Here is a 72,089-nt window from a genome sequence, read left to right on the forward strand (position 1 = left end):
ATCAAGAAATTGTCTTTTTGGATGTAATAGTCTCTCGACAGGCTGACCATATGCTGGCAACTCGTGTACATAGGAAATTTCCACAATATAACACACTTTTACATGCATCCAGTTATCAACCCCGCCACATCATTAACAACATCCCTAAATCTCAATTCTTACGTATGAAACAGATTTGTTCATCTCAAGAATCCCATTTAGAATGTGAACAAGACCTGTCATAAGTAGAGGGTATCAGAAACATCGTATTACCCAAACTATTAATCAGGTCAAAGATGTGCCCTGATCTACACTATTACTATATAAACATTCACATGATGGACCTAAAGCAATAACATCTCAACCTATCAGGTTTGTCACCACATATGGTAGCAATACACCCTTGTTTAGGGACATTATTAATAATCATTGGGATATCTTGCGGGCTCATGAACATTTGAATGAGATATTACCTGACAGATGTGCTTTTTCATACCGTAGGGGTAGAACCATTCATTCTCACTTTACACATTACAAAAGGTACAAGCCACCCATACCCATTCAGACAACTCTATTTGGTGATCCCTTGATAGGACGTTTTCCTTGTGGCCATTGCAGTGCATGCAGACATATTTTCAAGACCAAAGACTTTACTAGTGGTAATACCTCTAGGGTATACCAGATAAGAATTTTTGGTAACTGCAGCACAGATTAGGTGATCTATCTGGCCACTTGTACATGTTCCTCTTTTTATGTAGGCCAAACTTCAAGACCACTGAGACACAGGATAAGTGAACATCTCAGCGCCATCAGAAATCATAAAGTTTCTAATGCTTTATATAAACACACCACGACTCATATCAAACTGCACAATTTAAATTCACTATTATTGACAAAATTGATATGCATAGAAATCTTAAAGCAGGCTGGCATGACAGATTAAATAATATGGAATCCTCATGGATCGCCAGGTTAGGAGCTTTATTCAAACCTGATTTAAATGAAATAGAATATTTTTTGTCAGCCTATGATTTCATGTATTTGGATATTTGTCTAAACTGACTGTATTCTTTTTTCAGATATAGACAATTTTATAGTCTATATTTTTTTGACTTTTAAATAGGTATATACATGGTTTTGGGTATATACACCTTTAAATGACTTGGATATAAAAGCAATTACCAGGATGTGCTGTTAATACTATTTTTTCTTTTGCAATGAAGAAGGCTAGAAATATAGCCGAAACCGGTTTGCAACATGTAGATTGACTTTTGCAACATGTAGATTGACTTTGCCACAATAAAGAAATTTAGGCACTTTTCTCCTTTGTGCTGGTTCATTTTTGGGATATTGGTGACTTTTGGTTTGAACCATGCACTAGTTCCACCTTGCATGTATTTTGGTTTGGTCTTGTTATACTGTATGGGATACTTGTATTTATATGGGGGTTTCACATATTTTCTGGACTTACACCTCAATTTTGGACCTGCTACACTACCCTGATTGATAAATATTATTTATTACCTCATTTAATAAAACATCAGACTTTTAATATTGCTTTTACATGTAAAAGTGAACAGACTTCATTGGGGCTCAAAGTATAAATGGCTGCATGCAAAGCAGAAGCTGTAACCACTATGCTATTTTGGCTTGATAGTTTTACCTGTATATTTCTGTTTAGCTCCTTCAGATATTTAAGCTATGCTACACTACACTTAAACTTTGCTTGGGATGATAATTAAAAAAAAAAAAAAAAAAAAAAAAAAGATAAAATGGATTTTAAATGTTGCTCACTTTAGGGATGTGCACATACCTCCAACCTCTTTCAGCAAGACATCTGGCCAAAGACATAAGTAATGGGGAGACTAAAAGGCACAAACATAGGAACAATTTTAAAATTTTCTATTACAAACCTTACATGTTGATAGAATAACTGGTTTTGCATTGCATGAGTTTTCTCACATGTATGATGTCTGGCACTCAAATGTCTGTAATTATATACTTTTACTTTGTCTTTAATGGCCAGATAAGTGGGCAAAATTCTGGACATTCTGCGAATATCTCAAAAGCTGTGAGGTATGTCCGCAAACAATTGTTGTTTACATTTAACAGTGCCATAACTACACTTTCTGAGTGCAGGGGTTATGTTACATGTGTGGGCACTGTTGTAACATGCCCCCTACACTCGTTCATGGATTGTGTCCGTATAAGTGTTACAGCAGCACACCTTCATGAATATGCAAGACACGCTGCTGTGCTGCACGGACACGATCCATTCCATGCAAGAATAGCCTTATTCTTGCACGGAGCTTTATTGAATCCCAAGGAGAAGCTATTGTTATTTTGTAAGCTCTTAAGTGGATTATTAGCATTGCAAATTTAATTCTGTGTTGTAGTAACTTCTTAAACTTAAAACAAAATTTATCTTTGGCCAGTTGCTTAAGTGGTAATAAGATCTTGTGGAAAAGTAACCTTACCCCCCCCCCCCAACCCTTGGTATTTTGCATTATACAGTCAGTCAGTCATCTTAGCCTTAGGACTGCTGGAATCTTGAAAACAAAGCCTATGGACAACATTTTGAATTCAGGGAAGTATGTTTAAACTGCATTTAAAATACTGCACTATTCTTCAGTTTAGTGTGTTTCCTGGTGTATTTATTCTGTATCTGAAGTTAAGATATTAATTGAAAGCATTTTTATAGTTGCAGTGCTTTTTGGTATAGTATTTTAAAGTGGTTTCTGTGCTATGCCTAGGTGTTTCAATCATTTTGAGTGGGCTCTCATTTTATTTCATTTTTTACTCTCTCTTCAGTATTTTTGACTCCTACCTGCTCCATTCTTGTTGTGCTTTTAAATTTTGATGCTTTGCAGAGGCCCATCCCTATAGTATATCTGGCTTTGTAAGCTCCTCCCAGTCTCATTTTCTGTATACCTGGCTCTAGAAGCTCCTCCCAATCTTATATTTTCTATTCATCTTACTGGGTACTGACAGATGAAACTGGGAAAGCCCTCCCCTTAGACTTTTACTGTACTTTGAAAGTACCTTAAAGTAAGTGTGTGCATGTGTGCGCATGTGCGTGTGTGTGTGCATGTGTGCGTGTATGCGTGTACGTGTGTGTGTGTATATGTGTGTGTGTGTGTGTGTGTGTGTGTGTGTGTGTGTGTGTGTGTGTGTGTGTGTGTGTGTGTGTGTGTGTGGGTGTGTGTGTCTTCCTCATTGCTAGCTTGTCTGACTTTGAATTGCCTTGAAATTATCTGTACCTAGTTGTTAAATTTGTTTCTGAAGCCTATTCACTTTTGGCTAACTAAATTGCATTTTTACATTATGAAAACTTGGACTGTAATTCTAGCAGAAGTAGAAACACACAGGTAGGCTAATGTGAGAATTATTTGTATAATTAGTTGTTTGATTTGTTTCTGATACATTTTCAGTTTTGGATAACTGAAGTTTGTTTTTACATTAAAGACCCTGTGCCTGAATATCAGAGCATAGGCAAAGAGAAGGATTTAAGGGGCTCCTGAATGAAAGACCAGCACTGGTAGAGTTTTTACTAGAATCTAGAACAGAAGCTGCCATTAAAAAAGGAATAATTAGTCAACCATATAAAATACTGCATGATAGTTATAAGAATCAATCAGAGGAGCTTAGAAAGGATTGGAAAGAGAGACTGTATAAGCAATTCACAAAGAGACAACGGGAGGATATATGCATATCTCCCAAATATACAATTGAGTCTAGAAAGTTTAGGATCTTTGCCTGGAAGTGTTTACTTAGGCATTTTTATATCCCAAGTAGACTCCAAAGAATTTTTACTCAGGTGGATAGCAAGTGTTGCATGTGTGATGGGCAAGAAAGAGGTGTCTGGAAACATATTTTTGGGAGTGAAATGAGCTGGCAGACTTTATGGATTCCCTGCAAACTGCTCTGTCAGAGATGCTGGGTGAGCAGATTGGATTGATTAGGGCCATGACTTTTTTTGAGTTATGATACAGAATCGGAATTGCCTAGACATAGTAAAGCCTTGCTGAGTCTAATTATAGTGGCTTCCAAAAAAGCAATTATTAGAAAATGGAACTCAAAGTCTAGACCAACTTTACTAGAAGTAGTGAATATAGTAACAGAGATAAAACAACTGGAATTTGGATCTTTAGAAAAGGGAGGGAGCAAACTACATAGGAAAAATTGGGAATTGTGGAAACAATATATGCAGAGCAGGAACAAGGTTTAAGAGGAAGGATTTGAATGAGCCATATAATACTTAACTGACAATGACTGGATAGATTATAAGTGATGTATAATGTTTGCAACTACAGTTGTTTCAATGGTGTCTATGATGTATACTGTTTGCAACTTAATCGGTCTAATGTCGTTTTTCATTTGTATAAATGTAAGATCGCCTATGTCATGTGTAAAAAAATAATAAAGATGTTTGTTAGGAAAAAAGACACTGTGCCTGAAATTCTAGTGGAAGTAGAAAGTTAGCCTGGTCTGTCTGAGTTTGTAAACACACAAGCGAACGTGAAGTGACAATTACTTATTATAGCTAGTTTGTACCTTTTAACTTTTGGATAAGCAAAACTGAGATTACAATTCCAGTTGCAGTAAAAAGGTAGCCTGGTTTGTTTGAGTTGAAAAACACAAAGGGAGCTTAAAGTGAGATTGTTTAATTAGCCAAAGGGTCTTTTAGTGATCTAGTTGCTTGTTGTTAACCTATTCTTTTAAAAAAAAAACAGCTTTATTGAGAAAATTAATATAATGAACAGATATTTTGAAACAAAATTGAATAAGTTGAATTTTTAAAGTACAATATTTAAAAAAGAAAATATTACTACAATAACTAAAATAGCACAAAAAACTATATACAATGATGTTCACTATATATCAAGCAACAAGATCAATTAAGTTAATTTTGGCAGAAAAAATAGAAATAAAGAATAAAAGATAAAAAAAGAAAGGTCACTGCATTAATCATTTATCCAGTTCTTTAAGTAATAATTCATGTATATTTTAACATTTGTAATATAATGTTCTATTACTTGTAGATTTAGATTTGATAGTTAACATTTCTAACTTAGATATTTCCAAGAGAAGACCTTTAAACTCTTTAAATGAGGGAATTGATGAAGAATTTCAGTTCCTTGTAATTGTTTTCCTGGCAATGGACAGTATAGACCAGAGCAAAGAATATTTGTTTTTTATTTATACAGTCTGGAACAGGTGTATTGAATAATACAAGTGATTTTGAATGCATAAAGTTATCTGTAAAAATTGCCTATAAAAAGTGTGAACTTCTTCCCAAAATTTCTTTAATAGTACACAGTCATAAAATATATGGTTCCCATCAACATTTGTTACTGAGTTACATCTCCAGCAGACAATATATTGTTTAGTTATCTTACTCATTTGCTGAGGTGTGATGAAAGATTTATGTAGAAATCTCCATGTGAAGATTCTCCATTTAATGGAGGAAGTGGTTTTGCTGGCTGACTGAAGGAAATTAAATATAGACAATGAATTCCAATGGTTATCTGAATATACATCCAGGTCTTGTTTAATTGCTCTATAGATATATGATATACTATTTTTGACTAGTAATGTATTATAAGTATATAAAATCAAGTATTGAATAAGGTTGGGTATTTAATTCTTAACATTTGAGGGGATTAAAATTAGCTTATCTAGAATATATTTTCTAAACTCTTGCAAATCTGACCAAAGTAAAGTGTTACAGTTATATTTATCAATAAGAGCATTAATAGATTTTGTCTCATTTTTATTTAGCATTTGATGTCAAAATATTAATTGTTTTTGTTTAAATAGCAACATTTTAGAATGATCTGCTGAGAGAATTATCCCTTGTGTATTGGCAATAGGCATGATGAGGAACAACCAATTCTCAAAGATTCTAAACCTGAATATATAATTTTTAAAGGCCTTTAGAATTAAAGTTACATAAGTAGATTTAAACATTTGAGTGGAATAATTGGAAAAGTATTCTCTCAAATTCAATATAAATGAATTATTTATTAACTGTGATAGATGATTATTATCTTTATTGTTGGTATTATGGGATACATTTAACATAATTGCTTTCCATTTTGCAAAATACTTTCCATCTATAGGATAAACAATTGTTTTAATAACTGATGAAACTGAATAAAGTTCTAGATTTGGTAAAGCTATACCTCCATTTCCCAGCTATACATATGATAGGACAAAGCAATTATAGGCTTTATTGGATGCCACAAAAAGTTTTTAATTAGTGTGTTAATTGTTTTAATATAAAAACCTGTAGGGGAAATAGAAATAGCTTGTATTATGTATAAGATCTTTGGAAGCAAGATCATCTTATTAATGAAAAGTTTTTCATCCATTGTAAATAGAATCTTGTTCCACTTACTCATTAGAGTCTCAATGGTTGTTAAACTTTTACTATAATTTAGGTGTAACATGTCTTTAATATTAGTTGCTATAATTATACCTAAGAATGTTATTTGTTGAGATTGAGGTATATAATTTTTATATTCCTCTTGTATATTATAACCTTTGGAACGAATTAGGAGAATTTGTGTTTTAGCGTTATTAAAGTTAAGACCAGAACTTTTTTGAAAAATAACCATATTTTTAAACAATTCTTGTAAGGTGGGGTTAGTACCACCAAGTGTGATTAACACATCATCAGCAAACATTTGGATTTTTGATGTTTCATTAAGATTTAATCTATAACCTTGTATATTATTGTTATCCCTTATTAAGTTAGCCCAAGGTTCCATAATTAATGTGAATAATAGTAGAAATAAAGGGCAACCTTGTCTGTTTCCTTTTACAATGGCTATGCTTTGAGATATAGTTGTACCTATTTTTTATGTAGGCTTGACTTTCATTATATAGTTTAGTTATAATATTAATAAAACTATTAGAAAAGTTTAAGTCTTTCAGTAAAATAAAAAGATAGTCTCAATTAACTGAGTTGAAGGCACAGTTAATATCTAAACTAACAAGTGTCAAATTGTTCTTTAAGGATTTTACTGATTCAATTAAAGTTATTGTTCTTTTGATATTATAAGAAATTCTATTAATTATAAAGCCTGTTTGATCCATGCCTACCAAAGATGGTAAAACAATTTTGAGTCTATCAGCATAAATAGACATGGACATTTTATAATCTGTGTTTAATAATGAAATGGGGCTATATGAAGCACATCTTACAGGGTTTTTATCAGACTTTAGTATGGGAGAAATAAATGTGTACTTCCGAGAGGGAGGTATAATGTTATTATTTTTGGGCTATATTGAATACAGTAGGTAGCAGAGTTAATGCTTTGGCAGGCAAAACCTTGTAAATTTCAGAAATTATTCCATCATTACTGGGAACTTTATTTTGCTTAAGTTAGTGATTTGTTCTTTTACTTCTTTAAAAGATATTTGTTTACCTATTAATTTTATTTGTGTTTCTGATAGTTTGTTCTTTGCATTATTATTTATAAAAGATTGAATATCTTTTGTACTATTAATCATATCATTCGGTTGGCTTATTTTTTTTAAAAATTCCCTAATTCACTTAATATATTTAGTAGATCAGATACCATTTTCTTTTTGTTGTAGAATAGATTTCTTTAATATGGTTAAGTTTATGTAATCTTTTAGTCTTGTTAGCTAGTATATTCATAGATCTAGGATTTATAGAAAAAGCTAGAAGTTTTTATTTTTCAAGATTTACCATGACTTTATGGTTTAAAATTTCCATATACGTATTGTTTAAAGTATTTGTTTCATTCATTCTTTCTTTTTTATCTGGGTTTTTTGAAGCACCAAGTCTTAAAGCATCTAATTTTGTTTGTATATCTTGGAGATCTTTATCCCACATTTTTTTTTTCTTTTTATACCAATCAATAATTTTAATATATAGGTAAGCTTTTAGAGTTTCCCAAATGTATATTTCAGAAGTTCCCTGTGTACTATTAAGTTCAATAAAATTTTGTACTTCTGTAGTAAAGAAATCAATGAAATCTTTCATTTTAATTATGTAGGCTGGTATCCTTTTAATTTGAACATTAAGTGTGGAGTTTGGTATAAAATCAAATGTTATGGAATTATGGTCCGAAAGGGGACATTAAATCACTTTTGAGTTTAATAAGAAATCAGTTAAGTTATAAGAAATGAATACCCTATCTATTCTTAAATATGCATCATGCCTATGTGAGTAAAATGTATAGAACAGTGACTTAGCATCTGTAAAGTTATTAATATATTTCATCATGTATGAATCTGAAAATGTATTCAATAATTTAGCTATAGCTGGAATTTTCCTTTTACTATTGGTACTAGAGTCTTTTATGTCAGAAATACAATTAAAATCCCTAGCAAGAATAATACTGCCCTTAGAAAACTGAACTATATGTTCTATATGTTGTTTCACTGTTGTAGGTCGAATGCCAGGAATCCAATACATATTTATTAAAGTCAAAATTGTCTTATTAAATTCTATTACAACTGAAGATAACAACCCTTTGTTATCTTTGAAGTGTCAATTATTTTAGGCATAGGTGTTTACATTATTTCTTCTTGATCTATTCTCTAGATCATTAATATTTTTCCATAGTATGGCCACTCCTCTTTTTTTGTGTATGTTCTGAACTAATCAAAAGTTTGAAAGATTTGGATTCCAATTTTGTGACATCCTCAGTTAGTAAATTAGCTTCTTGGAGAAATATTAATTGAGAATTATGTAATTTAAGATATTTATTCTAAGATCTTCTCTTACCAGGATTATTTAATCCATTGATGTTTAATGATATTCACTTTAATGATGTCATAAGACATTAATGTTCTGGAATATCTGTTGCTGAATAACTCCTTTTTTCCATATTTTATAAGTCAATAAAAATAGGCTATTAGAAATACAATTATAATTTACACATGAAGCATATACAATTTTATCCAATTAAATATGTTTTTATCAAATTCAACTGTATAAGGCTTGGTGAACGTCATAACTATTAACAGAAACTTATAACATTTACTTATAACATAGACTCTTTCAAAAAAAAAAAAACCCTGGAGTTAAAATCTCCTAATTTGAGTGACATCTGTCACCCAAATTGACCATCAAGCTAGTGACAACACTCATCTCTTCTCCTTCTAAATATATATGTTGTTGCATAATTTAACAATATAAGGTAGTATATGTGATTAAAAAAAGAACAGTTATGAATTAAAATGCATCCATTACTATTGTATGTACTTATTCAAGAAGCAAATTAAGATTTGTCAAATATAACTGTTTCCTTTCAACTTTTTTTCAGGTTGAATTCAAAATATCATAAAGACCAATCATATATAATACAAATAATACAAATGTCATAACTAATTCGTATGTAATGAGTTGTTATAATTTCAATAAGTAGACTAATCCCCTGTCTCTTTATTTATTGTGCCAATAGCTAACGACACTATTTCCCCATTTCCTTGTATCTAAAAACTTGAGCACAAAAATATTGAATTATACTTTCCCACTGTGATATGAGATTCCAATAATATCCTCAGTATTTTCTAGGAAAAAAATGTATTCCCTTTCTTTCCTTCAAGATCTTTACTAATCTGAAACAGTGTCTATGTTTGTCAGCATATATCAATACATTAGTTAATATGGCAAAAATCTGCATCTGAGATTCTACTGTATGTAGTAAGCTAGACTCGTACAGAATATATTATGTTTCAATCATTATTCGTTTATCTTTTATCTGTACTACAGTTATTATGCCTTGTAAAAGATTATTAAATTCTGTTTAGGTCTCATGTAAGGATTTATATATTTCTAAAATATTTTAATGATGTTATATGTGCTATTGTTTGTTATACCAATTAAAAGAAGCTTAACTTAAATATAAAAAGACTATAAATACAAGTGTAAAAATATAATGGTGTAAATGTATCAAAAGTGCTCTATTTATAAACATTCACAAATGGTTTAAAAATAGCAGTTATATTATATAGTTTACTTAGCTACAGTTTTTGCATTTGTCCTGTAGATGGCAATAGAGACCGTCTATTCAAGCTATTATCCAACTCTGCGAAGCTTTTCAGCACAGAGCTCAGTCTGTAAACTTCTCATTGGAAACAACAGTTTTTTCTTGCTTTCAGTTGAGGCAGCCACAGTATGATCAGATGCCAGAGATGTTCAGCAATTCAGATGCATGAGATTAAGGAGGGAAAACATTTGCAGCTTTTCTCTTAGAAAGCTGTTAATTACCTTGTGACAGGACAAAAAAAAAAAAAAAAAAAAAAAACATAAAACCGGACAGAATAAAAAGGCAATGGGAGGGAGAAAGCTACTATAAAATACTGCAAAACCAACAAACTCTATCAAACCCAGCAAACCATTAGGCTACCATGAACATATCAAATGACACTAAACCTTCCATTTTAATGATGTTGTTATATATGTTATATGCTTGTTATACCAATTAAAAGAAGCGTTATTAAAATATAAAATATGAAAACAATTGTATGGAATGTAAGGGTTTAAATGTGTCAAAAGTGTTTTTTTTTTGTTTTTAGGTTACTTAGCTGCAGTTTTTCATTTGACCAGTAGATGGCAGTAGATACCATCTATTCTATTTTGCAGTTTTGGGAAGCTTCTCAGCGCAGGATTTAGTCTGTAAACATCTCCATGAAACAAGACTTCTTTCCTGCTTTTAATAGTACCAGCCGCAGTGCGAGCACATACCAGGGCTATTCAGCAATTCAGATGCACGAGATTGAGGAGGGAAAACATTTATTGATTTTCTCTAAATAAGCTGTTTTTTACCTCATGGTAAGACTGGGATACATAAAAACAAACAGTAAAAAAGGCAAAAGGGAGGGAGAGAAGCATTATAAAACATCAAAGAACCAGCAAACTCCATCTCCCAAACCCAGCAAACCACTAGACCACCACGAGTATATCAATTCACACAACATCCTCCCCTCCTCTACAATCAACAGCAAAAAGGGGAAAAAAGAAAGGAAAATAAATAAAAGCCTCTCCACAACACTACAACCAGGGAAAACCACCACAACTATTCAATAGAAGCCGCTCGCTTATCAATACACCCATATATTGGCATTTCTAAATATAAATATCTAATGAATTAATGAAAACATATCAGGACACAGAAAGAGACAAAAAACAAAAAACTTTTCATATGTCTATTACCACAAATAGCACCACATTCCAGCAGTATAGCAAAAGATGGGAAACATAATCATTAATGCAACATTATGGCAAAAATATAAATGAAGAGTCTCTCTTCACAGAGAGACAGGAAAATAAAACAGCAAACAATTAAAAGCAAAGAAAATAGTTTATATAATATTAAAAGATAATAAATAAATCAATACATAATTAGTTTTTACTTGCTATAATATTTGAGGTATTTAAATAAAATAAACGAGACTTAATAATAACAAGCTATAAAATACCAATAAAACAACTATGCACTATAAAAAGAAATTTAAACAACAAAGACTCACATGTTGAACCATTTCCAGTTCCCCAACTACTGGGTTAGTTGTAAAACTTGGGTAAAAGAGAGCTATTGTAAAATAGCTTAATTAATCACTTATTTTTGAGCTTCTTTTTAAGTTCAGAAATCTTCCAGGAACTATTATCAGCATTTCTTTTAAGGCTGGCATTTGCCCACTCTATATCCTCTATTTTGTCAAGCAGTTTTCTTGTTTTGACAAAGGAAATGGCAGAATCTATGTCATCAAATATTTTTTGACCATCTTGCAGAAATATTTTTAATCTGGCAGGAAACAATAGATGTGTCTTTATTTGGGCTTTTTAAAACTCTTTTAGCATTGGCAAAAAAAGCTTTATTTTGGCAATTACAGAAGATGAGTAATCATTATCAAAGTGTATTACATTTTCTTTATATTTAATAGGAGATTTAACCCATGCAGTCTTTAACTCTATCTACTTGTCATGGGATGACAAAAACTTCACTGTAACAGATTAGTAGAATTGGATTTACCTTTTCTTGCAGTTGCCAAGGACCTGTGTGCTCTTTCTATCCCATATGAAAGAGCTTCAGGAAGCATTAGTATATCAGGGAGCCAAGAAGTTAAGAATGTTTCCATATTACCTTCTTCAACATTATCAGGCAAACCAAAAAGTCTAATATTATTTCTTCTTGATCTATTCTCTAGATCATCAATTTTTGTTTGTAAAAGAGTATTTTGTTTTAAGAGAAAGTCTATATTATGCTCAACTTCTTGATTTCTAGTGTCCATATCATTTAGTGAAGTCTCTATACCAGTAATCTGCCTCTTTTGCTGCTTAAGGTCTTCATGTAACATTTCCATTTGTTGGGAGCATTTTTCTTTGAAGTTATCCAGTTTTACATCCATTCTATCAATTTTAGCCGTCAGTTCTTGTATATTAGATAATAGTGACTGAAGTTCCTTCTTAATAGTTGTTTCTTGAAGTGTAGATTTGGAGTAGCTCATTCTGTAGTCTAAAGTCCAAAACTTTTCTTTAGTACTTTTTGAAAGGAAAAAATAAAAAAAGTTGCCAACATTTTTATATACTGTCCTAAAGGATGATTAGTAAAATCCAAATACATAAAAAAAAAAAAAAATTAGCATAGACAAATTCAAAAATCCAGTCATAAATGTTCTGAAAAGACAGAGCAGAGGGAAAGTGCTGTTATTCAGTGCTTATCTTGGCCATGCCCCTTCTTGTTAATCTATTCTTGATAACTACTTTTGCTATGCTTCTACATTAAGAAATTCCAAGGTCATTCATTTTGTGGTCTGGTCACTGTGATTTGGGAAGCACTGCGGGGAGCTCAAAGTGTGGTTGTTTATTGGCCAGAGGGCAGAGGAGTTATTATACAGCTTTTTTCTGTTTGCTATAAATTAAGAGCTTTTGTACGGTGCTGCTCACTGTGTAGCATCAGTTGACAGTGCACCGTATAGTAGTAGTAAAGGCTTAGTTTGTAAAATGTACCTATAAAGCTAGTGTTTAGGACTTTACCCTGTAACACAGTAAGGCTTTTCAGGAATACAAGCTTAGGGCATCTAGTTAGTACTTAGAGCTACTTTATTACCAGATCATAGCACTATCTAACATCAAGCCTTAACCCTAGACACCACTCAACTGACTGTGTTAAAACCATATGGGCCAGATTCAGGAAGGCTTACACGGAGTTCAAGAGTAGTGTAAGCCTCCGTGTAAGCCTCCTGATTCAGGAACAGCCCAAATCTCCATGTAAGAGACAGCTAACACGTCTCTTACACGGACTGGGCGTGGAAATGCTCAATACCTCATTTGCAGCTCCAAGATATGCAAATGAGGTATTTGAGCGATCCACAAAGCCAAAACCAGTCCGTGTAACGGACGTGTTAGCTGCAGAAATGTACTCAGCTGACAACTGAGTACATTTCTGCAAAATTAAAAACGGAGCTATGTCAGCTCCAAATAAAGGGTGCATATGTTTCATTAAGCATGCCAATGGCCAAATATGTGGCCATTGGCATGAAAAAGTGTTGCAAAAATAAGTTATATAACTTTTTTTTCACGGGATTTCTGGGTTTAACTGCAGCGCACCGCACAAAAGGTGCGCTACCTAAAACTAAAACCGAAGCTTATAAGCCCACAATTGTGGGATTTATGTAGTACATTGAATGTCAATGGAGGGACTTGCAGACCAAAAACAATATGGCCTCCGTGTAGTGGTTGTCAAGGGGGGGAAGCTCCGTGTAAGACATGTAACTAGTCATTACTAGGCAATCCTATGTAAATGAGGGTTACAATACTGAATCACACTGCCACATAGGTAATGAGCACTTTCTGAGTAGTGTAAGACTTAGAGAAGGGGGAGGAACAGAGTAAGAGGTAGGTGACATCACGGGGGGGAAGGATAGAAAGAAATGTACCAGATTGGAGGGCAATGTAAGGTAACAGATGACAGACAGACATCAGGGAGGGAGGTGTGTCTCAACAGAACACTAGGAAAGTCAAGAAATTGAGGGTATACGCTATCCCTACACTCAAACTTTCTTGATATACGTGCATGCGCGCGCGCGTGTAAGGCAGGTTTAACATGTGGGAGCGTGTTGCAAACTGTTTACAACGGTTTGCGCGGGCGTGCACGTGTTGAAGGCAGTGTGCGCATGTTTTAACATAAATCACACCGTGTAAGGATGTGTGCGGGCGTGTAACACCGTGTAGGGATGTGTGCGCGCGTTTAAGTAACTGTGAGCGTGTTTAAGCTGGTGTGCACATTGCTCCCCCTCAGGAAACAGAGAGGAAACAGGAAACAACTAAAATACATGGAAACTGACAGAAGCTACTACTAGAGTTAATTGGTGGAAACAATTAGAAGCAGGCAATTACACAGGCAGACTAGAAGCCCAACCCAGCACTTAAAACACAACAAAGAGCAGTGCAGGCTGTTTCTCACAAGAGATACTGCCAGAAACTAAGCTATCAGAATTGAAAACTGAAAAAAGCTGAACTCAGAGCAGAAATGCTAGGGGCTGCCATGGCTATTATAATCAGGCATAGGCGAATTGCTGAGGGTGGTGACAATGCAGACGCTGACAGACAACCCAGAGTGAGGAGAAGGAGAAGAGTATACAGGCCCAGGGTCACCTACCATGGGTTACATGAGCTGGAGATAGTAGAGCGCTACAGAGTGGACAGAGACCTTCTGCAGCAGATTGTTGAGCTGTGCAGGCCACATCTCACACACAGAACCAACAGAGGGAACCCATCCCAGTAGAAACCAAGGTATGTGTTGGCCTAAGAATACTAGCAACAGGTACCTTCCAGAGACCAACTGGTGATATGATGGGGATATCACAGGCATCAGCCTCCAGAGTACTGCACCAGTTCCTGGATGCCATGTCACCACATGTCAGTGATCATATATATGTCCCTAATGACCGTGAGGTTGTGGCCAGCAATATGCGTCTCTTCCAGCAAATAGCGGGATACCCTGAGGTGCTGGGTGCAATAGACTGCACGCACATATGCATCAAAGCACCAGCCGGTGAGCGAGGTAGAGCCTACATTAACCGCAAGGGATACCCCTCCATCAACTGCCAGGTCGTGTGTGATGCCCAGGGCATAATAATGAATGTGTGTGCTGGCTGCCCTGGGAGCTACCACGATTCCCACATCTGGCATCTGACGCAGCTGTACCAATCATTTGCCAATGGGGACTTCCCACACGGACACCTAGTGGGGATGCAGGTTATGCACTTGAGCCGTGGCTGATGACACCCATCAGAAATGCACACACACCTGAACAGGAACGCCATAATGAGGCACACGCACAAACACGTAATATCATAGAGCGTGTGTTTGGGCTGCTCAAGTCATGGTTCCGGTGTCTGGACACGTCTGGTGGAGCTTTGCAGTACACACCAACTACATGTACCCAAATGATCATGATATGTGCTATGCTACATAATATGATCCTGCGGAAACAGCTGCAGCAGGACCAGCACAGGGCTGGGCCAAACATCCCCACCATTGCCAAGGCCACCACAGGCAGGGGTGACTCGGAGGAGGAACAACCTGACCTAGTCCCAGTAGGCAGAAGGAGGCGTGCCCAGTATGCCCTGGCCTTGGCAAAGAGGCAACGATAGCACATACGCTTGGTCAGTAGGAACACTGGGACTGATACCGCTCTGACTCACTCATACAGTAACAGGGATGCCTAACATGACACAACCTGCTTCCAAATGTACAGGGAGTGTAGTATGTGTATCCGACAGAGGTGGCCCTGCAGCACCACCTGAGGCATGAATGCCATGTGTTAAGTAATGTAATATCATGTACAATATGCACACCTGAGGACCCCAACTAACATCCATATCCACGCATATGACCCTGCGGAAACAGCTGCACGTCATACAGTGATGTACATGTGCAAAAACATGGAACAAGATACAAAATGAGGGTGACTAGCAATAAATAGCATGGATAACCACACACCCATGTTTGTACCACAACAAGAAGCAACATGGAATAGCCATGGTCAAAACCAATGGCTAAAACCGACTACTACTATATAGCTTGCTGCAGACCACTGTCCTAATAGCAGGAACTGCCCCAGGCCTATGTCCATAGGTTCATAGGTTCATACTAGGCTATCTGCCCTAGGGCATTAATAAGCCTAGCCCAGAGTTTTGTGGCTTCTGCCACCCCTGCAAGTTGATGGATAATATGCCCATTATTTTGCTGTGCCTCTGTCAAGCAGTGATACTGAGGTTATCCCTGGGGTATACCTGCAATCTCCCATCCATTGGTCAAGATCTCACTTGAACAAAGCCAGTGAGGTGCTCAGCCTCACATGTACCAGGATGTTGTTCCACAGCATATGGACTCTCTGGGTGATGAATCTGTCCCTCCAGCACATCCTATTAATATCTGTGTTGAGGTTTAGGTCTCCTGCCCTTGTAGTTCTGATGGATGTAGAGGTCTTGAGGTGAAGCATGTTCATTAATTCTGGGTTGGACATAGCCTTGTATGTCAGGCACAGGTCACCTCTGAGCAGACGGTAAGCGACTGAATACAGCTGGAATTCCTTCAGTCGGGCAGCATAAGAAATATGTTTGAGACCCTTTCACCTCCTGTCGAGGAATTTGTGGGCCCATCCAATCTGAATGGGGCATTGTATGCAATCATTGGTCTGATGAGTGATGAGTACAGGGGAACAATGACCTCCCTTGATCTAGATGTGAATCACTGCATGATGAGGTGGCCAATGTAGAAGGCCTTCCAAACTACCCTGGCAATGTGAGTGTCAAACAAAGGTCACTGTCAACCTGGGTGCCCAGGTCCCTGATAACCTCCGTTGTGCTTAGAGGATTGCCACCTAGATGGGAAGTAGTGGTAACCTTGTTCTTCCTGAAGGGTATGGCTATGCATTGTTTAGTGTTTAATGTAAGGCCATGGCTGTGGCACCAGTTATCCGTGTCTATGAGACCCTTCTGAAGGATGTCTGTGTCAGATGGGTTTCCAACTATGCTTCCCAGTTTGCAGTCATCTTCAAACTTTGTCAGCCATAATCCTCCTGTGTTTGCTTGTACTTCTGAAAAGTAGATACTGAACAAATGTGGGCCCAGGACTGAGCCCTGTGGGACACCACTTGTGACAGCTCTGGAGTGTGAACTGGCACCAGCAACTTTGACCCTGTGTGTTCCGTCACTTAGCCAGTTTGCAACCCATGCTGTGATGTATGGGTTCACAATTAAGCTGGTGATGTTTTCAATGATACCTGAGTGGGGTATTGTGTCGAAAGCCTTTGCCAGGTCAAGGTAGGCTGTGTGGACTGCCTTGCCCACGTCAATGGCCTGGGTGACTGTTTTGAAAAAGTCAACCAAGTTTAAAAGGCATGATCTGCCCTTGACAAAGCCAAACTGGATTGGATCCAATGTCTGCAAGTCCCCTATGTCTTCATTTAGAATTCCCATTATGATCCTCTCCATAGCTTAGCAGAACAGGCTTGTCAAGCTGATGGGATGGTAGTCTCGGGCGTTGGTGGAGGCACCTCCTTTGTGAAGTGGGTCCACCATTGCTGTATGCCACTCCTTGGGAACATATCCTGAGATGAGGCTAAGATTAAACAGCTGCCCTAACTGCGGGTGTAATTACTCATTGAGTTCATGGAGCACACAACTGGGGACACCATCTGGTCCCATGGATAAAGTGTTTTCTGCCTTGGATTGAGCAGTTCCCACCCCAGCAGTGGAGATGTTTGGGGGGCTACAATCCTCTGGTGTACATACCCCTCCAGTTGGGGGGGGAGAAATCTGCACTGAACCTGTCAGCCAGTATGTTGCCAATGTCTGTAGGTGCAGTGATATCAACATCATTCCGAACTAAGTCTGAGCATATCTGGGAGTTCCCTCCCAGGTTTCAAACATAGGTAAAAAAGGCCTCATGATTGTCCCTGGAGTCCTGAGTGGGTTTACTCTCAAAACATGCCTCGGATGATTGTATGGGGGAACCCAGTGTTTTACTCACAATGAGCAGGGGTGTCTTCCCTCCTACGGATTACGGTCTATCTCGTAGTAGCTCCTTCCTTGTGTTGTACAGCTTGTTTATGGCTAGGGTCCACCAGACTGGATGCTTGCCTGTGGTACAAAGAGTCTTTTTTTTTGGGATTGCCTGATCCATGCAGTCCTGGAGGTGCTGGTAGAAGGCATTTCTAAGTGATACAGTGGCTTGGGTAATGGTGTCCGCTGGCCTGGGGGCCTTGAAAGAGACCACACCAGTCCTCAGAAATGTGAAGTCGGCATTTGAGAAGGTCTTCACTGTTTCTTTTCCCATCTGGGGTGTGGGTGGGATGTGGACTCCCACTGAGAGTAGTCCATGATCTGATCTCACCAATGATGGGTATACGTCTGGTGTTGAACAGTGTGACCCCATGTTCGTGATGATGTGTTCTAGTATGTTGCCTCCACTTGAGGGGATTGGGACCAGTTGTTCCATGGCATTTCAGTGTATGAACTCTTGGAACCTTTGTGTTAGAGTGTTGTGGCATGATTAGTGATCCCAGTCTATATGTGGATAGTTGGAATCACCCAGTAGGATGGTGTTTGGAGATACATTTATCCCCTTCAGTGTTTGCAGGATAGCTGTGTGAGGTACCTGAGTTTGAGCGGGTGGCATGTAACATGCTACAAACTGCAGAGCAGTCTTGCCTACGGTCACTGGCACCTGGATGGTCTCCGATGCATCATGTGTTGCCACCAACCATGAGGTGAGGGTGTCCTTGATGAATATGGACACCCACCATCCTTCTTGGTGTTGTCGGGATGCTGGTGCGGAATGCATGATATGAGGTAACACCCGATAGTGCCGGGTGCTGTCAGAAGCTGTGAACCAGGTTTCAGGCACAGCACAGACATCAATGTGCTACATACTGAGAAGGGCATAGAGTGTGTGCAGCTTGAGGTTGAGACCTTGGGCATTGAGCAGCATTACCCTTAGTGTCTTTCCTTTACTGTGTTCTAGGGTGGTAGGTGTAGAATCTGAATCTTGCATAAAAAGGCACAATGGGGTGGCAAGAGCATCATCTGAAATCCGGAAGCCCAAGGGTGACAGGTGCAAGCCGTCCCTTGCAAATCACCGTGGCCTGTCCAGCATGTCATCCCAGGCAGACAGACATTGGACCCCCTTAGAATGACACCATAGTCTAAGCAAAATATTACAGCTGATCATCTTGTCTCTGTTTATGTGGCATCATACTTGGTGAAGGTAGGATACTGCCGAAGGTCAGGGTCATACCTGCCTGGCCTACATAATCAGAGGGATCCTCTATGTCTCTTTCCATGTAGTCCAGGGAGGTACATCTCAGGTCGTTCACACCAGCATGGATTATGACTGGGTCAGACCTGTACTTGCAGTTTAGTGACCTGAGTGCTTGCATTATGTGGTGGATTCCAGTGCCCGATAGGCAGCTTACTGTGACCTCCTCTGTACCTGATCTGGTGAGTGGGACATCAGTGTGTCTGACTATGGAGTCACCTATGACAAGTGTGTCTGGCATTGTGTTTGGCCTTAAGGGCTGTGACTGTTTGGCACACCGACTCTGTGGTCAATGTGTTGCATGTGCTGTGCCCTGTGGAGGCAGTTGTGTGAGTGTCTGCTGTGGTGGCCACTGCCATTCTGGTAGACTTCTGATCAGAGCCTCCGAGAGTGTCTCTGTGTGTCTATGTGTATGATCTTAAGTTGTGACAGTGCCATGTGAGACTGGATTTGTGATGTGTGTGTGGTTAGCTTCACCTTCTCTCTGGTCTTGCTAGTCCTATGTTGAGAGAGCTCAGCCTCCACTTTGGCTATATAGTTGCATCTCTCACATGTATGTGTGTTTTATGGCAGAAGGAGAGGGTTGTCAGTGTACATGAGGCAAGTGTAACAGTGCCTCAATATTCCCAGGTTCACCAGCTGAGCAGGAGAGGACACTAGCAACTGATCCCTAGACATGCTAGAAGGAATAGACAAAACAATGTTGGAATACAGGGAGATATCAAGCCCCCAAGCCACATCATACTGTTTGATTGACAATAGCTACACATACACCGGTGTTTCATAGTGTCATAGTCTACTACTAGGCTATCTGCCCTAGTGCATGTATAAGCCTAGCCATAGTGATGTGGCTATTGCCACCCCTTATAGTGGTAATAAGTGTACAGAATAGATTCTGAATATTGTGCCTCTGACTTAGTAGTGACACATTATGACCCCTTACGTAATTGAATAACATGACTGTGTCTCTGTCTAGTCTGTGCCTCCGTCTCATATGCAGTTGTCCAGATGTCTCCTGAAGAGAGTCAGTGAGGGACTCTGTCAAACATGAACTGGGATACTCTGCTAGAGTGTGAGATGCCTCTGAGTTATGACTCTGTCCCTCCAGCATGTCCTATACATGTATGTGCTGAGGTTCAAATACTCAGCTCTCATGGCTCTGGTGGATTTGGATTGCTTGCAGTGGAGCATGTCCACCAAATCCTGATTGGACATGGTCTTGTATGTCAGGCATAGGTCACCTGTAAGTATGCGGTATGACACTGAACAAAGCTGGACTTCCTCTATTCTGGAAGCATATGACATGTGTTGAAGAACCCTGATCTTCATGGTAGGTACTTTTCGGGTGCAAAGGTGCAAAAGGCAGGATCTGCCCTGTACAAAGCTGAACTAGGTGGGAACAAGGGTCCGTAGGTCAGTAATGTGTCTGTGTAAGAGCTCCATGACTCCTCCCATATCTTTGCAGACAAGGCTGGTTAAGCTTGTGTGGTGGTAGTTGCCATGGTCTGTGGAGGCATCTCCTTTGTGGAGTGGGACCACTGTTGCCGTATGCCAGTGTTCAGGTACATATCCTGTAGCAAGACTAAGGTTAAATAGCAGTTGTATATATGGGTCCAGCCCTTCTGGAGTTCACATAGCATGCAACTGGAGATACCAGCAGGTCCCATGGATGCTGTGTACTTGTCTTTGCTGAGTGTGGCTCTCACATGGACATCCAAGATGACAGTGAGATTACATACAGCAGTGATAACTATCTTGTTTTGGGGGTGAGGGAGGGGGTAAATCGCACTGAAGCTGTCCGCCGGAATGTTGCCAATATCTGTCAGGTCACTGGAATATATGTTGTTGTGTACCAACTCTGAGCATATCCGAGGGTTCACAACCAGGTGTCTGACATAACTGAAGAAAGCAGTGTGGTTACCTTCATTGTCTTTGGTGATTTATGTCCCCAAGTTGACCTTGCATGTCTTTATGAGATAATGTAGCTTTCTACTAGTGCTGATCACAGCTGTCTTCCCTTTTGGAGATGTAGCTCTGTCTTGCATTAGTAACCCTCATCTGTCATACAGTTTGTTTATGGCTGGGGTCCACCAGACAGGACACTTTCCCTTTGTGGAGAGGGTCCTGTTTTCAGTTGTGATTGTATGGTCCATGCTGTCTGACATCTAGCTAAGGGGAGGTCATTCTGGTTCTGCAGTTATCTTTCATCAGCATTAGAAATGACCACAACAGCCCCTGTGGGGTGTACCTCATGCACACACATCCAGCACCTGTAAAGTCCACAACAGTACCTCACCAGGAGTATGACAGAGCTGGAACACATGTAATGTGTAGTCTGATTAAACAGAGTGCAGCTCCACACACTGCCATGCTGTCCACCCAGATGCAAGCTGTGCCTGATGTAGAAAGCCATGTCCAAGCTGGAATCAATGCACATGCTGCACCTTGTACAATCTGAATGGCAGGGAGCTATGCACATGAGGGACCTGAACCCCAGCACTGACATATATAGGACAGGCTGTACTGCATTATCCAAAACACAGAAGCCACCCCACACATGAGTAAACTACCAGTACAGGTTGTCCATAGAGACACTGGTTGAGTCCCCTCAACAGGAATCCTAATGAGTGGATGGGAGATGGGAGGTTTACCCTGGGTATCAATGTTATGTCACAGGTAGACAGAGGCACAGTATACTAAACAAGACATATGACATGGCAAACTACGCTTACAATGTGTTGATGGACAAACACACTCTCCGACTAGCATTAGGTCAAGATACCTCTTGAACACAGCCAGCAAGGTGCTCTGCCTCAAATGGACCAGGATTGTATTCCACAGCATAGGAGTCTCCGGTGATAACTCCATCCCTCCAACATGTCCAACATACATCCCTGCTAAGGTGTAAGTCACCTGCACTAGTGGTTCAGGTGGATCTTCTGAGTCTGAGGTGGAGCATGTCCATTAATCTCTGTTTGGACATGGCCTCGCATGTCAGGCACATGTCACCTCTAAGCAGACGGTATGTGAGTGAATAGAGTGTGAGTGTCTTCAATCTGGCAGCATATGACAGCTGTTGGGGTTCCTTGATCCTTTAGGTGGGGGACAGTCAGGGTGTCTCCAATTGCTGCAGATGTTGGGTGAGATACAGCCAGAATAGGGCATTCGACTCGATCACCGGTCTGATAAGTGAAGAGTACAGGGGAACAATGACCCACTAGATCTGGATGTGAATCCCATCCTGATCAGGTGGGCAATGTAGAAGGTCTTCCTAGCCACTTTAGCAATGTGAGTCTCAGAAGAACGGCGACTGTCAACCTGGGTCCCCAGGTCCATGATAACCTCCTCTGTGCTTAGAGGATTGCCACCTATATGGTAGCTTGGGGTCACCTTGCTTTTCCTGAAGGGTATGTCTACACATGTTGTGCACTTTGACTTCAGGCCATGGCCCTGGCACCAGCTATCAGTTACTGTGAGTCCCTTCTGAAGGATATCTGTGTGTGATGCACTGTCCACTATGGTGCCCAGTGTGCAGTCATCTGCTAACATTGTCATCCAAAGTCCTCCCATGTTGGCCTGTACTTCTGGGAAGTACATGACAAACAATGGGGGGCAAGGACTGAGCCCTGTGTGACACCACCTGTGACCAGCCTGGAGTCTAACATAGTGCCAGCAACTCTAACCCTGTGGGTCCCGTCCTTAAGCCAGTTTGCAACCCATCTTGTGACATATGGGTTTACATTTCAGTTGTTAGGGTTTTCCACAATACCTGAGTGGGGTATTGTGTTGAAAGTGTTTGCAAGGCCAAGGTAGGCTGTATGGACTGCCTTTCCCCAACAATGGCCTAAGTGACCAATTTGAAGATGTCAACCCAGTACAAAAGGCATGATCTGCCCCTGACCAAGCCAAAATGGGATGGGTACAATGTCTGCATGTCCCCTATATCTTTGTTTATGAGCTCAATTATGATCCTCTCCATAGATTTGCAGACTACACTTGTTAAGCTTATGGGGCAGCAATTACCAGGGTCTGTAGAGGCACTGCCTTTGTGCAGATGTGCACAACTGGACCCTAACCAGGCTGTTGTGCACACTATGGAAATGTAAAGCAGTGATAGGACTAAAGCCCAGGATACTGACCACCACAGTGAAAGTACTGAAACACTACACTAGACAGTGCTACAGTGTTAGGTCAGTATGAACGGATGTTGACAATTGTGTGCAAAGTATCCCATGCAAAACCTGCAGGCACAGTATACTCCCTGTTTTGTTCACACAAAAGCATTTGGACAGTAACTACACAACATGGCACAGAACACACAACCATAAACTGGAGGTATTTGTTGAAGGTCACACTCATCCACAAATGTGATGGGCTGCAGAGTTCAACATATGTAAAGCCCACACTGGGCATGCTCACACACTTAGATAAATGAGACATCTTTCACACAACATGCCATGGGAAGGCTGAACTGGGCATGCTCACACACTTGGTCCAAATTTTACTCCTAGCAAATGTGAAAACACACCAGAGGATGCTCATCCCCCTTTCTAGACACTGATCATGTAAGCACCCTATAAGTTTATTGGAGAAAAGGATTCTCTTAGTAATCCGAATAGCGTGCCGTGCTAATGCGTCCGTCTGTAGTGTCATAACATAGTTAGGTAGGGGTTTGAATCCAGCAGGTGGCAAGTGTGTGTGAAGGGGTGTAAGTGTGTATGAAAGAAACATCCCTTTTGGCAACTGGGAAAACACACCACAGGATGATCATTCCACTTTCTAAACTCTGATGATGTCAGCACCCTATAAGTATATCAGGGGAAAGGAAATCCCCCAGTAATGCGAATAGCACGCTGTGCTAATGTGTCCGTCTCTAGTGTCATAACATAGTTAGGTAGGGGTTTGAATCCAGCAGGTGGCAAGTGTGTGTGAAGTGTATGAAAGAAACATCCCTTTTGGCAACTGGGAAAACACACCACAGGATGATCATTCCACTTTCTAAACTCTGATGATGTCAGCACCCTATAAGTATATCAGGGGAAAGGAAATCCCCCAGTAATGCGAATAGCGCGCTGCACTAATGCGTCCGTCTCTAGTGTCATAACATAGTTAGGTAGGGGTTTGAATCCAGCAGGTGGCAAGTGTGTGTGAAGGGGGTAAGTGTGTGTGTATGAAAGAAACATCCCTTTTGGCAACTGGGAAAACACACCACAGGATGATCATTCCACTTTCTAAACTCTGATGATGTCAGCACCCTATAAGTATATCAGGGAAAGGAAATCCCCAGTAATGCGAATAGCGCTGTGCTAATGCGTCCGTCTCTAGTGTCATAACATAGTTAGGTAGGGGTTTGAATCCAGCAGGTGGCAAGTGTGTGTGAAGGGGGGTAAGTGTGTATGATTGATATATCCCTTTTGGCAACTGGGAAAACACACTACAGGATGCACATACCCCTTTCTAAATGATATCACAATTATGTATGGCTTTTGATTACAGACATGCCACGTGTGTTGTGCACACACAGAATGCCCATGTGTGTGGGTTGTCCCTCACAATAATGCATGACATTGATTACACCGGTTATGGCAATGCACACATGATGTATGTGTGTGCCAAATACACATATGTACCTGTGACTTTCAATAGTTACCATGTGTGATGCCTGCCACATGTGAATACATGGTATTTGCACAGGGTAACATTATGACCGTGGTCTTCTGTGCAGGTGCTGCATGTGGGATGTGTATATACAGTGTGAGATGTAGATGCTATCAGCCTAGTAGTGAGGGATGCACACCTGGTCTGGGGCATAAAGTCTACATGTTGTTGATGTACAGGAGCTGCATGTTTTCACCTGTTGTGGGAGTGGTAAGACAGTATTCCATAGCAATGCAGTGACTGCATGCTAAGAACCATTCAGCTAGGGTGTTGTAGCTACACTTATTCATTAGCATTCAGTAATTTGTCGGAATCCCTGGTGAGGGTCTGATGCCAACCAAGGTCAGGGGTCTACCAGCCTGTGTCACTTGCTCAGTGATCCCTTCCATGTTCCCTATCATGTATCCCAGTGAGCGACATCCCACATCAGCTGTGGTGGCATGGACAATGACTGAGTCATATGTGTCCATGCATCTGACTGACTTGTATGTTGTTGTTACAGTTTGGCCATGTGTTTCCATCTCATACATGTGATGTACATCAATGGGTAGGGGATAGGGTTGACTGTGTACATGTGGCAGCTGTGACATTACTACATGACACACATATTCCACAACTGTACCATAGAGGTGACTGACAACTGACCTTTGCACATGCTAGAGTATTGAGATTACATTGGTGATTGACAGCACATAGGGCCAATGGTGAAAAAGAGACATAGGTCCATAGGTTCATACAGGGATATCTGCCCAGGGCATGTATCCACCTAGCCAGAATGTGTGTGCCTTTCAACATGCATTGTGAATCTGTCTTGCTATGCCCTTTTCCAAGGTTAGTATACTGTGCCTCTTTCTCACAGTGACACATAAGTGATACCCAGGGTAACCCTACAATGTCACATCCAGTCATTAATATCACTCTTGAAGATAGTCACTGAGTCAGTCTGCCTAACCTCTATTGGGATAATAATCAGGAATGAAGGGAGCCTGTGAGTTGTGAATGTGCCCCTCCAGCATGTCCTATGTATATCACTCCTGAGGTTCAAGTATTTCCAGCGTGTATCCTGGTGGGATCTGGATATTCTGAGATGCAGCATGGCCATTAAGTGAGGGTATGACCTGGCCTTCTATGTCAGGCACAGATTGCCTATGAAGAGGCAGTATGTCACTGAGTAGAGCTGCTGCTACTTTAACCAGTCAGTATGTGGCATCTGTTTGAGCACTTTGATCCCCTTGTCGAGGTACATATGTGGTAGCTCCAGTTGCTGCAGGTGTCTGGTAAGGTGCATGCCGACAGGTTCATCATAGTCAATTATGGGCATGATGAGGGATGAGTAAAGGGGCACAATGTCCTCCCCTGGCCTACATGTGGATCCCATGATGATGTGGCCCATATAACATGCTTACCTAACCACTTTGTCCATGTTGTTGTCAAATGGTAGAATGCTATCAACCTCGTACCCCAAGGTCCATAATTCCTTGGTCTGCACTTACTGGATTAACACATATGTGGTACGTTGTGGTCACTTAGTGTTTGACAAAGGGGATGACTATACTCTTTCTGTCATTCACGTTGAGGCCATGGCTGTGGCACAAGTCGTGTGTTTGCAAGAGTCCCTTTTGGAGGATGCGTGTGTTAGCTGGTGAGTTGATTATGGTGTTCGGTCTGCAGTCACCTGCGACTTGCTGAGCCACAGTACTTCCATGTTGGCCTGTACCTATGACAAATATATAATGAACATGACAGCTCCTAGGGCTGTGCCTTGTGGGACACCACTTGTACCAGGTTGGAGGCTGACATGGCTCCAGCAATTCTACCATGTGTGTTCTGCCCTTGAGCCACTGTGCAATACCCATAGTGACATAGGGGTTAATATGTACACTGGTGAGCTTCCTAGAATGCACAAGTGGGGTATTGTATCCAAGGCTTATGCAAGGTCCAGGTAGGCTGTGTGGACCTCCTACCCCTTGACAGTGGCCTTGGTGACTGTTTCAAAGAAATCAAACAGGTTTGATAGGCAGGATTTGCCATTGACAAAGCCAAACTGTGTATGGTGACATGTCTGTAGGTCCACAATATCTAGATATGTGAGGTTCATGATGATCCTTGCCATAGCTTTGCAGACAAAGCTAGTCAGACATATGGGGTGAGTAGTGTCCAGGATCCGTGACGGCACCACCTGAATGTTGAGGGACCACTGTTGCTGTATGCCACTCTCTGGCCACATATCGTGTATTAAGGCTGGGATTGAACAGTGGTGTTATGTCTGGGTGTAGCTCTTCTTGTGGTTCATGTAGGACACAGCCTGGGACACTGTCTGGTCCCATTGATGCAGTGTTTATTGCTTTGGGAAGGGCATCTCTTACCTGAGCATCTGTGATGTCAGGGGGGGAAGCACTGTGCTGCGAGACATATTTGCCCTTTTGGTGTGGTGGGGAGAGAAGGCAGCATTGAACCTGTCCACTAGGATGATGGCAATGTCTGTGTGTTTTATATTTTGTGTGACATATTGGATTACCTCTGAGCATATCTGGGTAGTACCACCCAGGTTACTAACATAACTACAGGCAGCCTTGTGATTATCCTCAGTGGCTTGTGGAATCCTCTCTCAAAGATGGCCTTAGACAATCATATGGGTGCCTGTAGTTGTCTTCCAATACTCATCAGTGGTGCCTTCACATTTTGGGAGGTTGTTGTATCATGTAGTGGCGTCATCCTTCTATTGTATAGTGTGTTTATGGCTGGTGTCCGCCCAGGACATCTGCCTTTGGAGAATTGGGTCATGCTTTCATATGTGGCTTCATGATCCATGCATTCCTGAATGTGTCCACAGAATGCCTCTATACAGGTATCTGCAGTCTGGTCCATATTTTCAACAGGCCTTGGGCCTTTGAAGGTTTCCACATCATTTATGAGGGGTGTGCACTTGCTTGACATGAGCTGTTGACAGACGTGACGCCCTCCAGACAGAGCAAGGTGAGGGTCACAGTCAGCTACCTGTTGGGTGATAGAATGTGCCACATAACACAGGCACACAGGTCACTCCACAGCAAGTACAGCTATGAGGCAGACATTGTCCATGCTGGTGCAAACAACCTGAGACGTACCTCCCTGGACCACATGGAAAGAGACACAGAGGAGCTCTTACAGCACCCTCTCAAACTCAGGACTCCCACACAGCCTTCATGCTGACACAGGAGAGTTTAGATTACTCTGCAAACACCATCATACTGGGTGATGCCAGCTACCCAAACATAGACTGTGAACATTACACAAGCCACAATACCCAAGCTCTAAGGTTCCCATTGATCAGACATTCTTTGGCTATGGAACAGGTAACCAACCTTCCCACAAGAGGGGCAGATATACTAGAGCTGATCTTTACAAACATGAGTACAAACTGCTCACCACTGGGAGTATATCCCTCATTGTTGCAATCAAACCATATACTAATCACACTGAAGTTCTGGATCCCCCACATATGCAAACCTCCAACACATTGATGTGTGTGTGTGGGAAATGTCCCTATTAGCAACTGTGACAGTATCGTACAGGATGCAGATCCCCCTTTTGAAACACTGATGATGTCAGGACTGTATAACTATATCACCTGTAGTAAAGTTCTCCACTAATTTGCATAGCACGCTCTGCTAATGTGTCTTTCTTCAGTGTCATAACGTAGTTAGGTAGGGGTTTGAATCCTGCAAAGGGAATGTATGAGTGTGGTTTATGTGTGTGCACTATGCTGGGAGGGTTAACTGCCTTTTGCCAACTGGGAGAACACACTACAGGGTGCACATCCCTCCTCCTACACACAGATGATGTCAGCACCCTCTAAGTACAGCATTATTAAAGATTTCTCCAACTACTGCAAATAGCACACTCTGCTAATGTGTCTGTTTCTACTGTCATTGCACAGTTAGGTATGGGTTTGAATCTTGCAAATGGAAAGTATGTGTTTTACTGTTGGTGGGGTTAGTGTGTGTGCACAATGATGGGGTGGGATGTGGCTTTTGCCACATGGGGCTATGCACTGCAGGGTGGTCATTACCCTTAACAAGCAGTGATGTTGATAGCACCCTATACAAACAAAACTACAAAACAGAAGGTGGTGGTACTGATAACACATGTAAGGTAACACTTCTTCAAGTAATGTCCACAAAACGGAGTAGGATAATCAAACAATTCTTTTATTCTATACAGACAACATGACAACAGACAACTAACTGCCAGTACTCAGTATAGTGTTACATGCTACTGTAACACGCACATGTACCCGAATATACCTAGATAGTGTTCTGAAGCCTGAATGTGGCAAGTGTGTGGATGTGGGATGTGTCTGTGTGTGCATTTCTGTATGGGAAACATGTTTGATGTGGCAATCAGGGTACTACAGTACCTGATGCACATTACATCTTTCAACTGATGAGGTTGCCTGCACCCTGTGAGTACAGGTAGAGAAGGGGATGCCAGTAGTAAACAACATAGTGCACTTCTGAAATGTGTACCTGTCATGTATCAACAGCTACTCATGTAGGGTGATAAATAATGGGAATGGCAGGTGAGCGTGTGCATGTGTGTGGGTAGCAGGGTGTGTATAAATGCATGTGTGACAGAACAGATACATGTAGCTGAATCTACATAACAGCACAAGATGCGCATTGCCACAGTCAATGTTAGCATGTGATGGTGTGCAGCTGGTACACTTTGTTAAGTAGTATGGGTGCAGATAACAATTGAGGACATTCATACAGTTACTGCAGCAGGACTGCTGGGATATACACACAATTATACTGCAACAGTCAACAGTTACCAACATGTTACTACTTATACACATCTATGTAGTCACCCTGTGCATCAGCAATGTGTTTACCTTTACCTGCACCGATGTTGTAGTATGCAGGAGGTGGCACAGTGTCATCATATGCACAGGATGTGGGTTAGGTATGCCCAAGCCGGCCACTGGTAACACCAATTGACATGTGTGTGTATGTGTGTTTGTGAGGGGCAGCAGTACAGGGTGGACCGTTGTTTGTGCAGTGTGTGTGTGTATGTGTTTGCCCTAGGTGTTAGGTTTCTGCATGTGTGTAAGCACGCACACAGTCCCACATAATGGCTGCCATGTACAGGGTTTTGTGGACAGCCACAGACTGCACCTGTCAGGTCATCCAGATCAGTGTCTGTGGGCACGGACACGGTACCTGTGCCTGGCAGGGGTGCTACGGGCCATATCCGGTACTAACCCAGACTGGGTACTGTCATCGGAAGCAGGGGTGTGTTGACTGGACACAGTTCCCTGTTGGGACTGTCCAGAGCCACGTGCACGTGGTCTCCTGGGGCGTCTGGATGACAGCACAGACCCAGCATTGCTGGGGCTGGTGCTGGCACTTGAGGCGCGCGAATGGGCCTGTTGTCGTCCGCGGCCACTGCCAGCTGGTGCTCTTGCTGGCATACGGCCACGTCGATGTCGCAAACGCACACCATCACCCTGGCCCATGGACATCTGGTTGTGGAGCAGCTGTTCTATGCCCCCACAACGTCTGTCAACGACATCTGTGAAGTTACGGATAGCATTCGCAACATCACGCATGCCGTCTGTCATGGCTGTGCGACATGCTCTCAGCTCCCTCAGACCCTGTCTGGTGTACCTTTCCATTCGTGCCTGTGCCTGCATGACAGTTCTAAACATAGTGGAGGTTGACATACCTCCTTGGGCACGTCGGCCAGAGGCAGTACGGCCACGGATGCCCCACGAGAACCCATGGGCGACTGTCTGCGTGGTACCATTGGAGGCCCCTGCTCATGGCTGCCTTGTGGGGATGCATGTACCACAGGTACCACATTACCCTGATCTATGCCCACTGCTGACTGTCCATCACCTAGGGACAATGGTGACAAAGGATGTAACGGCAGGATGACTGTGCGCATTGACGGGGTTGAAAGCTGTGTACTGTCAATTGGCTGAGCAATGGCGGACCCAGACACACCTTCCTGCACCATTACAGACATTTCATCATCATCAGTACCTGGGGCACAAGATTCAGGTTCCCTGCTGCAGGTCACCAGAGCAGCACCAGAACCTACGGGAGGAAAACATGGAACACAGATTACAGTCTCAATACATATTTGACAGAGATGCACTTCAATACTAATGCACACATTCAGAAATGGACACATGCACTCATGGACACTAACACACATGCACACTTGGGCACAGGCACACTTGCACACATGCACACCCCACAGTAAACACACACATCAGTACCGTGTTACACTACTCAATTTACTACCTGTCAATTACAGTTATTGTGAACACAGTCACCAGCATGTCTACTACAGAGTTACACTACTCTTCCTAGTTTTATAAATTGTTTTACAGATAATGTTAAAAAGACTCACCAGCATGTATGGCCTGCCTCATTGCTAGATGGGAGGGACCTGGAAGTGTGAAGAGAGTAATGTCAGTGGGCACGTGTGCCATTCGTTTTGCACATGATCCAGTACAGTAGTGCACTAGTTCCCTTATACACATCAGCTGCACATCATGTCTGTATATATATCATGATGACAGATACATACCACATGCACACCTTATGCGTGCATGAAGTAACAGCGTACAGAACAGTCATATATACATACCAGGAGTTAACTCTAATCTCACCCTTACCTCTCTTCAAACGTCAACTCAAACTGTACTTCCAAAACTACTGGCTTTGTTCTTCTTGGAGTCCAGGCTAACGTCCCTCTCCCTACCCTCTCTTCACCTTTAACCCCTCATTGTGCATAGAAACTAGCTTCTACCCTGTTTCTTTCACCTTGATGTCCTTCTATGCTCTGACCTACTTCTCCCATCCCTCCCACCTCCTCTTGACTGTCTTCCTTCTTTTCCTCACTTCCCTTCTTGACTCCTGCCTCTTCCATATCATTGTATCTGTCATACTCCTTCTACTTCTCTACCCTTCTGAGCCCTAACTATTATGTATATGGCTTTTGCCTTATTGCATAACCATTATGCTTTAGGTAGGATTGCTTTGAAACCAACGGTACATTGTGTATGACTCTAAACTGTTTGACTTCCTTACATGTATGTTGATTTAATTAACAGGCTGGTGTACAATTCTATTATGTTGGCTGTCTGTATTAACAACTTGTCTGTCTGCCTTTATTACGTTATGTGTGGAGCTTTTCTCCACAGGCCTCTACTGAAAATGGACTTATATCCAGCTAGACTATCTGGGTCAACAAATGTAAAAGTAATAACAATAAATGAATATGGCATCTTACCTGCACGCCGTTGTCTTGCTGCTGTGTGGATCCAACCTCCATCAGGATGCATGATTGTTGCTGTTGTTCTGGGGCTGGATCCACAACACTTAGCAGTAGCCCCTCCTGTCTGGTGAGGCGGGGATGTGTGGCCACCCCCCCCACCTGTGGCAACCTGTTGCCTGCGGATATCTGCAGCACGCTGGCGGACATTTCTTATCAAATCACTGCAGTGATGTCTCACCTGCTCATATGTCCTATCATGCATGCCAACATCATTTATCCTGCTAACGAGGTTTTGCCACAGTGCAGACCTCTCCTGCTGATTCTGGGTGGTGCGTGAGAACAGGATGGCATAGTCATGCACCAGGCTCTGGTGAATCACGTCATCCTCTGCAGCAGAGTAGGCAGGGTTCCTTTTTGGTGCCATGTCTATCTGGAAAGGTACACAAACGGGTTATCAGCATAGTATCTCAACAATACATGGTACACATTCTATACAGGGAGTGTTAACTTCTACTTATTACTGCTTGGTTAAAACTTGATTACAGTGTAGCTATCATTCTATGTCATTTGTACTAAGTACTTGGCCTTCAGACCGGTTGTTTTACATTAGGGAGGTTGGTGGCAAGCACTGTGGTGGCAGAACACATATCTTTCATCCATTGAAGTTGGGAACTGCTGATTGTGGGCCCAGTGTACAAGTGTATTACTTCTGGTATGGGCAGTTGGCCTTCAGGCCAGTTATTTAACATTAACGAGGTTTGTGGTCTGCACTCGTGTGTGACAATAGGCTGTACTCTGCCATTCATAGCTGGGGACATTTGGTTTCAGGTTTATAGTGCCTGCATATCTGAGCTGTATCTTACTGACATTGCTACACCTTGTTTGTTGTAGCAAACACTACATCCAGGCCTCCTGGATCTACCTTTGTTTATATGCTTGTTATCTGTTAGCTTGTTATTTCACTGGTATGCTACTTCCACATAGTACACATCTTCTCAACACATCTGTGACTCACTACTGATATCTGCATTGCTTACTGTACGTACTTCCATGTTACACATGACAGCAAGTGACTGCTTGTCATTGTTGCATTTACTTAATTGTGACACATTGCACTTAGGTTACCTGGCACTTGCTCACTGACACTTTTATATCAGTCAGCAGTTGTAGGTAATGTCAGTACACCCTCACTCCCCACTGGACCTTGTTTTCAATCATTAATGATTACAGAATTCACAATAGTATTGTAGCATGTCCAGAGGTCAGTTGTCAGTTCCCTCCCCAGTCCAGCTGGTGAGTGTGGTACTCCAGAGACAATGTTAGAACAGATGCATGTACACAGACAACCCCCTCCTGCTAACAACAAATTCAAACTCATGTGAGTGATGCAACCATATACCAGACTGGAGGCTAGGCTCTGTCTACTCAATACCGCCATAACCAGTCAGGTGGCAAAGGGGATCACTCACTACACTTCCAGTCTCACGTAGACCTACCACAACAGCGGACCTAACACATGATCACACATGATCATACTTGTAGGCTCAGACCACAGCTCTGCCTATGCAGCAGAGACCTCCTAAGCAGACATCCAGGCAACCACTACCACATAAACGAACATGTGCAACACATATCACACAAAGCCAATGTGCTGAACACTCACAGACATTAACAGTTAACAACACACCTCATACACCTGTACTAGGTGCCTCTATCATCAGGCACACTCACATCACGTTCACCAGGCTTAACGAGGTGAGGGTCACAGTGTGCAGCCTGTCAGGCACTATGAACTGCCACATAACACAAACAGTCAGGTAACCCCAAGGCAGGTACAGGTATGACTCAGTCAATGTCCATGCTGCTGTGAATGGCCTGACACATTCCTCCCTGGACTACATGACATGAGACATTACAGAGCTCTCTGAGCACGTAGCCCGAGACAGTTTGACCCTGACCTTGAGTAGCATCCTACCCTCACCTAGAACAATGCCACAATATCAAGGCACGATGATCCCTTCCAACAATTGACTGACATACTGGTGTCATTCACAGGTGTGCCAATGCCTGCCATCTTGGGGTGGTATGCTTTGCTAGGGACAGCTTGCACCTGTCACCACAGTCCTATTGACATTTGGCGGAGCCTCCTGCTACACCCATAGTGCCTGTATTAGGCAAGGCTCATAAGGCAAACCCACATCCATTTGTATCACAAAGGATGAGGAAGTAAGAGTGATGCTACTCAACACTGGACGTCTAGACCCAAGGATGCATGCAGTCAAAACCCTACCTAGCATTCTGGACATTGATATCTGTGCAGTAACATGAACCTGTTTCAGGTTTCACAGGAGCACACCAGTACTACCACGTTATAGCTGTTACCATTCTTGTCGGCCCCAACACTTGAACAAGGGAGGGGGAGTATCAGTATTCAATGCAGATCCCCACGCCTCCACATTGGTGGCACAGTACAACATAGGTGTTAGGCCATTGAGTACAGAAGACGTAGTTGGGGACCTGGCGAAGAAACATGGTAGCGGTCTGTCATTTGTCTACCACATGGCCAATGTGGATTGACAGACATGTTATATAGCCCAGCTAATCATGAGGGATTCACATGTATGGCAGGGGAGGTCATTGTGCCTCTTTACTCATCCATCATCAGGCCTATAATTGCGTACAATGCACCTTTTGGGATGTACCTAACCAGACACCTACAGCAACTGGTACAGGACAACAGTACATCATCAAGGGGATGCAATGGCTCACACAGATGTCATATGCTGCCCAGGTAAAGTGAATCCAGCTGGACTCAGTGGCATACTGCCTGTTCAGAGGAAATCTGTGCATGCCATATACAGCCATGTCCTACCTAGCAGTAATGAACATGCTGCACCTCAGACAATCAGAGTCCCATACAGCCACATGCTCAGGAGAGCTGGACCTCAGCACTGACATACATGGACATGCTGGAGGGGCAGATTCCTAACCGAGAGGCTCCCTTCACTCTGTAATGAGCTCACACTACTGGTTAGGCAGAGTCCCTCATTGACTCTCTTCCATAGGAATCTGGATGAGTGGAAGGAGATCATAGTTGTACCCCAGGTATCACTTCTATGTCACTGTTAGACAGAGGCACAGTATACTAACGTCGGACAAGGGCATAGCAGCATAACTTGTAATTGGGTGGCAAAAGACAAACACATTCTACTAGGCTTACCAATGCCCTAGGGCAAATAGCCTAGTATGAACCTATGAACTGTTCATTCTCAACTGTTCGAGCTCATTACAGAGTGAAGGGAGCCTCTCGGTTAGGAATATGCCCCTCCAGCATGTCCATGTATGTTCTATTCAGTTGCTTACCGCTTGCTCAGAGGTGACCTTTGCCTAACATACAAGGCCATGTCAAACCCAGATTTGATGAATATGCTTCACCTCAAACAATCTAGATCCATCAGAGCCACAAGGGCGGGAGACTTAAACCTCGACACGGCTATTAATAGGACGTGCTGGAGGGATAGATTCATCACCCAAAGACTCCCTATGCTGTGGAACAAAATCCCGGTATATGTGAGGCAGAGCACCTCGCTGGCCTTGTTCAAGAGAAATCTTGACCAATGGATGGGAGATCGCAGATATACCCCAGGGATTACCTCAGTGTCACTGCTCGACAGAGGCACAGCAAAATAATGGGTATAGTTCACCATACTAAAGGGGTGGCGTAAGCCACAAAACGATGGGCTAAGCTTGAAAATGCCCTCGGGCAGATAGCCTAGTATGAACCTATGAACCTATGAACCTATGAACATGTGTGTACTGCTATAGTACTTCTGCCATATGTTGCATGTGTGTGTGTTGTGGGGGATGCACAGGTAATGGCCAGATACTTCTGCACAGGTGACACGTCTGACACATTCTGGGTGTTCATCCATACATACTGGATGTGTGCTGCCATCCAACCCTGTGATGTGGACACACATTACTCAGCCTGGATATACATATCCGAACAACACCACAAGCACAGTACACTACTTTGCTATGTATGCATGTAATTACACAGTTATTCAGTAGTTATGACAGTGATGCTATCCATGCAGCCCACTGGGCCAGTGGAAGCCACAACACACACCGACAGCACCTTTGCATATGCTTACCACAGACATCCCACATACTGCATGTACTGTGCACACAGATATCTAACCCAGAACAACTGCACACCACTTATTAATCCTGTCCAGTGGACTACAGATACAGGCATATTGTATAACAATAGTAGGAGGCTACTGCAGCACAGGGCAGATTCACATGACGGGAAGGCATCTGTTGTCTGCAGTGTTAAGATGCTTCACATTCACCAAATGCACAGATATTGGCAACATTGTTGCAGACAGTTTAGGTGCAGGTACCCCCCCCCCCCATTGTCCTACACATGTGTTATTAGTTATCCCAGATGACTGTAACCACCCTATCCTCTCACATGTCCAGGTGAGAGCCACCCTCATCATTGCAGAACACATATCATCACTGTTACGAAATGGTATCCCTGGATGTGTGCTACATTCACCCCTGGAGGACATAGCACCACATGACAGACTGATATTAATCCCTGGCCATACTACAGGATATGTACCTGAACAGTGCCATACATACACAGTGGTCCCACACCAATGAGGAGGAACCTCAACTGACCCTGGGAACTACTGCATCATATGCACAACTGGCCTTGTGTTCTAAGCTATGGAAGTGTTAGTTATGGCCCACATGTACAACAATATTACATATGTTTATATTTCATGACTATGTACACACAACCTATCTCATGGACATACCTATAGATAGTGAACTATGATACATTTGGAGGTGTCACAGTATACACAGGATTAACCTGCTACCTTGCATTACCTGTGTTTGTGGCAGCTGTTGCTGTGCCAGTGGTGCTTCTTGCTGCTTGCTCCTTGCTGCTTGCTGCTTGCTGCTTTTGCTGCTGGCAGTCCTAATATTTGTTTGGTTGTTTTCTGTCTCTCTCTCTCTCTCTTTCTCCGTAGTGTTTGTGCAATGAATGTATTGCGTGAGTGTAGTGTGGGTACTCAATGCTTTTGTAGGTATCTGCATAGGTCCATGTGATGGCCTCTGCACCAATTGTAAGGCAGCATTTGCTAATTGCATGCAGCTGGGTGTGTACTGATTGCATGTCTCACTGTGATTTCAGGACACTGCTATAAAAGGGTATGTGAGATAGGCGTTGCCCTTTCAGATTGTAGGGCGTGGACCATGCTGGTATGCTGTTGACAGTGTTTTGTGAGTGTGATGGTTAGTACATCTCCCATGCTTCATGCTGTGTTGTAGATTCAGGTTGCTGCATTTATCTTGCCTGTTCCCTGTAGTGAGTGTGTATGCATACTGACACCTACAACTATATGTCATATGTATTGCTATATAAATATATATATATATCTGTGTACATATACATACTTTCATATATGTACATTAGCTGACATTATTGGGTACAAGCTAACAATTAGCAGGGCTGTTTCTGTTAACACTACACTAGCATGGAAATCCAGTAATTGGGACTATAAAAGTCTGCATGACATGCTTTGGGTAGTAGACATACTATATTGCCTTTATCTTCAGTCCTACTATTACATGTTCCACTTATTTAGCACTATATTCCTGTATGAGAGTCATGGCTTAGTGGTAGGTCATACAGACTAGTGTTACAATGGTCTTGTGGTAGGGCCTACTAGTATGCTCATATTCTGCTTTTGAGTTGAGTATAGGGCCTATCAATCAAAGTGCTGGAGGCACCTTTAAGCAGTTAAAGGGGTTAGTAGGTCTCACAGGAGCCAGGCTGTGTTGCAGATTCTGGTTGCTGCATATATCTTCACTGTTTCCTGTAGTGAGTGCGTATGGCTACTGAGACCTACAACTATATTTCATATGTATTAATATATATTTATATATATATGTATGTGTAGATATACATACCTTCACATATGTACATTACCTTACGTTACTATGTACAAGCTAACAGGTAGCAGGGCTGTTTCTGTTAACACTGAACTAGTATGGGAATCCAGTAATTTGGCCATTAAAACTCTACCTGACATGCTTTGGATAGTACATCTACTATATTGCCTTTATACTGATTCCTACTATTACATGATATATTTATTTTAGCACTGTGTTCTTGTAAAGCAGGCATGGCTTAGTGGTAGGTCATACAGTCTAATGTTACCAAGGTCCTGGGTTCGAGACTGACAGTGGGAATTTATTTTTCTTTGCAAACTTTCAAACTGAGTACAGGACCTATCAATCAAAGTGCCATAAAGGCACTTTTAAGCACTTTAAACCAGGTCTGCTCGTTTGCTGAGCTCACGCATGCACTGGCGGTGAGCTCCGCTAACACAAGACACCCGCTAATTTCTTTGAAAGAAAAGAAAGGGTGACAGGAAAGTGGTGAAAAGGGGTCACAAAGAGGGTAAGACAGTAGGGAAACAAGCGTGGGATTTGCAGGAGGGATGTAGGTAAGGCCCATAGATGCCCATGTCTTTGGCAGCAACAGCTGTGCATTTCCATGTATTTTGGTGAGACATTGGAAACCTTTCACCCCTGAGAGAGGTGTCAGGACAACATTAATATTTGTTGTAGAGCCAATTGTAATTAACTGTTTCAATGTCAAGCAGACATGTGTGCGACATGGACAGCTATGTATGGGGCGTAATTTTTTTGTGGGTACAGAAGTGCCCTTTTTTTTTTTTTTTCAGGTGAGAGTGGTATGTCAGGTGAAGGAAGTCGGTATAGCTGGGGAGGTAGGTTGGGTAGGTTAACAGACAAGACAGACAAGACGCATACAGGGGCGGTGTATGACACACGTGGGGGGGGTTACACAATTGACAGGGACGGAGGTTGGGATTTCCAAGATGCATGAGCCCACAGATGGCAACAGTGGAACTGATATCCCCACCCATAGGTAGTTGCCACTGTTCCTTCACAGCCCAGGACGGGGCTGTGCTGGGGGCTGTGTAGGCGGGGCAACGGCCGGGGCCGTTAGCTGTGACACACGAGCCTCAAGCTGGCATAGGGGCCCAAGAACAGTGTCTTGGATCTCCCTTCGCACCACAGACCGGACACCGCGAAGGGTGAGTGGACGAACCCCTCCGGCCACACTTGCAGAGGGGGGACGGGCCCCATCCCCTGCAGCGCTTCCACCCGAAGGTGGCACAGGGCCACTGGAGGGGGGGTCCGGCCTGGGCACTAGTGCCAGGTGCAGTCACCAGCTGAGGTGGGAGAGGTGGGTCCGCTGGGACCTGCCTTCCCAAGCATTCTAGGTTTGTGAGTAGTTATGTTAGTTTGGGTTAGTGGCATTGTATTCCATTCAGATTAGTTGTAACAGCATGCATTGGTATTCCCATCAAACAAACACCCAGATATTAACACCATTGAACAAGGGGCATATCAATATCACATGCATTATTTGAACAGAAATACACAGTCAAACAACATGCAGGGTTGATTAATGGCAACAGGCCATCAGATTTGCAGGTATGAACAGGGCACATGCACGAACAGACATGCATATATTTTGAAACGGACAAATGTCCATGATTAATGAAATGTTCACATACCATTATTTAGTGGGTGTTGTTATATGGAATTATAGGGTTGGGCGGAGATAGAAAGTGATGACACATTCATATGTTACACATTGATTTACATTTGTAATAGGTACACAATTAAGTTGAGGCTGATGTTTCAAAATAAATTTTATTTGACTGTCAAGCTACACCTGTTACAAATACAACACTATCCTACTTATTTTGAATTTGATCAGATACATCATCCTGCTACACTTTGATGACAGGACAGGGGACAACTATGGCTGTTTAGTCTGTCAGAAAATCATTCATTCTATCTGCAAATTGTTTACTGTGATTACCATATACAGCATTTGGCCTAGACATTCCAGATTCTGACACACTGAAATCAGTTTGGGATATTAAGTTGTACTTCCCACATAGGTTCATAGGTTCATAGGTTCATACTAGGCTATCTGCCCGAGGGCATTTATAAGCCTAGCCCATCGTTTTGTGGCTTACGCCACCCCTTTAGTATGGGGAACTATACCCATTATTTTGCTGTGCCTCTGTTGAGCAGTGACACTGAGGTAATTCCTGGGGTATATCTGCGATCTCCCATCCATTGGTCAAGATTTCTCTTGAACAAGGCCAGCGAGGTGCTCTGCCTCACATGTACCGGGATTTTGTTCCACAGCATAGGGAGTCTTTGGGTGATGAATCTATCCCTCCAGCATGTCCTATTAATAGCCGTGTCGAGGTTTAAGTCTCCTGCCCTTGTGGCTCTGATGGATCTAGATTTTTTGAGGTGAAGCATATTCATCAAATCTGGGTTTGACATGGCCTTGTATGTTAGGCAAAGGTCACCTCTGAGCAAGCGGTAAGCGACTGAATAGAGCTGGAGTTCTTTCAGTCGGGCAGCATAGGACAGATTTTTGAGACCCTTTATCCTTTTGGTGAGGAACTTTTGTGTCCTCTCCAGCTGCTGCAAGTGTCGGGTCAGATACATTCAATGGGGCATTGTACTCAATCATTGGTCTGATGAGTGATGAGTAAAGGGAGACTATGACCTCCTTGATCTAGATGAGAATCCCTTCATGATAAGGTGGGCAATGTAGAAGGACTTCCTAACTACTTTAGCTACATGGGTGTCGAATGACAGACTACTATCAACCTGGGTCCCCAGGTCCCTGATAACTTCTTCTGTGCTCAGTGGATTGCCACCTATTTGGTAGCTAGGGGTAACCTTGTTTTTCCCGAAGGGTATGACTATGCATTTTTGGCATTTAACTTTAGGCCGTGGCTCTGGCACCAGTTATCCGTTTCTGTGAGACCCTTCTGAAGGATATCTGTGTCAGATGTGTTTTCTACTATGGCCCAGTTTGCAGTCATCTGCAAACTTTGTCAGCCATAACCCTCCTGTGTTTGCTTGTACTTCGGAAAAGTAGATGCCAAACAAGAGTGGCCCAGGACTGAGCCCTGTGGGACACCACTTGTGACAGGCTTTGAGTCTGACATGGCGCCAGCAACTCTGACCCTGTGGGTTCTGTCACTCAGCCAGTTTGCAACCCATGTTGTGATGTATGGGTTAACATTTAAGCTGATGAGTTTTTCAATGATACCCGAGTGGGGTATTGTATCAAGGCCTTAGCCAGATCGAGGTAGGCTGTATGGACTGCCTTTCCCTCATCAATGGCTTTGGTGACTGTTTCAAAAGTCAACCAAGTTTAAAAGGCATGATCTGCCTTTGACAAAGCCAAACTGGGTTGGATCCAAAGTCTGCAAATTCCTATGTCTTTATTTATGAGGTCCATTATGATCCTCTCCATGGCTTTGCAGATAAGGCTTGTCAAGCTAATGGGCGGTAATTTCCAGGGTCTGTGGAGGCACCGCCTTTGTGAAGTGGGACCACAGTTGCAGTGCGCCACTCCTTGGGTACGTATCCAGAGGTAAGACTTTGATTAAACAGCTGTCGTAGCTGTGGGTTTAATTCCTCATTGAGTTCGTGGAGCACACAGCCGGGGACACCATCGGGTCCCATGGATGCTGTGTTTTTGCTGAGAGAGCAGTTCTCACTTGGGCTGGAGATGTTTCGGGCCCTGCACTCATTTGGTATAGATATCTCTCCTTTTGGGGGGGTGGGGGGGGAGAAGTTTGCACTGAACCTGTCAGCCAGTATGTTGGCAATGTCTGTAGGATCAGTAATCTTCACATCATTTTGAACTAGTTCTGAGCATATCTGGGAGTTTCCTCCTAGGTTTCTAACATAGCTAAAGAAGGCCTTATGATTGTCTTTTGAGTCTTTAGCTATTTTTCTCTCGAAATTTGCTTTGGATGATTTTATGAGAGCTCTTAGTTTTTTACTTATAGTGATCAAGGGTGTCTTACCTTTTAAGGATTTTGCTCTATCTTGTAGTAGCTTCCTCCTTTTGTTGTAGAGTTTGTTTATGGCTGGGGTCCACCAGACTGGACGCTTGCCTTTGGTACAAAGAGTCTTTGTTTTGCTTGGGATTGCCTTATCCATGCAGTCCTGCAGGTGCTGGTAGAAGGCGTTTGTAAGTGATTCAGCGGCTTGAGTATTGTTTTCCGCCGGCTCGGGGGCCTGAAAGGAGACCACACTAGTCTTTAGAAGCGTGAAGTCGGCTTTTGAGAAGTTCTTTACTGTGGTCTTTTTTATTTCAGGTGGGGATGGGATGAGGACCTCCAGCGAGATTAGTTTGTGATCTGATCTCACCAGTGAGGGGTATACTTCCGGTGTTGAACATTGTGCTCCCATGTTCGTGATGATGAGATCAAGTATGTTATCTCCTCTTGTGGGGATGGTGACTAGTTGTTCCATGGCATTTGAGTTTATGAATTCCAGGAACTTTTGGGCTAGGGTGTTTGGGCTTGAGTAGTGTTCCCAGTCTATATTAGGGTAATTGAAGTCACCTAGTATGATGGTGTTTGGTGATACATTTATCCCCTCTAGTGTTTTCAGGAAGGCCATGTGAGTTTCCTGAGTTTGTGAGGGTGGCCTGTAACATGCTACAATTTGCAGAGCAGTCTTGCCTATGGTTAATTGCACCTGGATGGTCTCCGATGCATCGTGCGTTGCCACCAGTCTTGAGGTGTGGGTTTCCTTGATGAATATGGATACCCCCCCTCCTTTCTTGGTATTGTCCGGATTTTGGGGCCGGAACATGATATGAGGTAAAACCTGATAGCTGGGGTGCTCTCAGGAGCCTTGAACCAGGTTTCTGTCACAGCACAGACATCGATGTTCTCCATACTGAGAAGGGCCTCGAGTGTGTGCATTTTGAGATTTAGACTTCTGGCATTGAGCAGCATTACCCTTAGTTTTTTTCCTTTTTTGTGTTCTAGGGTGGTAGGTTTAGAATTTGAGCCTTGCCTAAAAAGGCACTATGGGGTGGCAAGAGCCTTTGCCAATATCCTGAATCCCAGGGTGACAGGTGCAAGCCCCTTGCAAAGCAGCGTGGCTTGTCCAGCATGTCATCCCAGGCAGACAGATACTGGATCCCCTTTGAATGACACCAGTGTTTAAGCCAATTGTTAAAGCTGATCATCTTATCTCTGTATTGTGGCATCATTCTTGGTGAAGGTAGGATACTGCTCAAGGTCAGGGTCATACCTGCCTGGGCTACATAATCAGAGAGCTCCTCAATGTCTCTTTTCATGTAGTCCAAGGAGTGCGTCTCAGGTCGCTTACACCAGCGTGGACAATGACTGAGTCATATTTGTACCTGCTGTTGAGAGACCTGAGTGCTTGCGTTATGTGGCGGATTCTAGCGCCCGACAGGCAGCTTACTGTGACCTTCTCCTTACTCAGTCTGGTGAGCGGGACATCAGTGTGTCTGACTATGGAGTCACCAATGACTAGTGTGTCTGGCATTGTGTTTGGCCTTAAGGGCTGTGACTGTTTGACACTCTGACTGTGAGGTCTATGTGTTGCGGGTGTTGTGTTCTGAGGTGGTGGTTGTTTGGGTGTCTGCTTTGGTGGCCTCTGCTGTTTTGGTAGATTTTTGATCAGAGCCTCCGAGTATGTCTTTGTGTGTTTATGTGTATGATTTGAGGTTGTAATGGTACTATGTGAGACTGGGTCTATAGTGTGTGTGGTAACCTTCTCCTCCTGACTGGTCTTGCCAGTCCTATGTTGAGAGAGCTCAGCCTCCAGTTTGGCCGTATAGTTGCATCTCTCGCATTTAGTTCTGTAGAAACACACTGGGGCTAATATATTCAGGGGTTATTACTACTTTATTTATTCATACATGACCCTTTCTGTCACTCTCACACATCCTGCAACTTCACAGTTCAGGTTGCTACTTCTAGGCTTTGTTCACATGTTAGACTAGTGGTGATTCAAACACTTTCCAACAGCCTCACTTCTGTCATGATTCAGCATTTCAACAGGGGATATATCTCACATGTGACTACCTCAGATTCTGAAGCTGTACTCTTGAGACTACTGCAGGTTACACTATATTTAATTAATGGTGGGACATCTGTATTACAGCACTGTTTAATTCTATCAATTATATTTCCAGTTACACTTGCATACTGATGAACTTGTTGCAGCCATACCTGCAGACTTTCAAATCTTGCTTGCACATTATATTACTTTTAATCAATACACTGCAGTGTTCTGATACATGCTACAGTATAATATTTATTTACAAGTACTGGGTGGGGTTACTAACCTGCATGGTGGCGCATCCGCACCAGCCTATGGGCATGCATCTCGCGGTTCATAGAGCGGACACCTGCAGCTGTAATACGAAAGAAGTAATATTGGACTACACATCTCCATGGTATCAGCTAGTTGAAATCCTTACATACATAAGTAAAATGTAACTTACTTAGTAGTGGGGCGTTGGGCATATCCCGGGCCTCCTGGATCCATTCGGTCAACTGGTCTTGCTTGCGTCGCTTCAGGTCCGCATGGTGGTGACGGACCTGCTCACCAGTGCATGGAATGCCAGTAGCACTGGTCAGATCACGAGCCAACTGGTCCCATGCCTCTGCCCTATATGCTCCCCATGAGACCTGGCCCTGCATGAGTTGGGCCTCGTGATGATGGACAAGGAGCCAGACCATGTATCTGGACTCCTCAATGCCCCAACGCTGTGCTCGAAAGCAACAGCCACACCTACTCCACTCATTCTGACTGCAGCTCTGTTCTACAATCGTTTCTGCTGTGTATTCCGCCTATGGGGCTTATATATGCCGCTTTTCCGCACATTTCTCTGATTGGCCGTTTTGGAATTGTATCTACTTCACTGAAAATGCTTTCTCATGCTCCATTCTGGATTTTATCCCATATATATGCTATTTCTGCATTTCATGGCATTGCTGTCATGGCTTAGTGGTGTAGTACCTTGACTCTAGTGCATGGTATCCTGGGTTCGACTCTGGCAACTGACTTTTGATTTTCATGACAGAAATGAGTTGAGGACCTGTCAATCAAACATGCCAAAAGCACTTTTAAGCACTTAAAACCAGGTCTGCGCTCATTTGCATGGAGGTAACGCATGCGCACTGGCAGTTAGCTTGTGGGAGCGGCACGCAAACGGTGTGCGCTGGGATAAACCTTAATTGGCTAGTGATACACATGTTCAGCTGAGCACAGCTAGTTGCAAACAGTTTCAGCCTGTTAAACCGGTGCCTAGCAACGGGCACGCAGTTTGCAGCTTTTTAAACACTACTCAGCTACGGGCACTCCGTCTCACAGCAGCTTTGCTATCAGTACATTTCTGACTATTTTTATTATTGTGTTACTTCAGAATATATGCTCCATTTCATTCCATTTTACAAAAGGGAATACATTTACATTTGTACAATACTGTCAGGGGGCTTTTTAGTGCTTATTTACAAAAAAAAAAAAAAAAGGTTGTTGTGGGGGCTCGAACCCTGCCTGCCTACTCTTAGGCCGGCAACTCTACCGCTAAGCTATTACATTTTGGCTTACTTTGCATATTTAGTTCTTATATCCTTTTCCACTGACTGATAACTGTGATTGCGCTAGTAGCACACCCGCGCACACGAGCACACACAGTAGCAAACATTTACGGGGTTTTAAAAAAAAAAAAAGGTTTTAATTTAATTTTATAACATCTCTTCACTTTATACACTGATGGTCTATCGGGGCATGTGTTGTGTAGTGTGTTTATTCACATTTCCATGGCCTCTCTCGTGGCTGTTTATTTTCAGCCATTCTAGTCTTCCAGGGGCGTATCCGCTTGCAGGGCTTAGCCTACAGACACGCCCCCTACTCTCTTACACGGACCGTGTAAGAGTTACTAGTGTGATTCAGCATGCCTCATGCACCTCATGCATATGCATGACATGCTGACATCACACAGTTTAACTGCAGCCTCCATGTAAGAGTTATAACTCTTACACAGAGGCTTCCTGAATCTGGCCCCATGTCTCTAAATCGTACTAGCTTGAGCCTAATACAAGTTCTTCCAATATGGATATGGAATTTCCTAATGTTAAAATGTTAAAAGAAACCTTCACAAAAACACCCTCTTACACTGAGGCACTTAAAAGAAACCTTCACAAACCTCAAAAACCTCCAGTACCATTTATCCACAGCAATTACTAAAGCACAGACCAAAACAAAATACACACACACACACACACACACACACACACACACACACACACACACACACACACACACACACAAGTCTACACCCAATGATCCCCAAAGAACAAAGCCCAAAAGATAAGCAAACACTCTACCTAGTATTCTTGTCATAGGGGATTCTATTGTTCTGAACACAGATGCCCCTATCACTAGGCTGGACAAGGAGAAGTTAATGTATAGCTGCTTATCTGGAGCTGGTATCCACAAGCTTACACATGCTCTCAAGTCATGCACCACAAGTACCAATTTGATTCTATCATAGTGCATGTATGTATCAATGACCTGAGGCATACTTCAGTGGAATATTTGAAAAGAGATGTTATGGATCTCTCTGAATATGTGTCACAGACAGTAATGTGCCTTGCACTGAGTAGTATTCCACCTTCACCAAGGATAATGCAACAGTATTAACAGAAAATGATTGATTGTAATAGTGGGTTTAGTTTCTGGTGTCACTCCAGGGGGATTCAGTGAGGCATAGACACTTTTTTAGGCAATGTTAAAATGACAGAGTTAACAATATAATGAAAAAAATAAAGCAGCCTTATGGCATTACTGCTCAATGTTAGGATCGTAAAAAAGAAACTCAACACTCTACAAGCTTTCCTCACTCTGGACAATGTAGACATCTTTTCTGTTACTGTGACCTGGTTTAAAACAACAGAAAGTATTCCAGCAATGTAAGGCTATAGTGTCTTCCACACATTTAATCCAACAGTAGCACAGACAGGGGCTAAAGGTGGTGGTGTCTCTATATTAGCAACAGATATGTCTCCAGCTTGGTTAAACAGGATGATGCCCTGGAGTTCATCCATGTCTAAGTCTCCATAGACAAGGATCTTATCGTGTCCTGGCCAGCTGCAGGCCACCTTCCATGAACCATGAAGTTCACAACTCTTACCGAGACCTACTAGAGGTGTTCACCATCCAACCAAGTACTCTATTCATGGGAAATTTTAACTACCCCATACACTGTCTCTAACCTACAGACTCAGCATTTCTTGGACTTTATCAGCATAAACACCCTGGACCAGATAGTGCACACTCCAACCAGAGGAGCAAGCATACTAGAACTAGTATTCACCAACAAGGGAGAATACTGTATCCTTCCCAGTGTCACATCCTCATTGGTGTGGTCAGAACACAAAGCTGTTTCCTTTGAAATAAAAATCATCCCAGAAAACTCAACTAAAACTGTAACAGTTAGGAAGTATTTGAAAGTAAACTACACCTTATTAAGCGATAGTTTGTCAAAATTCATGTATCCCTTAAACCCAGAGAACACAACTAACCATGCAGAATTATTCACAGAAATCCTGTACAAACATGTAAATATCTATGTTGTAGCTGCCATAGCTACCAGAAGTAACCAAAAAACAAACCCCACTGGTGGAATCCTTACCTTAACAAAGAATATATAAAAAAAGAAAAAAAGTCATGGCCAAAATAAGAAAGATCAGCTCTCATAAAGACATGAGCTTTCTGATTCAAGTAAATAAGAAGCTAGGGACTGTGATGATCGTGTCCTGGCCCAGCAATCAAGGAGCCTCAATCCTCACCACTAACAACAGGGAGGTCATCTCCTAGAAGAGGAAAGGATAACTAATACACACAGTAAAGTACAATTTCCCTTAAGTGCACACAGAGAACACAGACAGTCTGGGGCTGGTTGCTCCCTTGTTCACCAGGTCCCCAATAAGACTCCCCACTGGCACAGCTATAGGGTCCAGGTCTCAGCCTAACTGAGCAAGCTAAAACCTCCAGTACCCTTTCTGTCCAACCAGTGCTTCGTGTCCCTGCCAAGTAGCTGACACAACACACACACACACTTTGAGATAAGTATTTATACAACTTCACAGACACTCCTGGGAAAGGCTGACACAGATTCTCCAACTGTGCCCCTTTACCCAGACTATACGGTAGTAATTACTGCCACCACCCAGTTAATAATATCAGCTCCTAAAATGCCCATAAAAGGGTGTCCAATTATTACTCTGCAATATTAATATCCAATGGTAATATGACTAACAGTCAAGGCTTACTTTAGAGTGGCCTATTACAATAGCCTCTATAAATATGCAATGTACTCTAGACCGTATCTCTACACAAATCAGCCACAGGTAGAAGATTTTAAAAATATTTAATAACAAATAATTAAAGCACAAGACAAAAGTACTACACCACAGATATATGTAAGAGTACAGAGATCACACAGAAACTTAAAATAATACAGTAGGGCAGGTCTGATTTCAAATAAAAATACCTAATAAATCCTTACTAGCTTTAACTATTCCTACAAGAAATCACAGTGCTGAAACTTACATGTGAGCATAAGGCAGAGTGCTGGTAAGTTGGATGTCCAAGGCCAAAATGCTTTTCATCTCTTGTGAGAAAAAGTATTTAGACACTACTAACAAACATGTCTCTAAGGCCCTCCAAAAATTACATCATTTTTGACACTTAAGTTTTCCCAGTATTCATATTGCATCATCTTAACACCTGGTCTGAGTTCTCAGGCCACACACTGCATTATTAACAATCTGACATCTTCTCAGAAACGTACAACAATACAAGACATTTCACATGTATATGCTAGCAGAAACCAAAGCAATAAAGCGCCTTCCACATCTAAATTCTAGTCATAAACTTTAGCCTTAAAACAATGGGCATGAAATCTTCATCTAGCCGCCCTGGAGCTGAATTCTAACATGAAAGAGATTCATAGGATCTTTTCAATTTCAAAATACACATTTGAAATGCTTGGCTTGGTTTTCCTTACAGTAAATGTTGCAACAATCTTGAAGTTCACATTTTTACAGTGTTTTCTTACATTTAAAAACACAAGTCTGTATTTTACATTTATTTATACAGTTGATAGAATTATGTATCAAATTCTATTTGACTAGGCTGGCTGCCTTCGCCCATCTCTCCCCAATCATCACCCCCCCCCCCCGGGGGACTGAAGCCAGTTTTTCAAGTGCCCCTTGAGAAACATCGCTTGAGAGTGTCAGGTCTATCTGGGTGTATCTCACCCCATTCCCTGTCCTGAGTGCCCATCTGCATTGACATTGCTACTCCCACTGCTGTGTTGCACTGACATATCATATGCTTGCAACCCCAGACTCCATCTTAGCAACTTGACATTTTGCTGACTCTGTTTAACTATGTTAGAGGGTCGTGATCTGTCATCACAGTGAATTTTCTTCCATACAGATAAGGCTGAAGTTTTTGTGGTGACCACACTATGGCTAGACATTCCTTTTCTACCGCTGCATAGCATTCCTCCCTGGGTTGGAGCCTACGACCGAGATAAACCACTGGGTGCTCTTCTCCCACTGAAGAAATCTGGCTAAGTACAGCCCTCACCCCGTAGTTTGAAGCATTCACCTGCACAACAAAGTATTTGCTGTAGTTTGAACTGGCTAACACATGGGGTCCTCCCAAAGCTTCCTTAAGCTTCTGAAATGCCTGCTCACATGCTGGGGTCCACACTACCTTATCTGGCCTGTTCTTCCTTGTCAGGTCTGTGAGGGGATCAGCTATGGTACTATAATTGGGAACAAACTTTCTGTAGTACCTTGCTGTCCCTAAGAATGCCCTAACCTGCTTTTTGGTAACAGATGCTGGCCATGCCCGAATAGCTTCCACTTTGACAGGTTCTGGCCTTATCTTACCACTCCCCACTCTATGTCCTAGGTAGGACACCTCTGCCATATCCACCTGGCATTTGCTTGGCTTAATGGTCAACCCTGCCCTCTGTAGTCTCTCCAGCACCTCCCTGACATGCTGAAGGTGCTCTTGCCAGGAATGGCTGTAGCTAGCAATATCATCTATGTAAGCAAGGGAAAACCCTCCTGCTCCTGCTAAGATATGATCTACCAGCCTCTGAAAAGTCACTGGGGCATTCTTCATCCCAAAGGGCATCTTTGTGAACTCATACAAGCCAAAAGGAGTCACAAAGGCTGACTTCTCTCTAACACTGAGAGTCAAGGACACCTGCCAGTAGCCCTTGGCAAGATCAATGGTTGTAAGATACTTAGCCCCACCCAGCTGCTCTATGGCCTCATCTGTCCTAGGCATGGGGTAAGCATCCGATTCTGTGTGACTATTTAATTTCCTGTAATCCACACAGAACCTGGTGCTGCCATCCTTCTTTGGCACCAGTACAACTGGTGAGGCCCAGGAACTGTTGGACTATTGAATCACCCCTAGTTCCAACATCTCCTGTACTTCTTCCTTCAGATTCTGTTTGACTCTCTCAGGCACCCTATAAGGGGCCTGCATAATAGGCCTTTGGGGTCCTGTATCCACCTGGTGTTGCACCAGGTGGGTGCTCCCTGGTTTCCCAGTGAACATGTCCCCAAATTCCTGCAACATTGCCCGGATTTCTCGAACCTCAGTAAGAGATAGCTGCTGGGACATTGCTTCCCCTTCCACCTAGGTGTAAGCCCGAGCCTCACTGAGGGGATCATTCACAAGATCTCTCTCAGACTCCTCCTACAATCCACTGCAAATGCTCAGCATAAGGGCCTCCCTATCATGGTAAGGTTTCATCATGTTAACATGGTACAATTTGTGCCCCTGCCATCTGCCTAGCACTTCCACCATTTAGTTAACATCACATACCTTTCTTACCACTTTGTAAGGTCCCTACCAAGCTGCTTGCAACTTGTTGTGTCTGACAGGAATGAAAACCATCACCTGCTGCCCTACAGCATACTCTCTAGCTCGAGCATTCCTGTCATACCACACCTATTTCTGTTGTTGGGCTTCTGCCAGGTTCTCCTGGGCAAGGCTCATGAGTTCCCTGATCCTTGTCTTGAGGTTCAGGACATATGCCACAACAGACTCCTTGTGAGACTCACACTCATCTTCCCACTAATCTCAAATTAAATCTAGAGGCCCCCCTCACCCTATGCCCACACAGCAATTCAAAGGGTGACAAACCTGTGGATTCCTGGGGAACCTCTCTGTAAGGAAACAACAGATGGGGCAAATATTTGTCCCACTCCCTCTTAAACTGATCTACAAATGCCCGTAGCATGGACTTGATTGTAGAGTTTAACCTCTCAACAAGACCATTAATCTGGGGATGGTAGGGGGTGATCTTCATGTGTTTCACTCCACAGGACTTCCACAGACAAGCCAGCAGATCTGACATAAAATTATCACCTCTGTCAGACAGTATTTCCTTTGGGAAACCTACCCTGCTGAAAATCTCTAGCAAAGCATTTGTCAACTTCTCTGCCTCAATGGAAGACAAAGCCACTGCCTCAGCGTATCGTGTAGCATAATCTACAATCACTATGATATACTTTTTCCTTGTGGAACTTGGGGTACTCAGAGGACCCACAATATCCATAGCTACCCTCTGAAATGGCTCCTCAATCACAGGCAAATGCATCAAAGGAGCTCTCACCTTGTCTCCTGCCTTGCCTTCCTTTTGGCACTGCTCACACGTCCTGCAGTAACATGTTACATCTCTGTAAATTCCAGGCCAATAGAATTTTTGCATAAAACGCCTCTTTCAACGTTTTATGCCCATATGACCTGCAAAGGGAATATCATGGGCTATGGCTAGAAATGCCAGATGGTAAGCTCTAGGCACTACCAGCTGCTGTACTCTCTCACCTTTTAGCCCTCTCTCAGGGGTCCACTCTCTGTACAGTAACCCTTTGTTCCAGTATACAGATTCCCCTTCCCTTGAGAATCAGGTGCCTCCCTAGCTACCTGCCTCAGGCCTTGCAATGTAGGGTCTGAGAGCTGAGCCTGTCTCAAGTCTCTTTTTGTAACCCTTCCCAGCTTCCCTTCCACAAGAAGTCTGGCATCCTCTAGCAGCAGTGCCTCACTGTCAGCCTGAGTACTACTACTCACCTCTACCTTTGCAGTCACTCTGTCTAAGTGACCATCAGTACCCACAAGCAGCTGTGGCTCACCTTCAGTCTCACTGCTACAGAGCAGCTCCCTCCCAGAAGTAACCACCTCAGCAGTTCTGGCTGCAAGTAAGCAGTCTGTCTGGGTCTCCCCCAGGCTACCAGACTTACATGCTTGTTTCCTAGCCTCACTGCATGTAACTGCATAAGTACATAGTACTGCCTCATCCAAATCCTTCCCTCTCAGGACATCTGCAGGATGGTAGTTCCATACCGCTGTTGTCTCAACCCACTATTGGCATTTTGTCTTTACCACTTACTCCCTCCCTCACCTTTGGTTCCCCACCTTGCCTCCATGGACATCTGTATGCCACATCGCCCCACTGGTTGCATTAAATACATTTAACTCCTAGTTCCTGGACATGTACCTGGACTAGTGGCTTCCCCTGCTACTGGTGGATTCTGTTGGGGCAGTCTGTGCTGCCCACCATGGGTCCTTTAGTCCAATGAGCAGTACTAGGCATCCCTTTCCTGTGCAAGGCTGCCCTGCTTGCTATATATAGGTCTCCCTTCTTCCCCAACTCCTCTGAAGTAGCACACTGTCTATCAGCTAACCAGATCCTCATTTCCTCAGGCAAAGTGCTAAGGGCTTGTTCCCTTACCAAAGGGTCTGCCAGCCCTTCAAAAGTGGTGACCTGACATCCACTCACCCAGCTATGAAAATAAGTGGTCAGTTCAACAACATATTCACATACATTTTTATCTGCCTTGCGTCTATGGTCACGAAACCTTTTCCTATACATTTCAGGTGTTATCTTAAAACATTCTAATAAATGTCTTTTTACAGCAGTATAATCAAAACAGTCAGTGCCATGCATTGTTGCTAAAGAAGTTACAGCTTTGCCATGGAGTAATGGGGTCAGGAATAGTACCAAGAGCCCTTGGTCAACTTCATACTGTTTACATACCCACTCAAACATATAAATGAAGCTATCAAAATTATCCCCTTCTTTAAACTGTGTAAGAAATTTACTGACCTTTTGTGCTTCTGGGGTCCGGTTACTCCCTTCCCCATTACCTCCATGACTCTGGCGAAGAGTCAGCATTTCCATCTCATGCCTCCTCTGCTGTTCATTTTTCTCAGCTTGTAGACTCCTCATTTTCTCGGCTGCTTCTAGTTCCATACGCCTGGCCTGCAACTCAAGTCTCTCTAGCTCCAGCTGGAATTTTAAGTCCACTGCAGAAAGGCTGAGCTGTCCATTTTCTGAGGATATTGTATCTCCACAGTCAGTCTGATTATCCTCCAGGCTGCTGTTTTCTGATGCAGCTGTAACTAAGGCTGCAATCAGGTCTGCTTTAGTCAGATTTCCATGCACCAGTCCCCTAGTCTGGCACATCTCTGCCATCTGGCTCCTTGTCAGCTCTCCATACTCTTCTGCTGACATGCTGCCTGCTTGCCCTCACTAACACTAAGCTAACAAAAGAAATAAAACAATTGTGATCTGAACTCTGAGTATACACTGCGTGGCTGTTTTAGAGTACAAAACACTTTTAGAGATCACTATACATAAGCTACAGGAATTCGCTATACCCACACCACTACAAGCCAATTAGTGTGAATTAGATCCCACCACTGCCAAACACTTGTGATGACCATGCCCTGGCCCAGCAATCAAGGAGCCTCAACCCTCACCACTAACACCAGGGTGGTTGTCTCCTAGAAGAGGAAAGGATAACTAATACATACAGTAAAGTACAATTTCCCTTAAGTGCACACAGAGAACACAGTCAGTCTGGGGCTGGTTGCTCCATTGCTCACCAGGAGCCCCAGTAAGACTCCCCACTGGCACAGCTATATGATCCAGATCTCAGTCTAACTGGGCAAGTTAAAACCTCAAGTACCCTCTCTGTCCAAACAGTGCTTCGTGTCCCTACCAAGCACCTGACACAACACACACACACTTTGAGATAAGTATTTATACAACTTCACAGACACTCCTGGGAAAGGCTGACACAGATTCTCCAACTGTGCCCCTTTACCCAGACTTTGTTTGTGTCTTTCGGCTTTTCCTGGTTAGGGGTTGCCACAGCAGAACTCCGGTCTGCTAAAGATTGGTAGTTGATTTTTACGTGCCGAGTTACCAGCCCTGATGCACAACCTTCAACTAAGGTACGCCCATTCATGCATGTCTCCACGCAGAAAACGATCTAGCTGAGAATCGAACTGGACAGCATCTTACTGTGAGGCAACAACGCTACCGCAGCACCACCACCGCAGAACCCAGACTATAGGGTAGTAATTACTGCCACCACCTAGTTAATAATATCAGCTACTAAAAGGCCCTTAAAAGGATGTCCAATTATTACTGTGCAATATTAATATCCAATGGTAGTATGACTAACAGTCAAGTCATACTTTAGAGTGGCCTATTACAATAACCTCTATAAATATGCAATGTACTCTAGAGCTTATCTCTACACAAATCAGCCACAGGTAGAAGGTTTTAAAAATATTTAATAATAAATAATTAAAACACAAGACAAAACTACGACACCACAGAAATATCTAAAAGTTCAGAGATCACACAGAAACTTAAAATAATACAGTAGGACAGGTCTGATTTCAAAGAAAAATACCTAATTAATCTTTACTAGCTTTAACTATTCCTACAAGAAATCACAGTGCTGAAACTTACATGTGAGCATAAGGCAGAGTACTGGTAAGTTGGCTGTCCAAAGTCAAAATGCTTTTCGTCTCTTGTGAGAAATAGTATTTAAACATTAATAATAAACATGTCTCTAAGGCCCTCCCAAAATTACATCATTTTTGACACTTAGGCTTTCCCAGTATTCATTTTCCATCATCTTAACACCTGGTCTTTGTTCTCAGGCTACAAACTGCATTATTTAGCAATCTAAAACCTCCTCAGAAATGTACAACAATACAAAACATTTCACATGTATATGCTAGCAGAAACCAGGGCATTAAAGCACCTTCCACATCTAAATTCTAGTCATAAACTTTAGCCTTAAAACAATGGGCATGAAATCTTTATCCAGCTGCCCTGGAGTCAATATTTAACATGAAAGAGATTCATAAGATCTTTTCAATTTCAAAAGACACATTTGAAATGCTTGACTTGGTTTTCCTTACAGCAGATGGCAATGTTGCAACAATCTTGAAGTTCACATTTTACAGTATTTTCTTACATTTAAAAACACAAGCCTGTATTTTACATTTATTTATACAGTTGATAGAATTATGTATCAAATTTTATTTGACTAGGCTGGTAGCCTTCACCCATCTCTCCCCAGTCATCACAGGGACAATCACAGGGTCTTCCTCAGCTGTGTCAGGAACCTGTAAGGAAACACTCAGGAGTTTGCAGAACTGGTTGTTAATGGCACAACCTTCACTGTTCAGGGAGACATAGTGAATATACTGGCTAATAAATTCATCTCTGTCTTCACCCCCCACTAACCCCAGTGACATTACTTCTAACATATCCCCCAATTATCAACAAGTAGCAGTTCCTTGTGTCACTCTCTAAGGCCATAAACACTGATTTAGTGGGTCACAACAAATATTCCTGATTGCCTCCTAAATAGCCCAAGACATGACTTAGCAGGACCACTTGAGGTACTCTTCAACTACAGCCTCAAAATAGTTTATGTGCCAGGTGAATGGATGCCCACAATGGTCATGCCCTTCATAAAGGTAGATCATGAACTGACCCAGGAACTACAGAGCCATCAGTCTGACAAGTCTAATATGCAAAGCCATGGAATGAATTATCATGGAAATGATCAACAAGGATGTTGTCAACTTACCGACACTGGACCCATTATAGTTTGGCTTCATTAAATAAAGGTCTTTGCCTACTCGACCTGTTATACTTTTTTGAGAGGGTCACAGAGGATATGGATGAGGTAAAAATGGTAAGTACTGACTACCTTGACCTGGCCAAGGTATTCAATACAATACCTCCCTCAGGTATTATTGATAAACTTTCAGAACTAGGCATAAATCCCTATATACTCATTGGATTGCTGGCTGCCTCACAGATAGGACCTAAAATGTTAGGACTGGTGCGACCACATTCACCTGGAGACCCGTCACCAGTGGAATATTACAGGACTCTATGTTGGGCCTTTTACTGTGTTTCATCTACTTCTCAGAAGTCAAGGCTAATGTCAAAAGCCTCTGGCTCACTAAATATGCAGATGGCTATAAATTGGGAGCTAATATAGATTCCACCTATGACACTAACATCCTACAAGAAGGTCTAACACAAACAAATGACTAGTGCCAAATGCATAAATTAAAACTCCACAATAAGAAATCCATTTTAGTGCCCTTTATAGGTTCATAGGTTCATAGATTCATACTTTTTTTACTGCCCTTTTGGAAATTGTCCATTCAAGCTAGTAGCTCGATTGATAAAACACCCTTAAGAGCTGACTCATTAGTTAGGGATTAGGGGACATATGTAGACAATAATCTGGCCTTCAACCAACATGTAGCCAAATTAGTAAGAAAATCATTTTGTACCACTCAACTCGTAAGCAAGAGTATGGCATCTATTTACAAGAATGATGTAGTACCACTCTACTCATCCCTTATCAGACCCATCTATGAGTACAATGCCCCCTTTGACATGTACCTAACCAGACACTTGCAACAGTTGTAATGTCCTCAAAGGTTCTTCCCAGGGAAAATCCAGGGTATGAATACCCTGTCCTGCACAGATTGCCTTAAGGCCCTGTCACTGTACTTAGCCTCTTACATGTTACTGAGCGGCAGTCTATGCTTGGCATATAAGGCATCCTCAGATCCAGCTCTGATGGATTTCCTGTACATCCACAAAACAAACAGCACAAGAAAGACAAGATCCAAGGGCCTGAACTTTGCCTGCATATAAACAGAAAATGTTGGAGAGACCAATATGTGTCTTAAAGTATCCATGCACTATGGAATAAGCTCCCTACCCAAGTGAGCCATAGTTCATCCTTGACCCTATTCAAACAAAACCTTGATCAGTGGATGGGAATTTACAAATTCACTTCTGGTCTTGCCTCCATGTTTCTCACAGATGAAGGTTGACAGTAAGTAAATTGATCCCCAACTAGCATACCCACGAAGTAACCCTTAGCTACCTACTTAATAACATTCCCCATCATATAAGCATTCAAGGTACTTGGAGATAAAACTGGATTGGGTTGCATAGCTAAGCTTGTAAAGACCCTGGTGGTCATTAGCCTAGTGTCAACCTATGCACGCACATATGCTGCCTGAGGATCTATTTAGGTAGCTATGAAGTCAGTGAGAAGCAGGACCATCAAAAAAGGATGATAAGACAAAAAAGGAGACACACAAGGAAAAAAGAAAGAGAAAATGCTACACTAAAAGCCTTTGAGGTCTGATTTCTGGGAAGCATGACTTATCATAATGTAGGATTAGGGGACACAGATCATTATTTGTGTCTTCACTACTTGTCTTGAAACTCATTTCCTAGACCTATACTTCAAGATATTTTATGTATTGCAAACCAGATACCAGTATTCTGTATCTGTTGAACTTCATGCTTAAAATATATGATTTCCAGTATATAATTTTTTTTATGAGGTCACATAATTGCAATACCAGCCACTTTTTATTTTCTGACAGAAGTTTATATTTCCACTGAGAAGGCATATAATGCAGTTTAATTTGGAAATTACATTTAACTATATAGGTAATCATCACCTTTACTTATCATTATAACTTTTCCTCTTTTCTGTTCAGTCCATCTCATTCCATCCACGTCTAGTAAACTGTATAAATTGTGAAAAAAGAAATAACATGATGCAGCATTTACATGCATTGCATTCCATTGCATCAAACATGAAGTGTATAAACATGCGCTTATGTTTCTGCTTCCCAACCACCCCATAATTATTCTGATAATTGTGGTAAGTGATGGTAGTAAAGTAAACACTGATCTTAATAAGAAGAGGAAATGAAACTGTTTTTGGCTTACCGTCAGCCAACAGTTAAACCACAGATTGGAGTCATCTCAATAATTTAGTAATGTGATGTACTGTTTGTCATGCTATGTATTAATTAAGACATTTTAAGTTTTTTCTAGTATGCTGCATGTGGTTTATTTGTCTCAGTAATCTGCTAAAACTCTAGGTTATTTTTCAGTGGCATTCTTGAACTCAGCAAAAATAAATTGCTTCATTGCATGTCTGTTTTTATCTGTGCAACAACTTCTAATGCACTAAGTCTTCTCTTTTTTTGTTTGCACTTGCTGTGCTTGAATATAATTGGCATAAGAAAAAAATGTAAAAATAACCAATCCCAAATGTGAAAACTACATAAAAAATGGAAAAGCAGTTCACTGTAACCAAAAATTAGCACTTTCATTCTCTTTATTGTATATATCCACAGAACTTCATCAGAAATAAAATTAAAATATCCCCTAGTCAATTTAAATCTCAAACTTCCAAGTCATTTGAGAAAAAAGACCATTAAGAACAAGAATACAATAAAAAGCTAAACATTCACAATGAACTAACCCTTAAATGTCAGGTGATCCAGCCAACCAATCATAATATTTGAAATCTAAAAGATAATATCACCCTGTTGTCATGTACTTTTGCAGAGAAAAAAATGTATGTATTTTAAGAACAAACTATTTATTGTAATTAAAAGCTGCTTACAGCCATTGTATTAAAAGAAATCTTTTTAAATTTATGTATCCATTAAGTCTGAGTTTTATATCAGCATGTAGCAGTAATTGCCACTTTGCTTCACAACACTCTAAAAGTACATTGTGATTACCAACTAAATAGTTCAAATCCACTTTATCCAAAACAAAAAAGCTACATTTTATAAAGTTTTCACAAGTTAATGAGTTCTTGGCTGAAGCATTGTTTAAATCTTTTTTACAGATGGCCATAAATCTTTTTTATGGATGGCCAAATTATGTTTATACACCCTTTTACTTAATTTGTGTAAAGTTTTGTCAATATAGTACCCAGGACAAGTTTCATAAAGTGCAATGTGTACTACCTACAAGACTCACAGCTAAATGTTTCCTTAGCTATTACAGTCTTGCCAATGACTTGAATAATAATATTAGAGTAGTTAGCTAAAAATCAGCAATACTTATATCTGCCACATTTAAAAGTGCCAGTTATAGTGTCATTACTTTTGTTAAAATGTTTACATCTCTTTACTAAAGTTTTTACATTAGAGAAACTTTTAAAAGTAAAAAAATGGATGGTCTCCTAACACTTCGGCCATTTCCTTATAGCCCAAAATTATTCTCCAATTGTTAATATTTGTATTTTTTTATAACACATATATCATTAGTAATGGGCAAAGGGAAATTACTTATAAAATCAGAAGAGATGATAGGAGTGTTACTAAGGGCACTGTTTTCAACTTCAGAGCTGAATGTAGAAACTCCCAAAATAGGCTTAGCTTTATCCTGCCTAAGTATATAAACTTCTTCAATGGCCATAGAGTGTAGATTTAATGGATAGCCTTTTCCAAAAAATAAATGTTTTAATACTCTACGTATTTTCTAAAGACTGTATCCATACTGGTTAGTCTACTTAGTCTAATTAGTTGTGCTTTAATTATACTTTTTTCATATGATGAGGATGCAAACTTTGATAATGTAAATAGTTATTAATGAAAGTGTCCTTTCTGTACATTTTACTTTCAAATTGACCATTGATGCCAATGGTCAAACTCAAATCTAAATAGTTTATCTGTTTGCCAAGGCCACTCGAGGTGAAGTGCAAAAAGTCAATGTTTCTATTTAAATCATCAGTGAAGGACAAAAATTCTTCCTTTGTCCCTTTCCAAATAAAAATAAAGTTGTCAATAAAGCATCTGTAAAACACAAATCTGTTGTAAAATCTGTGAGTCTTAATAAAACACTGTTCCCAAGAAGCCATGACAAAATTTGTACAACTTGGAGCCTTTCAGGCTCCCATTTCCACACCTGTTTTTTTTTTCTGTAAAATTTAGCATTAAATTCAAAGATATTACTCTTCAATACTAAGTCTAATAGAAACAAATAATGTTAATGGTAGCAGAATTAATACTGGTAAATCTCGACAAATAATCTCTGACATATTCTGTTCCAATATTCTGATCTATACAGATATATGAAGAATGACATACAAAGATGCAAAAATATAAGTTGAATGAATAATGTCAATGATTCTTAAAAGTTCTGAAAGGTGCCATGAGTCCTTGAGGTAGTATTCAGATTTCTGTACCCAAGGGTGTAAAACTGAATCCAAATATATGGATGCAGGCTCAGTTTTATAAAAAATCTGCAGCCAGAATTGGCCTAAATGGTGGATTAACTGCATCTTTGTATAACATGGAGACGCCAAATAGACAAACCAGTTTGGCTTGTCTACCTTCAGAAATGGATATATTTCATTGTCTATCCCTTTCTGATGTAAAAAGTCAAAAAGACTTGCATTCACTTCACAAAAATGTCCGTTAATAGTGGCCCTTGAATCCTCCTCATAACAAAGTTTGTTAGCCAGAAGATGGCTTATGGCTTGATTTTATGAATCCATATCCATAATCACCGCAGTGCCACTTGTATCTGCCTTCATGACACAGATTGATTTCTCAGATGACAATTCTCACAATGCTTCTTCTCCTTGAATCGAAAGGTTGTAAACCTAGATTTTTGTTGTTTAAACTCCTTCAAATGTTTGTTAAACATACATCATGAAAAGCTTGAAAGGTACTGTGTAAAGGTGGATTATAAGTTGCAAATCAATAAGCACATTTGTTGGCTTAGCAGTTTGGAGAGGTATAAAACTGAACCCCTTATTTAAAACAGAAATCTGGCATTCACTTAGTGAAAAACTGGATGAGATTGACAATGTTTCCATTTACATTGAACATATCTTTCTCCCCCTGCCTCATCCTCATCCCTGACCTCTCACCAGATTGTTCCTTGGTGGTGTCCTTCGGGGTAGTGACGGTCTTAAACAAAAGGGGCTGGGGACAGAACTGGTAGTAAATCATTACCATGACTGGAGGCATAGAATAGAGGAGCTGCAGACTTCTTTTGATTTATGTATCCACCCTTTTGGCTAAAATTTGAATCAATAATGTTTCTACTACCACTGGTGATGTTGGAGGAGTAATTGCCATGACAATAAATAGTTTGCTTATTGTTAGCAGCATACGCTGTGGAGAAATCATATGCCGCTGCATCTCTTGATAGTTTATTTTGTTTTCTATTGATTTACATGTGATTGCATTCCAGACATCAAACAGGAAGTGTTTAAACATATGGTTACGTTTCTACTTCCCAACTACCCCCTTATTGTTCTGCTAAGTGGGGTAAGTGATTGTTCTAAAGTAAATACTGATATGTTGATTCATAATAAGAAGAGCTAATGGAACCGTTTTTTGCTTGCCATCTGTCAACAGTTCATTCTCAGATTGCAATCATCTCAATAATTTAGTAATGTGATGTATTATTTGTCATGCCTTGTATTACTTAAGACATTTTAAGTCTTTTGTAGCATATTGCATATAGTTTATTTGCCTCAGTAATCTGCTGAAACTCTAGGTTTTTTTCATTAGCATTCTTGAACTCAGGATACATACATTTTGTCATTGTGAGTCTGTTTTTATCTATGCAACCACTTCTAATACAAAGTCTTCTCTTTTTTCTTTCTTTTTTTTTGCACCTCCTGTGTTTGAATTTAGTTGAAATAAAAATGATTTATATGTAATACAAATGTGACCTTGAAGAAGAATGCAACAACATTAAGGCTTTAAAGGATAAATGTCTTCATAAACTGTTATAGCATGTTATTGGGTTTCTACAGGACCAGTCAGTTTCATATGAAACTTTCTCATATGCCTTTATTGTGAGAGGTGTGCAACAATTTCACATATGAACTGCATGAAACACTATTTATCCTTTTGTTAATTGCTCAATTATCCTGCATATGGAATTTATTTTTCAGTGCTGCCTAAGTCAATGATCACTTCTATCATTTGAAAAAAGGAGAAAGGTTATCTCTCTATATGTAAATCATTCATTTGTATGGATGTTCCCATTCTCATGCATAAACATGTGGGTATGCACAGCTCATTACTTTCTGATGCAGTTGTATATGATCCATGACCAAATAAGATTTCAAAGATGAATTAAGGACTATTGATTAGCATAAGCTCTCAGAAAACCTCTTGACACTTAAGAGAAAATGCATTAGACTTGTACTCAAATTTTGTATTGAGTATCATAATGGCAGACTATGAAGTATGAGCAAATAATACTAATTTAGTTATATACTCACTTTTGTGGAAAATGTTTTAAGCCCTAGATAGTTTTCAAAAGGCATGACAGACACCGTGTTTGCATAATTGCTGGAATAGCTGTCTGCCCCAACTAAAACAGGACAGAGCACATTTTTTAAAGAGAAACCATGATGGTTGCAGAATTGCATTTGACTGCAAACTGTTTTTACATAAATGAATGCATTATTTGTAAGCAGGATTAAGCTAAAGATAAGTACCATTAAGATGAGCAATATATCATGATTTTCTGTCCATTTTGTGAAAGCAGTGGCGTGCAAAAAATAAAAATAAAAAAATAAATAAATAGCAACTTCTTAAAATCCGAGAAGTTAAAAAGAAACTAAGATCTCTAAGTCAGATGCTTCAACATACATGCTTGATTAGATGGGCTGGTCTTACAAAAAGTGTACAGAGGTCATAAAGAAGTGTCACTGCTGCAGTAGATTCATAAGCCAGCAGAATAATGGTTCAGCTAGTAGCCACAGTGATGAAAGTATAATGGCAGAAGTGAAAACAGATTCATAAATACAGCTGGCTGCATAGTATGGATGATATTATCACCTTGCATAATGCATCATTAGGCTGTATAGTATGGATAATATTAGCATCTTGCATCACTAATGCAGCATATCGCTTCATCACACATGCAGTTATTGATGTCTACATTCCACACCATCAGTATAGATGAGCACATATAAGACAAGCAAACAAGAACTACAGGCATTGAGAACAACTAAGAAAGGCAACCTATAAAGACAATCATAGGCTTATTGGAAACTAAGATGATATTGCTTTATTGCATTTATCACAGAGTTATATGGTGAAGTTTTTTTTAACCAAACATTGCTTATGAAAATATATGCTTTATATAACCTTGAGAACTCTCTCTGATTTGGTGATGCAAGCTTTTTCTAAGATAAAGCATGCCATCCTCTACTGATTTTGTAATTTTTGCAGGTATGCAAATGCATAATATACTAAAGCAGTAACAAGAAATGCAGAGATATTCCAGCATACTATCTTTTTAACACTCATTAGCAACTGCCCAACAAATTCAAAGCTAATTAGTCAAGTGAATTGTAATACAGAATGTCAAACTTCCTTTAAAGTAGGTGTTATCATGGACAATATACATATACACACACACACACACACACACACACATATATATATATATATATATATATATATATATATATATATATATGGGTTAATTTTATAATCTCGAAATACTGAAATATCAAATTTCAGTACCTCAAGACTATAATACAGAAACCCGAGTTCCGTGAAAGACCACATAACCGAATCCGGAAATGTTGAATTAGCGGTTATGGTGGTACGCTGTGTTACTGGATAGCTGTAGAAAGTGTTTATATTTTAAGGGTTTTGGGTAGGGATTTTATTGTATGTTAGTGTGGTGAGAAGTTGTAGGTGTAGGTTAAGGTATGTAGGTAAGAGTGTGAATGTTTAAGTATTGAGAATGGTGTTGTTTGCATGCATGTGATGTGTGTTTGTGTAAGGGGAATGTAGATTGTGTAGTGGTGGGTTTTGTGTCTGTATTCTTTTTGGCGCAACCTTGGAGTTGGTATATAATAGTAGCAGGGGTGTGGGGGACTTGCCCTCCACATGAGGGGTGCAGGGAGGCTTGCCCCCCATTTTATATGTAGGGTAGGTGTGTGTGTTTGTGTTGTTTTGTTTGTGTGTGTTTTGTTTGTTTGTTGTAGTGTGGGGAGGAAGGTGTATATGTGTTTGTTTGAGTGGTGTAGAGGGTGTTTACAACTTGTGGTTTTGGGGTTTTGGTATTGTGATTTTTTGGCTTTATAGTCTCAAGATACTGAAATTCGATATTTCAGTATTTCAAGATTATAAAGTGAGTCTATATATATATATATATATATATATATATATATATATATATGTGTGTGTGTGTGTGTGTGTATGTATGTATGTATAAGGGTCTACTTTACATATCCGAAATACCAGATAACCGAAGACCAAATAACTGAGAGGAAAAAGCCAAGTCTTCACATAGACGAATGTCCACATAGCTGAAATGTTTCAGTAACCACTAGGTCAACAAGTGGAGATTTACCCTTTCCGCATTGTAATGTGATCTTGGAGTTGGTATATTTAGTAAGGGGGTGTGGAAGGTCTTGTCTATGCACTCCTTAGTTTTATATATATATATATATATATATATATATATATATATATATATATATAAACTACACAATCATACAAACATGATCAAAAGCAAAATACTACAACTGTGCAACTGTTAACTAAACATCAGTCAATAATTCAAGCAAAAGTGATTTTTGAGAAGTAGTAACATCACATTTATAAACTGAAATATGAACATTCGGCATTAGAAACTACTATAATATCTATCTATCTATCTATCTATCTATCTATCTATCTATCTATCTATCTATCTATCTATCTATCTAATCTGTATTCATATGTACAAGAATGCACAGTAATTGAGTTTAATGAGTCTTATATGATTAAAATCTAGATTTTTTTGTTGTTGTTATTTATGGCTCATACTTTCTGTGGTAATGCATGATTTTTCTAGATGTTATTACTAAACTGGGTAGTAAACACTATTGTTTAATTACAAGTGTTTAATGTTTTTCCAGAACTAATGAGCACAACTTTCTTATTTATAATCAAACAGCTGCCATTTGAGTTATATGAAAAATAATTTTATGAAGAGAAAATTCATCATGCTTTCTTATCTCACAAAAAATGATGAATAGTTTGCAAAGAGACATAATTCCTGGGAAGGTTTATATGCAGAGGTTACTGCAGAGAACAAGCTGAAACAATAGTTACAGACATGACAGAATATGTGCACGTGCTATTAACCAGTGTTGGATACATATTTTGTGCAGTTCAAGAAAAGGAGGAATGCTGAAAATGCAAGTGATATGGCAATATATTTTAATTTGGATTCAGGGGTCGTAAGATTTATTTTTGAGAACAATTGTTGCATTCTTGAGATAAATCAGGATCAACATAACATACATAACGAAACATTGGGCCAGCATCAAAATGCAGATAAAAAAATCAACCGAACAGTGCAATTTATTTTGTCTTTACATTACTCTATGGTACCCTCATTGCCTACTACAAACTTTAACAGAAAATTCAGAGACTCACATATCATATACTATAAAAAAGTGGATAATCATTTTAGTATAACTATATTTTTTCACCTGAAGTCTGAGTTTCTTTTTTGTTTTAGTTTGATTGCTGTGTTTTCCAGGATTTTGAATTAATTTATATACACAGATACTACTGATCTTGATATCCAGAGGAGATGTGAGCATTTAGAACTTTTTAAGAGTTAATGATATACATACCTCTCACAACCAGAAGACTTAATGAGTTTATAAAATAGACATCTGTATTTTTCATATACATTAATGTTCAGTTTTAAACAGGTGAGGTAATATACTATAGGGTGGCACAGTGGTGCAGCGGTTAATGTAGTTACCTCACAGCAAGAGGTAATCCCATTTGATTCTCAATTGGGGTACCTTCTGTGCAGAGTCTGCATGTTCTTCATGTGCTTGTGTGGCTTTACACTGGGTACTCTGGTTTCCTCCCACATTCCAAAGACATGCATCTGGAGTGTTTTCCCTGGGCCTCCACTGAAAATAGACTCTGTCCTGGTTGGACATTCCTGGTCAACAAATGTTAAATAAATAAATAATTCTTTATTTGACACTGTACTTTAATAAAAATTAAAGTCTCAAAGCAAAGTTTATAATGAACAGTTAAATCGAACCTCATGAAAGCATATCAAGAGCAGTTAAATCCAACCCATAAGTCTCAGCCAAGAGGTAGAATTTAATCAAAACTAAAAACAGCAACAGCCAAAAAAAAAAAAAAAAGTAGTAGGCACAAGCTGTCATGCTAGCAACACTTTACCACTTGTTCAACTCTTATAGTTCCTTAATGAGGCTTGTGTTTTGGTATTTAAAACAGACTCTCTATAAAGGTTACACTTGCCTTATAAGTTCAGAGAAAAAATGCAGTCTGCATTAAAAAAAATCCTGCTGTCGCATTGATGAAGGTTTACAAGAATGGGTATTATGCTAATGCTGTATGTCATGTACTCATAGTTTTACATGTGTAACTATTTTTACACATTTTATCATACCATCCAGTACTTGACATTGCATCTGCAGTATTTCATCACAAAGACCTTTGTGCTGTGGAGGTTTTTTGTCAGATTTGTAAACTGGGTGGCATGTCTGAGCGGGTCTATATTAGAACACCGAACGTTCAAAATTTCAAGTGTTCTAATATCGACCCATTTTCACTGAATGCTAAAAATATTGAAGAAAGAGAAAACCAAATTTTTTCCTAGGGAAAGAATTTGGTTGTCCATTTCTGTTGCTTTGGTATTTTCAGCGCTGTGGTGGAAAGTTACGGGTCGGGTTCAGTTAAGTGTGCGATTGTGTGGAGGTGAAGGTTAGGGTGGGTTAGTTGAGTTAGGGTTAGGATGCTGGTCAGGTTAGTGTGCGAATGTGTGGACATGAGAGTTAGGGTGGGGTAGGTGAGTTAGGGTTAGGGCGAGGGTGATGACTGTGCGATAGTGATGGACCTTAGCGTTAGGTTTTGGGTTAAGGTAAGTGGATGATAGTTAGTGGTGTATGTATAGTTTAGGGTAGGGTTAGGTGTAAGAGTTTAGATGTATATGTGTGGATTGCTGTTTGTTTGGTGTGCTTGTGTTGTGTGTATATGTTTTGGAACAGAAATTTTTTCCCTGTATGTTCGATGTTTTAATTATTTGATTACCAGAGTTCGATATTAGAACACTCGAAATTTTCAAAGTTTGGTGTTCTAATATAGACCCGTCTGAGCTATTTAAGCCTGGCAACCTGAAGATCATCCCATCCTCTTTACAGCAGCAAGAGATTGTGTTGTGGTCAGCTTGTCAGTGGTTAAACCAAAAAAAATAGGCAAGGGTAATATCCAGACAAATTTAATGTGAGTGCTTTTGAACACAATAAATATGTGAACTTCTTCAGACAAACCCTAAAACACAAGTCAGGTTTAAATAAACCTCCAAACATGACATTATCACTCCATTTACCATATTTAAAGACACATACCTTCCCTATAACAATCCAGTAAAAACAGATCAATTTCTAGACTATCATATAAAATTAATTAATAACATATAAAATTAAATTATATGTATAATTATAAACACGTAAGTTAATATCTTTCTAAAGATTTAAGTTTAAGTAAACATTTTAAAGGACAACAACATAATATTAAAGCAGATTGCTCAACCTGCTGTCTCTTTTAGTCCCTGTTTGTTGATACAGTCTCAAAAAATCACCCATGCAGCTTTAAACTAATCCACTCAACCGTTTTTCCTGTTAGACTTCCTACCTATATATATTTATTTATATTATTTTATTTATTTATCGACATTTGTTAACCGGGTTTGTCCAACTGGGCTTGTGGCCCATTTTCAGTGGAGACCCGAGGAGAAAAGCTCCGGTAATACATTTTAAATCAAGTACAATTTTAAACAATATTGATATAATAGCAGTTATAGCAAAACGATTCACATATGTTGGGATACATGCATAAAGTTAAAGTTGCATTAAAAAGAAGCTAAGTAACAATTTTACATTGATATAGTTCAATAGGTCAACAATAAACATTTTTTGTTTGTAGAAAATTGTGCAAATGCATAGTTGACACATTGGAGGGAAAGGTGTAATGAGGTACTAAGTATGGTCCTTTTGAGGGTACATAAAGGGAAAGAAGACTAGGTAGGGTCATGGAAAGTGCAGGTTCTGGAATTGAGAAAATAAGCTTTTAGTTCATTTTTAATGTGTGAGGTGTGGGAGATGGAATGTAAGTCAAGGGGAAGTTTGTTCCAAGCATGGGCAGGGGAGTGTTTGTAGAGTAGTTTGCCTACTGACCTTTTAGGGTGGTAGATATCAAGTAATTGTTGGTTAGAAGTATGGAGGGTCCAGGTTGGGATGTAGATGGAGACTAAGGAAGATAGAGATGGGCAGAAGGAGGGTTTAAAAAGAATAGAGTGTAGCATATGAAATTGATAAGATAGCAGAAACTGGGGAAGTTCAAGCCATTAAAGAGAGTTTAAAGAAATGCAGTGGTGTGAGTTGTATGGGGAGTTAGTAATAAATCTGGCTATTTTATGGTAAGTCTGTTGCAGTTTGTTTAGAGTGGAGGCCTGAATATTGGTAAGAACTGTGGTGGCATATAAGAGGGAGGGGAGGAGGAGTGCCTGGCCCAGGGTAAGTCTAGATTCAGGGGTTAGGAATTTTTTGTTCTGAGATAGCAGACCTAGTTTCTGGGTTTTTTTTTTTATACATTGGAGTATGTGTAGGTTGAACTTCAGTTCATTATCGATAATGACCCCTAGGAGTTTTGTGTGGGTGTCAGGTTGGATATTTGTATTGTTAGAAGATGTAATAAAAAAGGAGGTTTTGTGATGAGAAAGAGAATGGGGAAGGAAAAGTAGGAGTTTGGTCTTTTTGGGATTTAGGATCAATAGGTTGTGAGAGAGCCATTGTTCAGTGGATAGTAGGGCCTGTTGGGTCAGGGAGTGTAGTTCAGGAATGTTATTTGAGATGGATATAAGTGTGGAGTCGTCGGCATACTGAATAAGGGAGGATTCTTTGCATGAGGTGTAAAGATCATTGGTGAAGATTTTAAACAAAAAGGGTCCCAAGATGGAACCTTGGGGAACACCAGTGGAGATGGGAAGGAAAGGTGAGGAGGATGAGAGCCATTTGACAGATTGTTCCCTGCCAAATAGGTAACTATTAAACAAGGCAAGTGCGGAGGGGGATAGGTGGAGATTTGCAAATTTGGATAGTAGTAGAGGATAAGAGACAGTATTGAAGGCTTTGGAGAGATCTAGGAAGAGACAGGAAATGAGTTTATTGTTGTCTAGTGCCTCTGCAATGATATGAATGAAGGAGAGGAGGGCAGTGGTGGTGCTGTGGTGAGGATGAAATCCATGTTGGGTAGGGGTAAGTAAGTGGTGTGTGAGGAGGTGATTGAGAAGCTGTGAGTGAATGCATTTTTCTAATATCTTGGAGAGGGGGGACAGAATGGCAATGGGTTGGTAGTTTGAGGGGGTCAGTGGAGTTTCCACCTTTATGAAGAGGGATAGTGAAGAAAGATTTCCAAAGCGTGGGGACAGTTGATTCCAGAATAGATCGATTAATTAGTATAGATACAGGATAGGCAATTGAGTCAGCAGCAAGTTTGAGGAATGTAGGAGATAGATTGTCAGTGGAAGGAGAGCAATGTTTTAGCTTGAGTAGTAGAGATTTGATGTAAGTAATGGGAACTGGCTCAAAAGAAAACAAAGTTGTGTTTGTGAGACTTGGAGAGGTGGGTGTCAAAGTAGAGTTTGGCTTAGAGGTTACCAGATTTTGGATGGAAGAGATAGTGTTTATTCAGGAGGGTAGCTGTTTCCTGAGCAGAAGAGTTAGGGTATGGGGAGGGATTAGAGGGCTTTCCCAGATAGAGGATGTTGTTGAAAGTTGACCAAAATTTCCGAGGATTGGATTTGTTGTTAAGCTGAGCAGAGCTATAGTATAACCTTTTGTCATTAGTTGTATGTTTTTTTGCAAGGTTCCTCAGTTGCCTGTATTTTTGAAGAAAAGGTGGTTGTTTAGTTTTAGTCCAGGTTTGCCAAGCATGATCTCTTTGTTTCATCAGGGACCTAGTCTCTTTGGAGAGCCAGGGAGCATGGTTTGATTTTACTCAGAGGGAGCTAAGGAGTTTAGAGTATTCATGAAAATGCTATTGAAAGTGCTTACAGCATCGTTTAGGGGGAGGTGTTTTAGAATGGACCAATCTATGTTGTGGAGAATGGAGTTAAATTGGGATGAATTGAAAGTCAATAGTTTCCAACAGTCTTTGATAAGGTGGGGTTTAGGAATATGGGAGTAGTGTCTTAAGATGGTGGTAGGGAGATGATCACTGAGGGAGTCAGGTAAGGTGGTGGGATTGTCGTATTGGTGGGGGGAATTGGTATGGATCCAGTCTATGATGGAGCTGGAAGTGGAATTTTTATGGAAGTGAGTAGGAGATGTTATAAGTTGGTGGAAGCCGTGTAGGTGGATACTAAGCTGGGGGGAGTCAGTTGTGAGTTTGGACCAATCAATGTTGACATCACCAAGGATAAGTGTCTCATATGGTATGTTGTGGGAGAACCAGGATAGGATGTTTTCAAGAATGGGCAGATTGTTACCAGGAGGAAGGTAGATAGAGGCAATTGCAAGTTTTTTGTGGGGATTCAAATGGCAGTTAAGGATGATGATTTCAGCTGGGAGGAAGTCAGGAATTGGGGAAGGTTATGGTGAGAGGTTAAGAATGTTTGAGTAGAGGATGGCCACTCCACCACCTTTTTTACAGGTCTATCAGATCGGAAGATATTATAACCTGGTGGAAGTATTTCACTATTTGAGATTTGTGGCTTGAGCCAGGTTTCAGATAGGGAGAGGATGTGAGGGGTATTGAGAGCTATCCATGAGTGCAGCTCAGTGACATTATTTGCTAGACTCTGAATATCCAATGAGTAAATATTTAAGTATTTGGATGAAGATGATAGTTGTGACTGAGGTTGGTGACTGTTAGAGGAGTAAGATGGGAGCAGTGTAGAGGTAGTTTTGCGGAGAGAAGAGGGGCCAGGGTTGAGATGGATATCTCCAGAACAAAGTAGTTTATTAGTGAGGAGAGAGTTTGTAGTAGATACTAGATGGAGTTTGTATAGTTTTGACTTAGCTTTGTGGGAAAGTTTAAAAACCTGTATTATGGATAGTTTATACAGACTTGAGACAGAGGTAGTAAAGAGATTAGGGGAGATAGTAAAATATGAAGTAGTTGAATATATGTTGTATGAGTGAGAAGCTGGTCAACATAGGAGTAGGTCAGAGAGATTGGAGTTTTAAGAGGTGGAGATAGAGAGAATAAGGAGTAGTGCAGAAGATATTAGAAAATAATACAAGGAATAAAATATGGTTAGATAGAGTAGGTATAGAGACAGTAGTATAGATGAAGTGGTGTTGACAAGATTGACAGATTAGTAAGGGGGTTGTGGCAATAGGCAGGAAGTGGAATTGTAGTGGCTAGTGGGACAGGAATGGGAGGGATAGTTAGGTATAAAGGTAATTGTAATGGGATGTGTGGGAATCGGGGTAGGGTAGCGAAGTGAGCCCGAACGTAATGAGGGTGAACGGAGCAGGGATAGCACCCTGGTCAAGATAAAGTCATAGAAACAATCAGAAAAGATAGTGAAAAGCTAGCTTGAGAGACAAGGATATAAAGTTTCTAAAGGTATAGTCACCAGAAATAAAATAAAAAGAAATAAAATATGAGCAGAAGTAAGCTTACAAAAGGAAACTGGCCTCAA

The sequence above is a fragment of the Protopterus annectens genome, chromosome 5.part1 (assembly GCF_019279795.1).
Source record: "Protopterus annectens isolate FY-2018-M chromosome 5.part1, PAN1.0, whole genome shotgun sequence".
NCBI lineage: Eukaryota > Metazoa > Chordata > Ceratodontiformes > Protopteridae > Protopterus > Protopterus annectens.